Source organism: Antechinus flavipes, chromosome X, assembly GCF_016432865.1.
Source record: "Antechinus flavipes isolate AdamAnt ecotype Samford, QLD, Australia chromosome X, AdamAnt_v2, whole genome shotgun sequence".
Lineage (NCBI taxonomy): Eukaryota > Metazoa > Chordata > Mammalia > Dasyuromorphia > Dasyuridae > Antechinus > Antechinus flavipes.
The window spans coordinates 78,169,362-78,241,450 of NC_067404.1; the positions used below are offsets into that span (position 1 = coordinate 78,169,362).

The 72,089-nt window shown below is 42.1% G+C and overlaps 1 protein-coding gene across 1 annotated transcript; it reads left to right on the forward strand.

Annotated features, from left to right (window-relative positions):
- The first annotated feature begins 13,809 nt into the window (after positions 1-13,809).
- On the forward strand, positions 13,810-60,008 carry IL13RA2 (interleukin 13 receptor subunit alpha 2). Its single transcript, XM_051968311.1, has 11 exons — positions 13,810-15,004; positions 17,580-17,783; positions 30,258-30,384; positions 34,807-34,958; positions 36,276-36,429; positions 38,983-39,103; positions 49,344-49,528; positions 52,091-52,236; positions 54,023-54,167; positions 57,074-57,192; positions 59,494-60,008. The coding sequence occupies exons 2-11, from the start codon at positions 17,745-17,747 to the stop codon at positions 59,539-59,541; spliced, it is 1,236 nt and encodes a 411-aa protein (XP_051824271.1). The 5' UTR covers positions 13,810-15,004; positions 17,580-17,744; the 3' UTR covers positions 59,542-60,008.
- Positions 60,009-72,089: the final 12,081 nt, after the last annotated feature.

Sequence of the window (72,089 nt, forward strand, 5' to 3'; positions counted from 1 at the left end):
TCATCTATTATCTATCTCATCTCTTCCTCCTTATTGCTAAACATTCAGAAAGTAGAGTCAATGTCACTATTTACTCTCAGTCTTTATCTGTATCTTCTGACATTGTTGACCATTTCTCCCTCTACCTCATTCTCTTTTGCTAATGATCACCCATGACCTGCTCTTTATAGGCGGATATCCCTCAGAACAACATCATAGACCCTTCTCTGCACACTCTCATCTCAACTCTCCTGAGTTGAATTATTTTCTATATGTAAATGATTTTCATATTTATATAGCTAGTCTTCTTCTGAGCAATAGACCCTCATCTCTGTGTGCTATATATCAACCTAAATATCTTAAACTCAACAAGTACAAAACTGAGATTATTATTTTTCTCTTAAATCCATCCCTCATCTTATCCCAGTTTCTGTTGAGTTTACCATCATCTAAGTACCAAGGTTCACAAAGTTCCTAGACTTTTCCCTCTCCCTTATATCAAATAGCCAATCAGTTATCAGGTCTCATTGTTTCTACCTGTACAACATCTTATGAATCAATCTCCTTTCTACTCTCATAGCTACCACTTTGATTTAGTCCCTTATCACCTCTGACCTAGATTATTGCACAAGCTTCCTAATTGGTTCCCTTGTATCTAGCTTCTTTCTCTTTTAAGCTATTCTCCAAACAGCTTTCAAAGTTATATTCCTAAAGCATAGATCTATGAGCCTTTCAACAAGTTCCTGTGGCCTTTAAGGTAAAATACAAACTAGTCTGTTGGCCCATCACAATCTTGCTCCAACCCAACTTTATGGACATTTTACATTCTTCTCTTTAATGAGCAATTTGTTGCCACCACACCGGGCTACCTGCTATTCTTTGACATTCCATTTCTTATCTTTGCACAGATTGCCCCAAGTGAATGAATGAATGAAAAAAAAGGTATTTATTAATGTGCCAAGCACTATGCTAAGTGCTTCCACTACAAATAGAAAAGGTGAGATAGTCCTGGAATCAAGGAGCTCATATTTTATTTGCGGGAGACAACATATAAGATCAAGTTCTGCCATGGGGCAAATGAAAAGGTCCAAAAGATGTAAAGGTATAGTAGTAGGTAGTAGTAGCAAGACGTACAGCTTACAAATTACTGTTGGGAGTTCAGGATGTGGAGGTAGGGCAAATAACAAGAAATGGAGTTTTTGACTCCCATATCATCCAATCTGTGTGAGCCTGGGAATAATAAATAGCCTGGGAATAAATAAAACCTGGGAAAAGGAGGCACCCTGATGGTGGTGAGTCTGAAATGATAGGCTGTAGGACAACCTAGAACAAGTGAAGGAGGGCACCCTCAGTGTATGGAATGCCCTCCTTCCTTTCTTTTATCTCTTAGAAACTATATAAAATAATACAAAGTAACTTCAATGGGGAGAGATTGCTGCTAAGTGAGGAAATCGTGAAAAGGTTTCATGTAGGAGGTACCATCTAACCTATGTGTTGAAGGAAGCTAGGGAATTCTACAAAGTAGGTATAAGTAAGTAGTTCATTTCAGATGGGGGGTGGGGCGGGGAGAATTAAGGTGGGAGATAGAATATTATTAGCAAGCAAACTAATTTGAAAAGTAAAGTGTGTGTATGTGTGAAGGGAAACTGAGAATTCACTTTGTCAGAGGTACTTGGGAACCAAAATGTGAAGGGATTTAAATGGGAAGCTAACTATGATGTATTTTTTATCCTAAAGACAGTAGGGTGCTATTTAAGAATTTTGAATAGGGAAGTGTCACAATCAGATCTCTTTTAGTAATATCAGTTTAGTAGCTGAATTTGGAGGGCAAATTTGAAGGAGAGTGACTCAATGCAGAGAAAGTGATTGGAAAGCTATTTTAAAAGAGTCCAGGGGAAAGATAATGAAGATCTGAATTTGGATAGTGGCTGTGTAAAAGGAGAAAAATAGGAGATAGAATTGGTGGGATTTGGCAACTCATTAGATATGGGAAGTACACGAGTCAAGGTTAACAGCAATGTTTTGAACCTAGTGATTGATAAGAATGGCAGGAAGACTTTGAAAGTGATATAGATTGGGGGGAAATAGAATAAGTTGATTTTGGACATACTGAGTTGATTGAAGGACATCAGAAGGAAATGTCTGTCAGTCAGCCTGAGTAATCTAGGGTTTGGGCTTGGCAAGGTGTGATATGTTGATATGACAAGGGAGGGGACAAGGAACTTAAGGATAACTGATGGTATGATTGAACTGATCAATCAGAAGATGAGAAAGAAGACCAGACCAGGTATAATGAGCTGTTTGAACAGGGAAAGATAGAGGGAGTGAAGATCTTAATGTTAATGAAAAATGTGTTTAAGAGGAATAAGGCAAAAGGAGATATTGATGGTATAAGAGAGCAATAGCCTATACAAATTGACCTTCCCTCAACCATGTACGTTAGGCTACTTTTCCCTTAAAATGTACTGAAACTGTCCTTGAAATTAATTGACTCAGGGAACTAAAACTCAGCCTTGGACATACTTTCTTGGTCATTTGAATATTAAAACAATTAGGACTGGGGGGATTGGAGTCCCTCCCTGAGGTTTTAGATGATAGAGTGACAGCTTGAATAACATTGAGGAGGAAGCAAAGCTGGGTCATGTTTCCCAACATTTAGCCCAGACTGCAGAGGAATAATTATGATGTGACCAAAAGGAGAGCCTGCAGTTTTGCTTCTCTATGTCACCAGAGCTTTCCAGAACCTGACAGAGGTGGACTTCAGCAAGAATTTGCTCTTGCTTACACCCAAACCCAGAACAAGAATTTTCAGAGCTCAGACCAGGGGAACAGCAAGCAGAATTTGTCCTGGATCAAAGCACTTTCACAACACTGAAAACTTGCAGGACCCCATTGAAAATAACTCAATCAAACCTGAGATCCTAGAATAATGTAATGCTCAGTATCCCAAGAAGGCAGCAACACAACCAGCCCAATCATTCCCTTCAGAAATACCACAGAACCTAGACCTTGTATCAAAGTCCAGAGTCAGGAAGTATAATGAAATAATGGGCAAATTTTTTAAAAAAGTGCTAATGAGACTATAGTGGTAGAGATGCTTAGAACTCAGAATGACTTAATTTCTATAATCACTACCTCAGAGAAAAACAAAGCTTGGTCACAAACTCAAACTAGAATTTCTGGAATTTTTTTAAGATTTATAAATGTTTTTATAAATGGAATGAAAGCTCATAAGGAAAAATTGGAAAAGAAATGAGAGTTATGGAAGAAAGAATTGGAAAGGGAATTAAGTTTGGCAAAGAGGTACAAACCTTCCCTAAGCAACAAACTCTGAAAATTAGAATGAATCAAATAGAAGTCAATGACTCTGAGACAATGTGAAACATTAAAACAAAGTCAAAAGACTAAAAAAATAGAAGAAAATATAAGGTATCTTGTAACAAAATTAACTGGCTTGGAACACAGATCAAAGAAAAACAATTTAAGATTCAGTGAATCATTTGAACATTATTACCAAAAAAGAGACCCCAGACATCCTGTGTCTAAAAGAAAACTAGCCAAATCTCTTAGAACCAGAAGGCAAAGTAGAAATAGGAAGAATGCACCAGTCATCATTTCCCAAAAGAGACCTCAAAATGAACTCTCAAGAATATCATAGCCAAAATTTAGAGCCTCCAGGTCAAATTAAAAATACTGGAAGCTGCTAGAAAGAAAGAATTAAAGTACCAAGGAACCATAGTCGGCATCACACATGGTATAGCAGCTACTATTATAAAGAAACAGAAAACTTGGAATATCATATTCCAGAAGGCAAAGGAATGAGTTTACAACCAAGAATAACTTGCCTAATAAAACATAATGCTGCAAAGGGGAATATTGATCTTTACTGAAATAGAGGAGTGACTTCCAAGCATTTCTGATGAAAAGACCAGAACTTCAGAGAATCACTAAAACTCTTCAAAAAAAGAAACAAAAAGGTAAACCTCAATGAACAGTGATAAAGGACTGAACAATTCGAAACCCAAAAGCCTCTTGTTCACCTTTTTTTGACCATTGAAAAAGAAAAGCTGGTTTAAATTCAGGAGCAACTTAAAAATAAGTGAAATTTTAATAAGGTGTGGAAAGGGAGATGTATAATACCTGCCTAATTTCACTCCAGCCATGTGAAACTCCCCACCCCACCCCACTGTTGCCTGGATCTTAGTCTAGATATTGGGGATAGATATTCAAAATGATGGGGTGGAGAGATGACTAGAACTAGGGATGCCTTTTGGGAAATCTTAAGTATAATTTTCAAAGACTTGTATAACAGAATTAATTGTTTAGGTAAATTAGAAGCAAGGTCACCAAAGAATATTAGAAAACATGTATTTGTAAGTTCGTAGAAATTTGCCTCAGTTTCTTCATCTATACAATCAGCTGGGAAAGAAATGGCAAACCACTCCAGTATGTCAACTTAGAAAATCCTAAATGGACTCACACAAGTTGAGCATAACTGAAAATGAGTGAACAACAGTAGAGGCACATAAAATGTTGCTATTAATGGGGGTTGTGTAAAATTTGGGGGCTAAATTTTGTACAAAGGAGAAATTTAATAGAGTGATAATTAATTCTTTAGATAGTCTGCAAAATGATTAGGAAATCTGCCCCTGAAAGCCTAATCTTTTGAAACTTTGAGGTCTCCAAAGTGGGAGAAGAATGAAATGGGAATGAGAAGTCTCTATTTGAAATATCTCCCTATCTTTTGCCAAGGGTTAAAACTGAAAAGCCTCAGGGAAAGGTGAGAGATGGGGCTGGATTATGAACAAGAAAGGAATTGATTTGGTTTATTAGGTAATTTAAAAAGAAATCAAGAAAAAGTTTTTGGGGACTGGGAGTGCTGCTTTGGATCTTTGAAAATGAGCTAATCGATGACAGTGGACTCTAAAATTATGTGGTGCTGTCAATTAATGGCCCTTAAGGGGAAAAAATTTCTGAAAGTTTAACTGTTACCATTAATGATTAAAAAATCTAGATTTGATCTGCTTGAAATTTTGTTCTGCAACTAAATAGGATAATTATGGTAAATAAAAATATAAACTGCACTGGCTACGAGGCATTAAGAAATTTATTAGCTGCGTGACCTTATGCTTTACTTTATCTTTACCTCTTTCCTAATTTGTAAAGGGGATAGGATTAACCTACCAGGATTGTTGGATCAAATGATATGATTGTGAAGTGCTTAACCCAGGGCCTGGCATGTGATAAGCACTATATAAATGTTAACTATTGTTATTTCTTTAGTTGAGTGTAATTGCTCCTTATTGGATAACTTTATACCAGGTTTTAAATGGGATTAGTATAAAATGCTAAAGGTGACCAAATGATTTTTTATGTAATATAATTTGGAAATCCATTTAGTTGAATTGACATCAGTTAATAATAAGTTTTGTTTCATGTTTTAAATGCATGATTGTGGTGTTTCTAAACTTTTTTCTTATAGTGTAAAATGTGATTGTGAGAAATGCTGTTAGACAAGTTACTTTTCTTTTCATCTGGATGCTGTTAGATTAGGAATTGAACAGTTAAAAGGATGGGATAAAAATAGATTTTTGAAAACTTAAAGATTTTAACAGATTATATTTTGTTTTTAAGATAAATAACAAGAATAATTTACTGAAGTGGGCCTAGGGTGTTGAGGAGGGGAAGTTGCATAGATCCTTTACTATCCTTATCTGTGAGATCCTTTGATCTTTGTATTCAGTCTGGGTCATAAAATCTGATCAGCTTGCAGTGATAACTGCATGTAGTAAAATTCTAAAGTACAGAAGTTTGAGAACCCATAACTGAGAAAATTGGATCCCCTCTCCCGACCTTTGTCAAAAGGGAGAATTTATAAGTTTACTATAATAAAGAGTAAGGAATTCAGATTGGTTTAAAATATATACAAATCCAAATGAATCCCACATTTGGCCTAAAGAAGGGTCTTTTAATTAGAGCAAATGAAAGGCTTTGAGGATTAGACTTTCAACAAGAAATAAGGAAGCTAACAAGTGTGTGTTTATCTTATCTTTTGGTCTGTGTTTTTTCTTTGTAAAATGCTCAGAAAAAAAATCTTTGTTTTAAATTAAATATTTCAATTATCATCTGAAATTATTTAACAATCACTTAAGTAGAATTATGACGTTGTATCTGAAGAGTCTATAATGGAGTTATCTTTTTGAGCCAACTTGATAACAGTGGACTTTGGATTCAAAGATTTTAAGATAGGGTCTTTGAACTTTAGGTTTTTTGTTGCTAAGTGGATTTTGAGTCAACTATCATGTATTTACTGTTTGTGTAATTTGAAGGACTTCAGAATGTGGTTATGTTAATTTATAAGTGAGGGATTAATGAAAGGTAACTGTTAGAGAAATGTGGGAAAATGAATAACATTCAAGCCCTAAACTGTGAGTCGTGAAAATTTTCTATTTGAGGTAAAAACTCTGGGAACTGTAATTTAATATTGTTTTTGAGTTTGGGTTATAGAGTTGGTTGTCTGAATTGTCATGAAACCAATAGTTTAACATTTAAAGAGAAAATGGCATGTGCTGCAATTTGGGAACTACTACAGTCTGTCTCTGAGAAAAGTTGGATGAACTAAGGTTAGAAGCCTCTTGACTCAGTTTCTCCATAATGCTATTTCCTTCTGAACAGGAAATTTTCCTACCTGGTTAATTTTGGGCTTGGCTAAGGGACCCTGTAAAAAATATGGAGCTTTGTTACTTGTGCCTGGAATCAAACATAGTTAAGGGAGCTTTTCTCCTATTATGGTATATAACAGGGAACAGTCTTGACAATGTTTTAACTATGTCCTTCCTTTTTTTCTTTTGTAGCAAATTTCTATAAACAGCTGTGAATTGTAGAAGTACTATACTAAATATATTGTAAGTACTATACTAAATGTTAATTAATAGATTAATATTGGACCGTATTTGTGGTCAAATTATAATATAGGGATGATATCCTCCTAAAGAGGAGAATTAGACAAAGTAATAAAGATGTAAGATAAGAGCTTTCTAATGAAATAGAATAGTATATTTTGAAAAAGCAACAGGATTAGACAATTTCTTTAAGAATTAAAATATATGATTGACTTCTAAATGTAATGGGAAATTTGAGCTTTGACTATATTAAATTTTCAAAATTGGATTACTGATTTTTACATATAAAATTGCATTGATAGTTATAAAGCAAATGAAATCATTTTCCTGTTTTGAAGTATCTGTTTTAAGAGACAGGAGGGTTCTTTTCCAAGTCAAACCTTTATGAATTTTTTTTTTAAGATTCTTCTTTTAGACTGTTTGTACCATTGTCCCACATCAAAGAAGGTGCTGTATTTTCAGTGGTTCAAAAGAAATATGAGATGTGTGAATGGAAATGATTTAGTTGTTGTTCAGTGGTGTCTGACTCTTTGGGATCCCATTTGGGATCCTCTTGGCAATAATTCTGCAATGGTTTGCTATTTCCTTCTCCAACTCATTTTGCAGATGAATTGAGGTACTTTGAGGTTAAGTGATTTGCCCAGGATCACCTAAGTAGTAAGTGTCTGAGGCCAGATTTGAACTCGTGAAGATGAGCCTTCCTGATTCCAAGCTAAATGCTTCATCTACTACGCCACTATGTTGGCAGTATACTTTCCAAGAATGTCCACAGAAATGATGAGGTTGGCGCACACATTGCCAGAATGAGCTCTGTGCTTGGGAGGCTCAGAAGGAAAGTGTGGGAGAGAAGAAACCTTAGACTAACTATTAAACTGAGGGTCTGCAGAGCCACTGTGGTGAACTCATTGTTATTTGCCTGAAACCTGGACAGCATGCCAACACCATGCCAGGGAACGGAATCACTTTCTTCTGAATTCTCAGGAAGATTCTGAAAATAACCTGTGCAGGTACAGGACATAGAAGTCCTTTCTCAAGCTGAACTGCCAAGCATTTAATTTCTCCTGCAGAAAGCTCAACTCTAATGGGCTGGCCATGTTTGAATACCCAAAGTGCATTTGCCAAAAAGACAATTTTACAGAGAATTCACGCAAGCCACGTGCTCACATGGAAATCAGAAGAAGCGATACAAGGATGCTCTCAAGGTCTCTCTGCATAACTTGGGAATCAGTTGTGAGACAGGGAAGACAGTGGCACAAAAGTGCCCAGCATGGTGTCCCCACATTAAAGAAGGTACTGTATTCTTAGAAGGTCAAAATAAATAGGAGATTTGCAAATATAGACGTCTCTATTCTAAGTGTTTAGGATGGCTTTTTTGGGTCTGAGCTGTGGTAGAATCTTCTGAATTCACATCGATCTGATCAGCTATAGTTAGACACACTGTACCTTGACCCCCAAATAGTGATGGCATTCTGGTCCTCTTCAAACATGAAGAACAACAATCATCAGCACCACCACCAGCCAGCATTGTCCATATCGGGTACGGAGGTCATGTAAAGAAAGAAACAGCAAGGAGAGAAATAAAAACTGAAATTCTCTGAAATTGCAGGTGAATTATGGGTTCCTGATTTGATGTTCTTCTTGTAGCTCTATTGTTAATAGGTTCAAACCCATAAGGCTAGACCTGATTTTCACCCCATGAACTACTTGTTGGAAAAACAAATTTGAGATTGTCCTAAAGTGTACAAAGTCTTCTTAGGTGTGAAAACAAAGTATTATTTATTTCTACTGTTACAAAAGGATTCTTTTTTCCAAATTTGTCAGAGCCTGTTCTCTGCTCTGTTTTGTTCATAAGGGACAGTTCACAAGCTCAAGAGAAGCCCAAGCAGCTGCAGGCTTAATGATGGGCTAAGAGGTGAATCTAATGAAGAACAGTAGACACATAATTAACCCTGTCTGCAAGGTCCAGGGTATGTAGTTGGCATGGAGATCAAGAAGACAGTACAGTACCCATATGCCCATTAGTAGCACTGCTGGGACTCTAGCATTGGAGTAGAGTGGAGGAAGAAATGCACCAACTAAGCAAGTTTAATTTCAGCTTAGTCTATGCAATGGGGAGGTATCAGTGAAGCTCAGGGGAACAATGCTTCTCTGTCCTGTGCTACCCACAAGGCTCAATGCTTCAGAAGATTGACCCATAGCAAAACAAAAAGAGGGAGAACTCCGCTCACTGAGTATGCATGAGAAGGACTAACACCCCAACTTCTGTCTTTGGGACTGTGTGGCAAATGAAGCACTCCACAGAATATCAGGAGGGAGGGACACATATTATGCTGCATATTATACAGAAGGACCTTGGCCAGTCCCAACGTCCATAGATGGACTTCATGGCTAGTAGTTGAGAGTCCCCTTGGAATCACAAATCGTCAATTAGTGAACCCAATGGAATGATCTATTGGCTCCAAGTTGGAGGTGAGGACAGGGTCATAAGCTCTAGCATGTGTGCAGCAGAGTTGGGTACCCATCATGAAAAACAATGAAGAATCTGCCTGTTAGTTAATGGCTATTCCTAGTCATATCTAAAAATCTCAGAGGAGGTGTGATTAGATAGTTAAATCTTAGTGAAGGTCAGCAGAATTTGGGGAAAGAAGATATTTAGAGAAAAGTTGTGGTGATTCTTGTTCTTCTTTAAAATAATAATATGGTTCTCTCTGGCCGTAAGAGCAGGTTTCTTGGGGGAGGTTTTCCGGAAGCAGTCTTAGTATCAGTTCAGATCAATAATTACCCCAAAATGCAGCCAGGTGATAAAAGTTCAGATCTTTTATTATTTCCAATATAGCCCGGTTAGCTTAGAGGCCTATCTCTCTACTTGGTTCCAAGCGCTCTCTCCGAATGTCTCCAAATCCAAAGGTTTGTCCTTCAGCCTCTGCCTCTGCTTTCTTCAGCCTCCAACCAGCACAGAGATGGAATGAATCTCTTGTCTCCTTCACTTGGGGCTCGGCTAGCTTTCTGGCGAGTCTTTCAGACCAGCTTGGTCTCAGTGTGGGAAGTGCAGGAGCCCAGCCACCAACCACAGTGGTGTGAAATGAAGATGAATCTGGTTGTACCTCTGAGAGAGCCTTCTCAATCTTCCGCTGAACTCTCGACTCGACTTGTAGCTTTTTCCTCTTAAAACTCTTCTGACTGGCCCCTTTGAAGCTCTATTTATTCGAGAGAGAGGACTTGTGGGATGCGAAAGAGAGGGGTTATGGGTTTCTCCAGAGTGCTCTCTGGCCCTAAGAGCTTCAAGGGATGTGTGAATTCACAAAGTTACACAGTTAACTTTGTGAATCTCTCATAGTTGTGAATTCCAATGAGTAAAGGTGCGAACACAAGCATTGTATTAATTAGTTCTACTTAGTACCTTGTTTCAGGTTCTGGCCCAAAACATCTTCTTGTGAGATCAGATCAATAATCTAGCAACTCTAATGAGTTAGCAGTTTGTAAAGATTCCAACAAAAAGCAGCTGGAGATTTTGAGACAGGAGAAAAGAAGAGAGTTGGTCAGAATAGCCTGTGTGGGAAAGGAAATATGTTTCTGAACTCAGTCTCTTGTTTCTTACTTTTGGCCATGTCAGCAAATGTCTGATTTTCTAAATTCCCCACATAGACATGATAAATGATTTCTGAGAAATATGATTGTAAGCGAGCCAAGCCAAATGAGATCTGAGAAAGAGAAGCCAAAAAACTCCTCAACAAAAACTAACCTAACCTTTGCTGCTTCTCCACCTCCAGTTTAGGTATTCATGTTAAACATTAGTCAAGAAGAGGAAAGAATGAAATATGAGCTAAAATGAGCAGTGGTGAGAGAAGTGGCCTCTCCTACCCTCATCCCTTACTTTGACTTTCCATGATTTAGTATTGTTCTGACTTCATACTTGGAATCCACAGGAGGCTGGCTTGTTGCAGGCCACTGAGAGCTGAAGGAGTTTAGTAGGTCTGATTATTTGTATTTTACCCCCCCCCCATACACACACACACACCATCCCCAATTCTCTCCTGCATCTTTTTATTCCCAATTTTGATCAAAATCCCTGAAGTCTTTCCACTGTGGCACCAGAAGAGTTTCCACATCAACATGGATTAACATGGTCCCTGAAAATTGTTCTGACCCAGGAGATGGACCAAGATTCTACCAACTTTGGCAGGGTGGTAGCACACTGAGTGAGAGCTTCTTAATGCTGTCCCTCACTTATTCTTTACTTCATTTCTTAGCTCCTGGATTTTTAGAGTTGGAATGCTTCAGGGGATCTGAGACTAAGTTTTTATGGGTCTTGCTCCAACATTGCATCTTTCAAGCTCTCTATGTTCCTTCTTATTCTCTGCAAATTGTTGTCAAGTCATCTGATGACCGCGTATTTAAAATCAGCCGGAGTCAGGAATTCAGGTTAAGGGAAAAATCTTCAATCTTTATTGAAGTGAAGAGGTAAAAAAAAGATTGCGATAGCAATATGGGCAGCTGCGACAGGAAGCCAGCTAGCAGAGGAGGATTAGAGATGAAGAGCAGTCACGATAGCAATGTGAGCAGCTGTGACAAGATGCCAGCCAGCAGTCTCTCTTTCCGCTTCCCTTTCCACTCCCCCGCCTCCACCCACCAAAAACATCATTTCCTATACAACACATCAGGACTTGTACAAAGAGTGGGCGGGACCATTCTTTCTCCAAGCTTATATATTAATAGAGTATGGACCAATGACTATTTAGTCTCACATGCTTGGGACCTCAATGCATCAACTCAGGCCTCAGCCCATTACAAAGTCATCTCTGAAATCTACAATAACAGAGGTATGTGGTATATTGGAGGCCATTTTTTAGGACTTGAACATTCAGTGGCTATCAGAGTAGCCCATGGGCTGTCTGTTCCTTTCTCCTGTTTTTTGATTGGCTTACCTCCTTGCAACTCATGAAACTTAATGAAAATGAAGTCCTACATAAAGTGGTTCCTTTCTCCCTTTGCAGTCTTTTTACACTTTATTCCTTTCCACAATCTCTATAATCCTGGGATGCTGGATTGTTTACTGTTCAATGCACTTGATAGTACATTTCTTAACTCTATATGTTCACTCATTGTTCTTCCTCATCACCGTGTCCTGGCTTCTTTTTTCTTTCTTTCTTTTTTTTTTTTTAATTAAAGCTTTTTTAGTTTCAAAACATATGCGTGGATAATTTTTCAGCATTGACCCTTACAAAACCTTCTGTTCCAAATCCCTCCCAGATGGCAAGTAACCCAATACATGTTAAATATGTTACAATATACGATAATATAATATATGTATACATATTTATACAATTCTCTTGCTGTACAAGAAAAATCAGATCAAAAAGGAAAACAAATGAGAAAGAAAAACAAAAGCAAGTGAACAACAACAAAAAGTGAGAATGCCATGTTGTGATCCATACTCAGTTCCCACAGTCCTCTCTCTGAGTGAAGACAGCTCTCTCCATCACAAGACCACTGGAAATTGCCTGAATTACCTTATTGTTGAAATCAGCCACATCCATTAGAATTGATCAATGTATGATATTCTTGTTGCTGTGTACAGCGATCTCTTGGGAACCTGAGTTTTCCTGACTGAGTTTCAGGTCCGTGGCCTCTCCTTACACAGCAGCGAAATTTGTAAAATGTGGGGGATTCGGTTTGTTATGCACATGGGAAGCAGTGTGCCAGTGCCTAGAGTGTGGGTCTTGCAGTCAACAAGATCGAGCTTCAAATCATACTCCAGTTCTAGTTGTGTCACCCTGGATAGGACATTTTATTTGTTTGCAATTCAGGGAACTATTCATTTTATCAGCCAGAGTAATGAATGGGACTTGTCAGGCAGTTCCCACATGGGTGGAACAGCAGATTCTTAAAGTCTGAGCACATCCATCCATGTGGGTATGTACACATAGTGGCTAATTCCTTTGAATCCCAGTTCGGGTCCCAATTTTTTCTGCTAACCGTGGTCCTCTGAAGCTTTGTCTTGTGTGTTCTGTGTCTGTTTGAATCTGAAACTGCGCACTGTGAACTCTTTGGTTTGAGCAGAACTTGTGCAGTACATGATTCCCAACAGAGTTAAGCTTGGTTCTCATGTATGTGCGGATACCAAGTGTGACTTCTTCCAGGCCCACCTCCTTCTGTCACTGTGGCAATGGGAACCTATATACACACACACAACCATACACTCACACTCTCCAGACACATGTGCACATATTCATTCACGTTCTTACTACACCCACTCTTGTGTGCTTACATACCATACACACATACACATGTTCACTTGTACACACTTATACTTACCCTACACCCCAGACATACATACACACCCTGTCACATATCCACACATGTACACATATTCACTCATACTTACCATACACACTCTTGTATGCACACAATCCACACAGATATATACATGTTCACTTATACACACTTATAATTACCATACACTCTCACACATCTACTGTACACATACCCATATTCACTCACATACTTACACACTCTCACATGAACACACATCACACTCATACACATATTCACTTGTACACACTTATACTTACCATAAACACCAGACTTACACACACACCCTGTCACATATACACATATTCACTCGTATCTATGCTCATATATGCTCATATATACAGACACATGTGCCCACAACTGTTAGCAACTGCTTTTGATTTCACTGCTTTCCTAAATGACAAAAGCCTTTCCTTTAGAGAGTTTCATTTTTCTGGCCTAAGGGACAGCACTAGGTTGAGAGAAGATCTGCTTCTGAGCAGTCGCTTGACCATGAACTTGCTGTGTGCTTCCGAGCAAATCGATTTCCCTGTATGTGCTTCAGGGTAGTATTTGCATAAGATTGTTGTGAGCACCATGACCTCTGAGGAAAGTCAACTGCACAAAGCAGAGGGATGGTATCCTGAGGATATTCAGGGACTTTGTGCCTCCACTGTGATACGGGGCAACCTGAAAGTCTACCGTGGGGAGAAAGACAATGTCCAAAGCAAGGAAGGCTAGAATCTGCCCTCTTCCCACCATCTTCTGCCTTGGTAGGGGACATCTGTAAGACTGGGTAGTCTTGGGCACCAGACTTGAGGGAGAATATTGTTGAGCTGCAGACTGGCAGGATGCTGAGGGCTCTGGGCAAGCAAAAGCAATCGAAGGAGTTGGGGCTGGTTAACCTGGAAAAGGGGCTAGGTTGAGATCTCTGAAGGATGCTAGTGCCGAGGAAGATTTAGCTTCTTCCAGGGTTTAAAGGGTGGAAGTTCCAGGGAGGCCAAATTGATTTCAGGGTGAGGGAGTCCAGCTCTATCCAATAAGCTTCCTGTCCCTGTCCCTGTTCCTGTCCCTGTCCCTCGAGATTTAGATGAGTACCTTCTGGGAGATGGAGGGTTCTGGTGCTGGGCAAGAGCTTGAGCCATAGTTGTTTCTAAATCCTGCATTGTAGCTTTTAGAAATTCTTGCTGATAATTTTTTCAAGGATTATCCCTGGAGCATTTTAAAAGTATTTACTGTGTTCTAGGCACTGTGCTAAGCCCTGAGGTTATCATAAAACCATTCTAGATAGTCTTTGTCTTTAAAGTTTTTGTATGTCTAATTGGGGAAGACAACATGTAAAGGGGAGCTAGAGATGGAGGGAATCTACATGTGATTGTGTGACTTTGGGATATCCAGGGAGATCTAGGGCACTCCAGAACTTAGCAAGCACAAATCAAAGTGCAGAAGATCATGGAATTGGGGGTCAGAAGCCTTGGGTTCTACTCCTGCACATCATATCCATAAATTATGTGACCTTGGGCTAGTTATTTAACAAAGTAAAGGAAAAAGCTGTCGTCAAGTGCCTACAGTGTGCCAGACAAAGCAAATACGAAGCAGAAACCAGTCTGTGTCCACAAAGAACTTACGTCCTGTCATGGGAAACGATGTGTACATAAACATACATGAAATTAATATCTGGTAATTTTGTGATAGGGACCCCGAAGTGCTGGGAAGAGCAGAAAAGACCTTCTTGAGGAAGATGTTACCTGTATTGTCACTGCTGCCTAGGTGACATTGTTCTTGAAAGAGATGCCAAAGTCCAGCTCCCAGGAAATTGGGGATTTCAAGAGGTAAGGAGAAAGTGTCATAAAACTGGTGAAATGTATGTGTAGTAAATCCTCTGACCTCACTCTCTCATCCCAAGGCTAGCTACTTCTACCTACAAATGGGTCTCAATGCCTCTGAGGGATTGAGGCTAGCTTTCTCTAATGCTATTGGCTCAAGGCCCTATTTTAATGTGTTTCCTCCATACTAACCACCAGTGACTAGTACCTCGATTCCATTGAACTAATTGCTAACAGTTAGATTTAACCAAAGGATATTTATTTTGAAAACATGGTGAGAGAAACACAAACATTTTCCCCTTCAACACCTCAGAAGGCACATTTTTCTCTGATATCTCTTCTCAGTCTCTGGGGAAAGTGGGCTCACACTTGAACCAGTTTCTACATAGGTTTGATTCCACTACATTCACATCCAAATTCAGCATTTTTATTGGATGGATCCTTATCTCAGCTACTGCTAAGTTAGGGCCCTAAATATTCTGTGCTGCACAGGGCTTTAGTGCTAGATTGTCTGGCTAGAAACCCTGGCAGGACCCCCTCATCTGACCTTTTTAAAAAATATATTTATTTTTAATACACATTGCTTCATTAATCATGTTGAGAGAGAAAAATCAGAACAAAAGGGAAAAACCATGAGAGAGAGAAAAAAAAAAAAAAAAGAAGTGAACATAGTATGTGTTGATTTACATTCAATCTCCATAGTTCTTTTTCTGGATGCAGATGGCAATTTCTATCAAAAGTCTATTGAGATTGCCTTAAATCTCCTGACTTTTTGAAAGTCACAAGGTTATAGCCTCTAATCTCCTTGACTTCAGTCCAGGTAAGGGATAGCAAGATGGTACAGTGAATAGAGCACTGGCCCTGGAGTCGGGAGACCCTGAATTCATATCTGACCTCAGATGTTTAACAGTTACTAGCTGTGTTACTCTAAGCAAATCACTTAACCTCAATTGCCTCCCTAAAAATAAATAAATAAAATAAAAAAGGAAAGTCCTTCAGTCCAGGTGAGAGACACTTAGAGGCCTGAAGAGGATTGGTGGCTGGTTGGGTGGAAAGATGAGGTTGCACATGAAACTTGTGGAGATAGAAATGACAAGATTTTTGGCAACTGCTTGAATCTGGAGGTGAAGGAGAATAAGTTGAAGAAGACCATAACGTTTTAGACAAGAGAAACTGGAAGAATGGTGGTGTCTTTGAAAAAGAAATAGGGTGAGTTTAAGAGGAAAGATAATATCGAGATTGGGATGTGTGTGTATACAGGCCATCTAGTTTGAAACTGGTGGTATACTTTTGGAGCTTAGAAGAGAAACTGAGGTAGGATATATAGACCCCACTGGGCAACAATAGCATAGATGATAATTGAACCAATTTAAGCCATGTGAACTTATTAAGAGAGAGTGAGAGAGCAAGAGAGAGGAGAGAGAAGAGGGGAAGGGGGGAGAGGAGACTGTTGGTTAGCTTCAGTTTTTTCTACTCTGGACTCGATGAAGGGAGCTCTCCTCCATTGGGCAACCCTAGGCAAACAGATTTCTTGAGGGAATGATTGTTTCTGTTTTGTCTTTGTATCATGAACATGCAACAGGCAGTTAATAGATGCTCTTTGAATGTGCCCTAGTGTTTCACATGCATGAGGGTAGACAGATAAATCACATGCTTCTCATGTGTCTAATACTGTGCAAAGAAAACTGGAAAGAAAACTGGATGGGGGAAGAAGAATGAATTTTCAGGGTGGCAGGTGAAAAGGAGAGAATGGAATTGTGAAGTGAAGTGTGGTTGGGGAAGAGTAGGCCCCACTCTTTGTGGGGAAGACTGTTCCACCTTCTCAGAAGGGGGCAGAAGAGGGCTTGGGCCAGATCAAGTTGAGCTGATCTTAATTCTGTAGAGAGTAAGGGGGGGATTTCTCTTCTCCCATCCCCTGGGAAATGAAAACGTTCTTAAAAATATAACTTTTCAAAAATAAGGCTTTGCATTGTTATTGATCACATTATGAACTCAAAGAACACGAATACTTCCCTACACAAAATACCAGAGAAGAGGCCTTCGCTGCAAGCTCTTATCTGCTGTACACAGCTTGTTGTTCCTTTTTTGGGCAGAGGGAATAAGTTTTCAAATTGAGCATAGTGGTCCCAACTGCTCTGCTTGTCTGTCCTTTTCTGAACTCCTGCTCTTTTCTATTTGTTTTTTGAAATGGTTTATTTATGTTCTTTTCCTTTTGTTATTCGTTTTTTAAGTCATTACTATTACCACTTGGGTCCAACTCTCCCTGCCCCCTAAAAAATCAAAAGCCCTCTTGTTATAAATAAGCAGAATCATTCCAACTAAGTCCACACACTGGCTTCTTCTGAAGATGTGAATTTGCTACACTGCTGCCTAGGTGACATTGTTCTTGAAAAAGATGCCAAAGTCTTGCTCCCAGCAAGCCTTTGAACTCAGGCTGTGTGTATACAAGTGTGTTCAGGGGGAAGACTTAGGCAAAGGGGAATGCTATGCCCAGCCTCGCTTTTTGCTCAAAGAGCCAACCCCTCTCTGAATTGGCCATTAAATATATGTATGTGTCTGTTTCTTTTGGGTGATGCCTTAGGTAGTCAGGGGCACACCCCTCAGGAAGGTGTGGATAAGGCCCCAACCTGGGAGATGTAGCCCCAGCAGCCAAGAGCCGCTTGCAGCATACTGGGATCAGCTCACTGTAGCAGTGGACGAGCACCTGGGAGTGGCTTGTGACAGAAGAAACCTCCCAACAGACTGAATGGAAGGAGCCCATAATGGGAGAGCCTGGGCTGCAACTGTAAGTGATTTAGAAGACCTTAGGTGCTACTGTCTTTCTGTTTTTGAGCTGAAGGTGTGTGTGTGTGTGGAGGGAGCATCCAGGGGAAGCGGGGTCCAACTTTGCCATCCTGAAGGATAGATCTTGCCAAGAGGATTCCACACATCCCAGTAATCCTAAAGGGCAATGCTTGAAAGGGGAGGGCTGAACTTTCATGAGCTTATATCATTGTTATAATAACTTGAAAGTCTTTATTACTGGGGCTGTGTCAATGTAAGTACAGAGATTAGAGGCTTAACTAATAGAGGTGGTGAGCAGTAACACTAGAGCTGATATTTTGGTCAAAAATTGGTTCCCTCCTTTGTTTTTCCCCATAATAAAAAGGAGGACAGATTTTCTTCCTGGAAGTTCTGAAATTTCAGGATGAAAGAGAAAAGGAGAGAGGGACACACACACAGAGACAGAGAGTGAGTGTGAGAGATAGAGGCTGAGAGAGACTGAGATACAGAGACAGAGACCGAAAAAGACAAAGAATGTGATAGAGTCAGAGAGAGACTGATAGAGAGACAGACACATATACACACAGAGACAGCAAGGCAGACAGAGAGAGACAGAGACATATCTAGAGAGAAAGGGCATGATTTCTCATACTGCATGGGGACTTTACTTCACAGTTAGGAAGGCTAAGAAAACTCCACATTAATAAAAGCACCTGGACCAAGTTTAGCCCACTGGCGCCAGTCTTGATCGCAAGGAATCAAAGGCTGGCTCCTCAGGGGAAAATGGTCACTTTTCCATCACTCACCAGCCAGTTTTGTGAGAGACAACTTGATGGCCCAGTGAATAAAGCATCACTAGACTTGGAGGCAGGACAATCTGGGTTCAAATTCTGTCCTACACACCCACTAGTTGTGTAACTTTGGGCTGGTGACACAATCACTATCTGCCTCAGTGTTCTCATCCAAAATGGGGACTAATAGCACTCATCTCTCAGCTTTATGGGGAGCCTTTGGTGAGGTAGAAAAGGTGTGTTGTAGCCGTTAAGGTGCCAAATAAATGGTTGCTATTATTTTATCCTGATATTTGATTTTCCACTTAAGCCAAGTAAGGCTTTTTTTTGGGGGGGGGGGGGAGTGGTGAGGATGACACAGCAATGTTTTGATCCTGAACTAAGCCATAACCAAAATGATAAAAGTAACTGCAGAATCAATGAAAACTTAATTCAGGGGAATGAACGTGCAACCCTGTTTTATAAGTAGTACGAATAACGTGATAACTAACTGATATTCATAATCTATTGTACATAAAAGCCAGCGGGCAAAGCAGAAGAGAGGCGGAAGGGGTGGAGGGAGCATTTGGAGTCAGAGAGCTCCTATCATCTGTAACCTGTCAAGGCTAGCTCCTTGACACTACCCCAAACAATAGCCAGGAATCTGTCTCCAGCACCCAACTTAGCTTTTGGGCGAGACCAGCTCTGGGGGAAGCTCACTTCCCTTTCTTCCCATGCTTGCCTCCTCCATAGGGTTCTTTCCCCAGAAGGATCTTGGTAAGGTGCCATTCAGCTGGAGTCCTGATTCTACTACCTAAGACTGGCATTGTGAGGGCTCAGAATTAACAGCCAGCAAATCCAGAGCCAGCTGGGCTTCCCTGTCTGTACTTGAACTCAGGTGGGGAAGGAAGAACTTTGACAGGAACTTCAAGGCTACTTGCTTCTACCCATCCCCAGTGACTCTGCTTCCAAAACAGACTTCTCTAGTCATCCTGATTTATATGTGGTCAGTGGACCCAGATGGTTCTGGAGGGGAAAGTGAGGCAGGAGACCTTGGCCAGCCCTCCCTCACTGAAATCCAAGTCACTTTCTTATCATGGCCTCCGTCCCTGATGCCATGGACTTCTTCAGAAATGGACAGACAACAACAACAAAACAGACATCATTGTCTCTCTGTGTCTCTGTCTCTTTCTCACAATATGGATGCATTCAAAGTGTTGAAATGGAGTTTAACTTCATACCTAAATAACTCCATCTTCATTTTACCCAATCCTGAGACTAGTTTACTGGGAAAGAAAAAAACTAGAACAAAAAACTAGACCAATGCTTTTCTGTGGAAAAACTTCCCCTAGCCTGTATTCTATTTGAATAGATTTTCTCACCAATAGTTAATTGCCCGCACTATGTATCATCCATATCCTGCTTTAACCGCTCATAGCCATATAGCTCCTCAAGACTGTTAAGAATGAAAACAAGAACGTGCCAGTATATAATATTTGGTGGTTTGCAAAGTTCTTTATAAATGTCGCCTTACTTAATCACCACGGCATCCCTGACAAGAGGATCTCTGTGAGAGGGATGCTGTCTACCTCAGTTTACTACTGAGGAGAAAAAGTAAGGCTGGACTTACCCATGGTATGAGTGTTAAAAATAGCATTGACCTTTTTGTTTTTGTTTTTGTTTTTTACCCTTTTCCAATTGAGGCCAAATTTGAACTCAAGTCTCCCCGACTGCAAGTCTAACACCACATCTACAACACTCTGGCTCTTTTTCTCCTCTATACTTTGGAGGTTTTTAACAGAAAGTTTGTTTTCTGTACTCTTAGGCTTTCCTGTATCTTGTTAATAATGTAGCCAGGTTTTATGGAGTAAGTGTAAGCAGATTGGTGCAGTAAGGCTCTCCTTTGATTTTTTGCTTTTCCTATAAGAAAATCATGCTGACAGTATACAGAGCTATCTCTCTCTGTATGCATCTCCCTTGTACTGCAAATAAGAAAGTTGGCCATTGATCTTGTAGTTTTTTTTTCTTTTAGACATCTAAGCTTATTTCACAAACTCCACTCTTCAAGTCAAGTAGAAGCCGGTAGCATAAGCTGGAAGGGCTAGGAAAATGTCTAAGTTGTAGTCAAGTCTGCTCCCACAAGAAAACTCTTTCTTCCTCATATGGTTATGAGGAACACACTGCATTAAATCAAATATTTGCATAAAGGAAATGTTTTGTGTATGATTTGATAAACCCAGCCCTAAAGGACCAGAGCAGCTTTGACAAAACAGTGTTTTCCTACTGTGAGATATGGGTAAATGACTCTCTTGCTGGTATTCCAGGGGCATGCTCGCAAATATTATTTGACCTATTTTCAAAGTGATGGCTTGGTACTGTTTGGGTACTTGGACATATACTTTCAGAGACTTGTTTTTTCCAGAGGGCTGTTGCTAATTGGATTGAGGATGGGGGTAGTAAGTTAGTCGAGTCTTGGGGGATGTGAGAAGGTGCTGAGCCATGAGTGCCCTAAGCCACTGTGGAGAAGTAGCACCTGGGAAATGAGCTGAGATGCTGCAGCAAAATGGTACAGAATGGAAGCCCTGGGGCATTGGGTAGGTGGTTCTGTCACAGTAACTCTTCCTCTTTAGGAGGGCAAACAAGCCTGTATAAACACTGAAATTGGGAGGGAGAAGACCTGAGTGTGAAGTCCCACTTTGCTTTCATCCTCTTACTTAACTGGGTAATGGGGGCCAAGATACTTGACTTTTCCAGTTCTCAGTTTCCTCCAATATAAAGTGAAGGAGCGTGGGTAGTGGCTAGAAATCCATGCTGGCAGCTGAGAAAAACATGGATTGAAACTGTACCCTGGACAAGTCACTTAATCTCTTCCTAGCCTCACTAACCTTCAGTAGTAAAAACAAGGTAGTCAGATAGCATCTTCCTGACAGCTATTGTGAGGATACTATAGAAATGTCAGCTCTGAGAAGTTACAGCAAGTCTCATTCTGCTTTCTGAGGACGACGCCAGCTAGGTCCAGAAAGACTCATCACCAATATATTGGCTGCTTGTGGAGGAATTCTTTGGTCATGGAAAGCCATGAAATAAGAATCCAATATGGCCCTCGGTCCTGGGTAGCCCCCTTCTATGATGTGACTGGTAGACTGGTAGAAAGGGGAGGCAGAAGGAATGAGGAATTTTGAGATAAGATAGAAACTTAGATGTAGGTACTCTACAAATGTGAGATTCTTGTCATCCAGTGACTCCAAGAGAAATTCAGTTGCATCAGTTCTGATACTGTTGCATGGCAGAGAATGCTCTGGGTTTGATATCTTAGACTCAGGCTGCTACATTTCCTTTTCAGGGTTCTAGTATCCCCGGATGGATTGGGTATCTCTTCTTGATTATCATTAGTTCACACCCCACTCCTCCCTCCCATTAGCGAAAACCTCCCATTGACGAAACCACTTAACATCAATTAGCTTTTATAAGTGGCTATTCTAAGACATGGCAAAAATAGGTTTTTTCCAATACTTTACTGTCCCTGTCTCTCCTATACCACTTTGGTCTCTAGGAATAGTGGGCTCAGACTCAGCCCAGTTTCTTTGCTTTTCAAAAAATTAATTAAAGTTTTTTTATTTCAAAGCATATGCATGGATAATTTTTCCACATTAACTCCTTGTAAAACCTTGTGTTCCAATTTTTCCCCTCCCTTTTCCCCACCCCCTCCCTTTAATGGCAAGTAATCTAATATATGTTAAACATGGTAAAAATATATGTTAAATCCGATATGTGCATACTTATTTATACAGTTCCCTTGCTGCACAAGAAAAATCAGATCAAAAAGGAAAAAAAAATGAGAAAGAAAACAAAATGCCAGCAAACAACAACAAAAAAAATGAAAATGCTATGTTATGTTCCATACTCCGTTCCCTCAGTCCTCTCTCTGGGTGTAGATGGCGCCCTTCATTACATGATCAATAGAACTGGTTTGAATCCTCATTGTTTAAGAGAGCCATGTCCATCAGAATTGATCATTGTATAGTCTTGTTGTAGCCATGTACAATGATCTGGTTTTGTTCATTTCACTCAGCATCATTTCATGTGAGTCTCTCCAGGCCTCTCTGAAATCATCCTGTTGGTCATTTCTTACAGAACAATAATATTCCATAACATTCATATGCCACAATTTATTCAGCCATTCCCCAATTGATGGGCATCCATTCAGTTTCCAGTTTCTGGCCACTACAAAGAGGGCTGCCACAAACATTCTTGCACACGTGGGTCCCTTTTCCTTCTTTAGGATCTCTTTGGGATGTAAGCCCAGTAGAAACACTTCAACACAATTTCTAAGTAGCATTGGTTCCACCATCACTGGCAACGTCCCTGCCAGATGCATCCTTGTCTTATTGGTTCAAAACAGTAAGACAGTAGGTTGATGCTGAGCTGGTTGCAAAATTTGGACTTGACTGACCTTTAAAAACTCAAAGTTGTAGCCTCCATATTAATCTCCTTCACCTACAACACAAGAATAGACATTGAAGTAGAGGACAAAGGCCATTTCCTCAGGATCACCTGTCTTGGATGGAGACAGGATCTGAGCCCTTTCCTCTTAATAGCATTATCTCTCAGGGAATGTCATCAGTGAAGAAGTCAGACCAGGAGAAGAGTTCTAATCCATGTAGAAAGACTGAGAGTTAGAAAAACCTTTAGAAGATGCCTCCATTTCTGATTCCACAACTATTGCCAATTAGAGAGGCCATCTTTCATCATGTCATTAGGAGATGGAACCAATTACAGAATGTCTGGATACACTTCAAAGGCTCTTCAAGGCTTTCCGATCATACATGGTCAGGTCTCTCCTCAGAGCAGCTTCCTCATTTTATTGAAGCAGATAGGTGGGCGCAATAGTTAGAGTGCTGGAGACGGAGTCGGAAAAGCTCAAATCAAATCCTGCTCAGATCCTTCCTAGGCAAGTTACTTTACCTCTTTCAGTCTGTTTCCTCATCTGTAAAATGAAGATATTAAGAACACCTACCTCCCAAAGGGCAAATGTGATAACAAAGTACTGCTGCTCTTGTTTTGTTATGCAAGGGGGAAAATGAGCAAAATTTCCTGGAACATTTAGCCAAATGAAATTTCCATGCCAAGGAGGCAGCCTGTGCTCCAAAATCTACTGCAGAGGAAGAACTTCAAGGTAGAAAAATTCATGAAGGATTTGACAAGGCCCATCAAATGAAATCATATTCTTTGATATTTGGAGACTTGAATGAAAAGATGAGGACGACAAGGATGGTTAGAAATACATTGGAAAATCTGCATCGAGAAGAAGCAAGAAGAAAGGTCAAAAACTTGTCGATTACCCAGAAGCTTGTGCCTATATGTGAAAACTGTATTTGAGAAAAGCACGAGAAGGTTTTGGATATGGTGAGTAATTGATAATAGCACAAAAAGATATGGGTTACATTTTAAGGATGCAGGTGAGAAAGGACTCACTAGTGATGTGAGACTGTCCCATATCACCAGCATGACTGCCAACTTGTCAGAACAAACATACAAATCAATACTCAATCTAAAACAAGTATGAGAAAATATAGAGCATGCAGTTATATAGCAAGTCCATTCTGACCTGTTTAGAGAAGTTATTGATGATGAAAAATGGAATGTGGATGGAAGAAAGGACATAGACACAGACTATGATAATTTCACACAGAAATTTGGCTGATATAATTAATTGCCATGAGAGTACAAAGCAAGACTTTTGAATTAATCAAAAAGTATTAAGCACCTACTGTGTGGGAAGCTCTAGTCAACTTAAATACAAATACTGCAAATAGAAAAGTTAGGCAGTTCTTGCTATTGTGAAGCTCAGATTCTTATAGGGGACACAGTAAAGATTGAATGTTTCAGGTAACGAGTCAATTGGAACCATTCCATGGTCCTTAGGTTATTACAGCAGCAAAGGAGATGGTCAAGCCTGTTCTTTAATGGCACTTCCACTGATGTAATGGCATTAGTTTCTGAGTTTTTAGAAGTTGTGGCCACCCACCAGAGCAATGGCCTGGTTTGCTTACCAGGAGGATGGCTGAGGTCACTAGGCTGGAGGCCTGGCTCTTCCTGAGGTTTTTGGGCTCGGGATCCCAGACCGTCTCCATTGAAGTCTGAGAGGAGATAGTGGCCAAAATGGTGGTGATGGTGGTTTGGCTTGTCTCAGCACATTCTGCCTCTTCTCTCTATCTGCCTCTCCCCAAAATGCCTTGCTGGTTGAGTCAGGCTAGCTTTACCTGCCCTATGGGTGATAGGGAGTTGGCATTTGGTGGAAATGGACAGCTCCTTATCTTCAAGACCTATTTCCCTAGGTAATAGCTTCAGGTACTGAGCTGAAAGTAGGTCTAGAAGTTGGTGGGCACTGATGTTCCCAAGGCTCTTGAGTTTTATGGTCCTGGGTTATCTCCATTAAGATTTGAGGGTAGATGGTAATTAAAGTTGTGGCTTGCCTAGCACAAACTGATTCTTATCTCTCCCTCGGGTGCCGCTCTACTTTTACGAAGTAAATGTAAGCAAGTTAGTGCTTACACTAAGGAAGTGACAGGGCTAGACCTGTGCCTCTGGGAATATTAATTTGCAGTGATGTAGAAAATATTCCACATGAAAGTTGATGAAGGGCTGAACTGTGGTGATGACAGCATATGTGCAGAGATTTATGATAGACAGGGAAAAGGCCAGAATGAGTCCAATGTGTTAAACCTGGGTAACTGGAAGCAGAATGGTGCTATCAGGAGCAACGGGAAGTATGTAGGAGGGACAGGTTTAGAAGGGTTGACTTTGAGATGGCGATGGGCTATACAAGTGGACAAGTGACATAATGTTTATGTAAGCCTATGTCTTGATAGACAGAGATGTGGATTTGGAGCTCAGGAGAGAAAATAGGGTTCAGTGCCTGATTTGGGAATCAACTGGGGAGAGTTGATAGTTGAAGCCAAGGGAACAGATATAATCATGAGGAAAGAGGGTACAGAAGGAAGAGATAGAGGAAACACTGCTGTTGGTGGGAGAGCTTGGGGAAGACTGGTGCTTGATAGTGTCCAACGTTGTAGGAAGATCTAGAAGGATGGTTACTGAGGATTTAGAGGTTGAAATCATTGGGATCCACGAAAACAATTTCACAAGAGTGGCGGCGTCAGAAGCCAGATTTCAAGGGGGTGAGAAGTGAGTCGGGAGGGAAGTAGAGACAGTGACTGTAGGAATTCCGTGGGGAATGGGAAGAGAGAGAGAGGAGAAAAGCTTACAGGAACGTCAGGATCAAGGAAAGGGTTTTTGAAGGATCATTGTAGTGTCATTGTAGGGGAGGGAGAGGGTGAGAAGGAGGTGGAGAGTCAGTAGATCAAAGAGATACTAAGGATACTAAGTAGATAGAGATACATCCTGACGCATAGGTAGGCACAAAGAGATTGCAAAGTCAATGAGAGAAGGGACTGGGCCACTTTTCATCTGGGTAGGTCCCCCAGCAGCTGGCATCAGACATTGCATTTGGCAAGCGTTTGTTGGATTGAGTGGAAACAGCTCACAGATAGTTCAATTGTTTAGTTGCGTGGTATGGAAGCCAAATTTCAGATTCTGGAAGTCAAGTACTAGGTGTTATCCTCTGGAGTGACATCTTGAAATAAGATGTGGAAGGACATGAAGATGACTTCCCAGAGGAAAAAGAAAGGAAAAAAGAGAAGAAAAGTGAAGAGGAGAAATATATTCCCAAGAAGACACTCAGGGCTACTTGGAATGGTAGTATGACCTGGGGGCCAGAGGACATTACTTTGGAAAATCATCCTCCACCAAACTTCCTCCACTAAAATGTGCTGCTGTTGTAATGTCAAATTAATAGTAGTGGATTACATTTATGGGGACCTTTAAAATGTACAAAGCTTTATCTTGGATTTCTGGCTTGCTAACAATAGTCCAGGGGAAATATATGCCCAGGAAAATAGGGGTATACTGCTTATGGCTTCCCAAAGGGCACTCCTGTCTCTCTCAAAGAGCTCACTACTGACACTAGTCTGGGACTATGATGACTTCAGATGATAGCTCTCTTGCCTTTTCTTTCTCTCTACTGTTCCTGCTAGGAAATCCAAGAGTTAGATATTTCCCTGCTGGGATTCCAACTTGACCTTCTCTCTTAAACACTCCTTGCTTTTCTTTGTTAACTCATTCCACTCACTAAAAATGGGTAAAGCCAAAACTCTGTACGAATGGGGCAATGAGATCTCAGTCACAAGAAGAGGAATTTGTCTTGGGGGACAGCAGGGGTCATGTCACCCCAGCGTAGTCTGCAATGTTCAGTGTTCTCATTTTCTCCCATCTTGCCCTCGTCGCTGATCAGGGTCACAGATGCAACAGCCTCTTCTTTCAAAATCTTTTGAGGGGAGAGTAGAAAGGCTCAAATCTGCTGCTAAATGCATGTTTCTGCTAAAGTTCATCAAAATGGAGGGGACCACAGCTGCCATCCTCTTCGTCATGGCTTCCTTCTTCTATTCCAAATTCTTAATGAAGAGTAAATAGCCTCCTAAATTCTTAGTTCATGATCTCAATGACCAAGGACTCCTGGGAAAGTATCTCTATGGCTATGTTTTTTTCCCAGTGTTTTGTTTGGTCCTGACACAGGCTTACATAAACATTATGTCATTTGACTTTTCTGTTACCTTGAAATATAGATAATACTGCTTCCATGACTTCATTTCTTACATATGAGGAAACTGAGGCTTTGAATTTGAGGTAACAGTGTCAGATATAGGATCCCTTCTCCTCACTCCTCACCTCTGGCTTAAGGAATTGAGTCTTCACGTGGTCCTTTGCTGCACAACTCTTTAGGACTCTGCGCTGACAACAACTTGCTGATCGACATGGGTGCAGGGTGTTTCTATAGTGGAAGTTTCCTGTGCCAAAGAAAGCCTTGGTCCAAACCAAAAAAAAAAAAAAAAAAAAAAACAACAAAATCAAAGTTCTTGTTAATTCCAGTCCAAATTGCTTATGAAGAACCTTTAGAAATTTTAGCACTGTTTGTTCCAAGAATCAAAGCTCACATTTTTTTTAAAATTTGAGTTTTTTTGAAGCCTTTTGTTTTTCCATCTTAATCATTTCCACATTCCTGTGCTCCTCTCCCTTCCCCTCTGTCAATTTGTGAGCCTTCCCTCGTAATAAAATGAAGTAACTCTAGACAACACAGCAGCCACATCTGTCAGTCCCATAGTGCTGGGCCAGCTCAGATTGACCATTCCATTTTTACAGTGTTTCATTTAACTAATGTTTCATTAAACTAAACTTCATTTATAATTTATATTGTAGTGGTACTGTAGGCTTAGGATAGGAAGGGACCAGTACCTATCTTCTAGAGTCCCTCATTTTCAGGTGGAGGCTTCCCAAAACTGATGTGATTTGCCCAAGAAAGCCAAGCCTAGAACTCAAGGTTTCTTCGACCATCACTATTTACGATGAAACACTTAATCCCTCATCTCATTGGCTGTAGATCACATTTGTGCCTTTTGAATCTCTCCTCCCCGAGCCCCCTATTTCACTCATTGACACTGTTGGGTTTCGATGTCTCAAATGATGGGAACGAAAAATGAAAGTTTCACAGTAATGAAAATATTTCCATCAAAAGGCACCAATTATGACATTTCCATCACATTTGTATGTAGTTTTCAAAAACCGCTTCAGTGATAGTATGAAAAACCCATCCGTCATGTTCTTGGAAATAATCGTTTGTCATGAAGATTTATTTGCTGCTTTAAAAAAGACAACAGCACAATACCTGTAGTCGATTCAGATGCTGCTGCAGGAGCCTGGCTTGCTTAAGAGACATTCTTTTTTTTTTTTTAATTTAATTTTTATTTAATAATTACTTTATATTGACACTCGTTTCTGTTCCGATTTTTTTTCCCTCCCTCCCTCCCTTAAGAGACATTCTTAATCAGTTTCTCTTTCCTGACATCCTTCCATCCTTAAACTTTTGGTGACTATCTCCTTTGTTTACTCATAAAAAACAGGCTTATGTTTGTCTTAATGAATAAAAGCCCAAGTGATCATCTGAATCATGAAATAAATGAGGAACATAATTTCCACTGGCCTAGAGGTCAGGAGACTAAATGGAAAAGATTCAAACACAGCAGGAAGGAGTTAAACAGAATCCAGTCTGAGTGGGAGACCTAGTGTCTGTACCCTAAAATCTGAAGTGAGGCTAGGGCAAAAGTCACATTTATTTGACAGAAATGGTCAGGGGGAAGGAGGAAAGGGAGAGGGACAAACGTTTATTAAGCACCTATTATGTGCCAGGTTCTGTGCTGAGTACTTTACAAACATGATCTCATTTGATCAGGTCACGGTCCCCATATTGGCAGGTTTCATTGGGTTACTTATTGTCCCAAACATACTACTTGGCAGGCTCCCTTCCCATAATCCCTCTCCCCATCCAGCAAGATGTGAATATAGTTGTTGAAGTAGTTTAAAGGATTCTGCTGAAATGGAATAGACCAGCTCTTGTGGTCTGGTATTTAACACAATGAGTGGACCAGACCAGAGGCTCAGGAAGGGTTACGTAGATAGAGGGAGGAGGCAGAGGACAAGTTCTTTTAAAAGCATGTTATAAATCAAAGTCAGATGTTGTTTATGTGGATGTGTATATTAGGGTTAGGGTGTAAAGGGGGGTTGAGGGAGGGAACATCTCTATTGCAAAGTAAGTCCAGTATTATCTTTTTCTTAGATGACAAATAGAGACCCACTTAGTGAATCATAGGTGGTTTCCCCAGTACCAGTTTTGCTGTGACTCATACTGTAACATAATAAAGGGAGCAGGAAAGAGGTTATAATACCCAGGAAAAATCCATGTCCCCACAAAAGCTAGCCAAGTCAGACAACTGAACATTTGGAAATGTGCTGAGGCCGAGGAGGAGGACGAGAAGGAGAAGTGGGGCCATAAGAAGATTTGTCCACATAGAAGGAGATTTGGGGACAGCTGAGTAGAGAGTGCTCCCTGAGTAAGTCTGGAGGGGAAGTCACCTCGGGAGTTTGGGCAAGCCAAATTGGCATTTCCTTAGGTAAGTGGCGTGGCCGGGGTAGGGGGGGTTAGCACTCCCAAGCTAGACCTTATTTTGAAACATGTTTTAAATGTTATCGACTATCTCTGGTCGCCTGATCCGAAGAGCTGCCCCTGCCCCAAAGATGTTCTAGGAGGGTTTCCTGCTTAGGGAATATGCAACGAGGAATGACCACAGTTAGCACTTTTTAGTTTGTCAACTTGTGTTAGTTAATTGGTGATTTATTATATCTATTTCCAATTAAGATTTCAGTTTATAAAATGGGAATGATAACCCCCAAAAGACTATTGGAAGGCTCAGATGAGATCTGAGGTGTCAAGCCCTTTAAGGTACAGAAGAATGGCTGTTTAGATATGTGCCTTAGGAGGCAGGGTGGGTGACCCAGGTCAGCGTTGGATCTCTGATACAGGGAAGTGGAAGGAGTTTGCATGTCGAGGAGAGCTCTGTACAAGGACATCATAGGTCTGGCCCCCTCCACCTTTGTCTTTCTTATTGTAGGATTCCTCCTTGTTCTTTTCTTTATATTCAGACTCTCTCTTATTATTGATGGTCACCAAAAGATGTTGTGAGGAACCGATTACTTTTAACCCAACAGGTTGTGTTCAATGAGACCATAACAGATGTGTATCTCCTGGCCTCTAAAATGGTATTTTCCTCCCCCAGACTGCCACTTGCCTGCTATTAGACCCTGGAGAAATGCACCAGAAGCTGAGATATCCCAAATGGGTCTATCTTTCTTTCCTTTTGATGATGCTGGGACACAGCTATTCCTCCTCCAGGCATATGACAGGTAAGTTGGCCGCTCTAGCAAGTTCACCTTTCAGTCTCAGCTTCATATGGAGGGGAGTGACTAGATGTTTCTAGTGTGCTACATGCCCCAGCTGAATTTCTGAAGGAGGCTTCTTTCTTTTTTTTTTTTTTTTTTAATTTTTATTTAATAATTACTTTATATTGACACTCGTTTCTGTTCCGATTTTTTTTCCCCTCCCTCCCTCCACCCCCTCCCCTAGATGGCAAGCAGTCCTATATATGTTAGATATGATGCAGTATATCCTAGATACAATATATGTTTGCAGAACTGAACAGTTCTCTTGTTGCATAGGGAGAATTGGATTCAGAAGGTATAAATAACCCGGGAAGAAAAACTAAAATGCAGATAGTTCACATTCTTTTCCCAGTGTTCGTTCTTTGGGTGTAGCTGCTTATGTCCGTCATTTATCAATTGAAACTCAGTTAGGTCTCTTTGTCAAAGAAATCCACTTCCATCAAAATATGTCCTCATACAATATCGTTGTCGAAGTGTATAATGATCTCCTGGTTCTGCTCATTTCACTCAGCATCAGTTCATGTAAGTCTCGCCAGTCCTCTCTGTATTCATCCTGCTGGTCATTTCTTACAGAACAATAATATTCCATAACATTCATATACCACAATTTACCCAGCCATTAGGAGGCTTCTTTCAAATGGGCCTGGAGATCATTTGTCCAAAGGCACGTTCCTGCCGAAAGTCTTGTTCTTGGCCATTTGTTCCCCATTTTGGATTAAAGATCTCCCCCCACCCAAGAACAAAGCTCGATGACCTTCTTGTTTTGCTGGGCAGCAACTGTCAGAGGAGGACCTCTGCCTTCCCCAGCTATAACCCAGTGGGTCGGGGTAGAATTTGGTAAATTACAGTGATGGCTGATGGGCATCCACAACTAGGTAAGACAGGTGCAGGAAAGTATAGTGGGCTGAACTCCAGAAGGAAGGCGAGACAAGGCAGGCAGAGGCAGAGATCAAGGGTTTCTGTGAGCTTTTAAAAGTGGGTCCTCAGTAGGGCCCATGTTATGGAAGTGTGGGGTGAGGGAAGGCCAGGCCACCTTTACAGCAAACATTTATTGATTTCGTACTGTGGCCACAGGAGACAAGGATACCACCCACCTCCATCTCTCTAGCTGCTGATGCCTTTCCCTCTCTGAATGTCTTCCAGTTGGCACACTGGAGAGAGCCCTGGCTCTGGAATCAGGAAAACCTGGCCTCAGACACTTACTAACTACGTGACTTGCCTTCTGTCTGCCTCTGTTTCCTCATCAGGAAAATGAGGGTGAATAATAGCCCCTCTCTTGTAGGGCTGTCGCAGGATGAAATGAGATGATATTTATAAAGTGGTTAGTGCGCTGCCTGGCACATAGTAGGTGTCGTATAAATGTTAGCTGTTCTTAGTATTGTATGTGTATAGTTATTTAGATATTGTCTTCCCCATTGGCTCTTGTCTTTCTTTGCCTCTGAAGCACCTACATCAGTGCCTGCAATGTAGCAGGGGCTCACCAGATAGTTATTCATTAACCAACTGGCCAGACCAAGAACTTGGAAAACAAAGAAAGACAAAACATAGTCCCTGCACAAGGAGTACCCAGTGTTCTTAAAGGAAGCACTTAACTGATTGAGCCTCTGAGGGAATGACCGAGATCCCATTCTATTTACACTGACTTATTTTGTTCTGGTCTTTATGGTGGAAACTCAGCCGAGCTTTATTTTTAAACCTAATTTGACTTCATTTTTCCAATTAACAGGCCTTTATTTTCTCTCCATCCTCTGGGGGAAAACCCTTGTGCAAAATATCATAATCAATCAAAATAAATGAGAGGAACTCAGTTTTCCTGAATGTTCAGTGAATACCCGGGCTAGCTTGGAAAGGGAAAGAGGCCTCCCAAATGGATCATGCTGCTCGATGCAGGAGAACGGCACAATGTGGCCTTCTTTGTCTTTTTGATGATGGGGATGGGGGAGGTTAAAATGGGTCTAGAGGCTGAATACTTACTTGTCATTGGTATCATAAAGCAAATTCCAAAGGAGCATGAGCCTGAGAACTAAAGGACCCTTAGGTGCCATCTCTTCCACCTTTTTTGTTTCAAGGAGGAGGAAATTGGGTCAACAGGAAAAGTGTCTATGACCATGCTGAGATCTGAGTTTGGTACAGCAGAAAGAGTGCTGGCTTGGAGTCAGGGGACTTGGGTTCAAATGTGGCCTCTGTCATTACCAATGTGAGCTTGGAAACAGCCTCCCGATCTGTTTCCTCAAATGCAAAATGGGGGAATTGATGAGCTGGCTTCCAAGTTCTCTTCCATCTCCGAATCTGATAATCCTCGATTGCTGCTCGGCAGCACCGCTCCACACGGTACCACCTGGTCTCCCTAGTCAAGTAGGGGTTGAACTGGTCCCTTCACTCTGAGAGATTCTGGGATTCTCTGGACTTGCCAGCTGTTAAGACCACTGCCTTCTCCTCCCTGAGCTATGGGAGCTAGACTTCCTCTAGCTTCCCAGTAATGGGAGCTATATTTAGGCATTGTTTGGAGCCTCATGTAGTCAGAAACACGAATTAACCATAATGTCTCACTTTCTCAGAATTCTGCTTAGGACCAATTGACTCTCAGAACCATTCCCCCCTGCTTCTGTCATTTGGGGTGAATGGCCCAAGTGCCATCTGCTGGTTAATGCTAACAGTACGTTTCAGGAGAGCATGGCATCTGCTCTCTCTTTGCCTTAAAGGCTTCAGATTATACCCGGCACCAAGCCAGGGCACAGCTCTCTCAGCAAAAATAAACAAACAAGCAAACCCAGCTGAACTCTTTCATGAAAAACCTGGCAGCAACTGGGATGGACAGGAAGAGGGTTCTGAAGGAGAGTCAAGTTTTTCTATAAAAACCAAAAACCCAAACAAAATATGGTGAGAAGAACTTTAAGGAGGCCCCTGGGAATGAAGAGAATTAGTTTTATGAGGCAATTTTGAAAGAAAGTTATTTTGTGGCTTTTGCTGGAAGAGAAACAAGTCATTTGCATTCATTTTGTGAAGGGGAAAACTCGATTTCCTCACTCAAAATTCCCCTCTTGTACCTTCAAATGATAACAGGCTTGAATATCACCCTGCTATTCTGCAATAAAAACACTCTCCAGTTGGACTCAGTCACGGGGTTGGAAAGAACCTCAGACACCATCTAATCTAATCCAATTTCCTCTTATGACTCGTCAGGAAACTGATACCCAGAGAGCAGAAATGACTTGCCAAAGCTAAAACGTGGCCGAGCTGAGCAGAGCCCCTAGGTCACCTGACTTCCCGTCTACTCTACTGTGCTCAATTCCTCATCAATTAAATAGAGGGAGAGAGCTGCTGAGATTGGAATCATCTCCATCCGGTTATAACTTGGATATCAAAATTATTTCTTTCTGAATCCCAGCACATGAGCTGGTGGGCTCTGGGATCCCTCCATCCTCTGAGGGAAAACCCTCGTGCAAAACATCATAATCAGTCAAAATCAATGAGAGGAACTCAGTTTTCCTGAATGTTCAGTGACTGCCCAGGCTACCTTGGAAAGGCCTCTCAAATGAGCCATGATGTTTGATGCAGGTGAACAGGAAAACTGAGGTCCTCTCAATTATTTTGATTGATTATGATATTTTACACGAGGGTTTTCCCCCAGGGGATGGAAGGATCCCAGAGCCCAGCACGTAGAAGCTGAGGACTGATTAATATATGATCTAGAACATATCTGAGAATGTTACCTGTAGCTTAATGAGGCTTTTCTAGCTGGATGGGAATTGCCAACTTATACTTCGATGCACCCAGCCCTGTTTCCCACTTCCCCAACACGACCACCATAGTGGGCTTAGTGTATGCCCACAGTCAGTGCAGTCGAACTCCTTATTGGCTGACGGGCTATTGCCAGAGCCACACTCCTGGTGTTGGATGGGTTAGGTGGTCAACACTCAATATGGTAGCTCTTATAGTTTTCATGTGCTTTTCTTCCTTGTGAAATGTTGATACTTTTCTAAGCATTTCTGTCCTGCAGCACTCAAGAAGATGGTTACAGTGGAGTTCATGGCTAAGAGCACCTGAAGATGCCATATGCTGATACGCTGAATGATGGGCACTTGCCAGGGCAAAGTTGTCCCTCAGAAGCTATCTCAGAACAATTGTTATTCTCCTGAATAGTTGAATCCAAATCACATCTAGAGGAAAATTTGAACCCTCCTGAAAAGCCCCCCTAGTATTTTTTTTTATCAATGTAAGAGTCCTGTCATCAATAAGTTATTCCTTTTTAGGGAAGAAACTTAGCCCTTTTTGTGGGTTGTCCAAAAGAAACATCTGCATTCATACCTAGCAGGCACCCCAAAGTTCAGAGGGCTTCCCCAAAGGTAGCAGGGGCTGTCGCCACTGACTCTCTTTGTCTTTCAGTGGATCCTCCTCATAATCTGAAGATTGTGGATCCTGGCTTTTTAGGTCACCTGAATTTGCAATGGCAACCCCCTCTAACGTTGGGCATGTTCCAGCACTGTACAGTACAATATGAATTAAGATATCGGAACGTTGATAGTGAAGACTGGGAGGTAAGAAAATCACGTCTCTGCTTGTGGGTTCTAGTTGTTACTATGATGGGAAATAGAGTCCTCCTGTCCATTTTCTTGTGATGTTGGGAATATTCACTATGTAATAACTGCCCCATAGTCATAGCTTTAGTAGTTTGCAGATGTGGCCTTTGTATGGAGGCTATCTGCCTCTGAGTCAGCCTTCTCTCCACTAGCTCATTACTGGTTATTAAATACTGCATGCTGTGACAAAACCCAGCCCCAAGTTGGAGTCCAGCTAAAAGGATCTGTGATCCATCAGCAGCAGGCAGTTTTCCCCAGCTCCCTTAGGTTCCGAATCTCTAGGTGCCAGGGTTCTCTTGAGAACCAATTTCAGATCGAGTTTGTCCTGCTTTACAGGGACTTGGACCTGGACGTTGCTTAGGGTGTCATGGATGGTAAAGCTTTCTTTGAGCTTGGTTGGAACTTCAGTAAGAAAATAGAACCTGCAACTTAGTCATACCTGCCAGAGAAATGAAAATGGGGGCTTTGGAGGGAGGTGGAAGATGCAGGATGCAGGAGAGGAGAAAGGGGCATGTTATACTCTCGATCTTTACCCTCCTGGTAGTTCAGTCATTCCAGGCTAAGGATTACCATCCCAGGAGGGTGAGCCACTCTGCTTAGATCTATCTCTTTTTATGCACTTACTGTTTGGCTTCTCTTTATGTGATGCCTGAAGTTGTCATTTGTCCACAAACATGTCCATACACATCTTTTATGGGTCTATATCTGTAGCTATGTTATCTGTATATTTATTCTATAATTATCTATATCATCTATATTTTTACCTAGCTATCTCTATCATGTGTATATTCTATCATCTATATATTTATTATTGTTTTTATATCTTTTTATCATTTATCTCTCTCTATATATCTTTATGCCTTTTATGATCTATATAATTTATGTCTCGTCACATATATATGTATATAGCTGCTTTTGTACATTGAGTAGATAGTGACTAGAGAGAATACACTTTGTTAAGTGGTGATACCCTTTGTAGGATCAGGGTTATAAGATCTGGAGCACCGTGAAGCTTATTTTTCCCCCTGATAAAAAGGTTTATAGCCTTTTGAATGTGTTCTCAATGACTGGCATACCGTGTAGTGAATGGACTATGCCAGAAATGTGTCTGGGACATCTTCTTTTGATAGCTATCATCTAGCTACAGCTATAGGGTGTCTTAGAAATTGGGAGCTGTCCAGGATATTAATGATTTCTAGGGCCTTATTAATATGGTTCTTTATTCCAAGGATGCTTCAGAGCTTGACTGTGTCATTTTTTAAAAAATCAAATTAGACCATCATTACTAAGAAGTTAAATTATGAAGATGGCTTTGACCTCAACCAGGGAGTTGAAGCAAAAATCCAAACACTCCTGACGGGCCATTGTACAAACGGATCAGATGTTCACAGCAAATGGATACAGACTTCTTTCTGGATTCCCTTGCAAGGTTAGGAGACAGCTTTCTTTCAGTTCAAATCTTGCTGGATCAAAGTGGATAGGAAAGGATTTCCCTTGAATTTATGAGATTATCCTGGAGATCTTGATACCCTCTCCATTACTCTATCTTTGTAAGAATGATCATTCTTGATCCTAACGTCACTTTTCTTAGAGAAGCAATATCCTTGACTTTTCTGATTAAGCTTTCAGAACTTTTTGCTGTTATCTTGTGTTTCAGTGGGGTCAGATCCACCTGGAGACTGGGGCCATGGAATCATAATTAGGATCCTGGTAGGCTTCAAAGTGGCTTGGAAAATAACATATTAACATTATCTGTGTTTTATTTATTTTGCTAAATAGTCCAATTAAATGTTAAACTCGTTTGGGCTGCACACATTTGACACCACTGATCTAGAGATGTCATAGGATCATAGAAAGGGGGACTCTTTGACGGTTTAGATTCCAATCTCCTTTTCCCGAGAAGGCGATTGACTCATCCAAAGTTACAATAAAAGCAGTGGCATAATTCATGTTACGACTCTTAACTCCCAGGCCAATGTTCTTTCCATACCATACTCTCATCTTTCTCAATTTTATTATAATACATATAATCTATATTTTAAAATTAGGCTTAATATAAAGCCTCAATTAAATAGAAGTTATCTGACCAGGGGCCCTCTATTAGCTGGGATTTATTCTAGTTTTTGACTTTTAGGGGAAGGAGGGAAATGACAACAAAGCAAGTTCCTAGTAGTTAAAAAAAACCCAAACCAAAGTCCCAGGGAGTGTCTTGGGAGTTCATCCATTCTGAGTCCTCTCTCCTATGGGTTTCCTATCTCCATATCCCGACTCAGTTGTCATTATTGTTCATATCAGAGACATAAACAGGTATCTTTTGGGCTATCCCAGGGATTTAAATGGGATGCACAAAAATCAAAAGTTGACAGACTTCCAGCCGGGTCCAGTGCTTTCAAAATGGTGCAGGGCCCTAATACTCTCCAGTGCAGTCACTGCTCTGTTTCAGAATTAGGACTCTTAGGCCTTGTATAAACCCACTCTGCACAAAGAATGATGAAGTCATAGGCAAGAAAATGTTGCAAGGAAATAAATTCATCTAATTTTTTCTCAGTTATCTAAAAGTTTGAATCAACCAGAATATACCACATCAGCCCGGTGAAATGGTCCTTGTAACAAGAGTTAGATTTTAGCCCTTCACCTCCAGGAAGCTCTTTACTCTTTTACAGGGGTGGGGAACATCTAGCTTGTGGACCTTAGAAAGCCATGAAATCATTTGCTAAAGCAACAGCAACTGAAAGCTAGGTACAACAGCCTCCCACTGCTTGAGTTCTATAAGTTGATGATTTTGTATGGCCTGTGAATGATGTTACAAATCTCCAAAAGGCCCTTGACATAAAAAAGGTTCCCTACTCCTGCTCTACTGGAAATTGATTATTAGTTACCAAACATTCATTCCCAGTGTATTCCCTGGATGCTTTTCCCCCTAGACTTCCAGTAATCTTGAATGTACTCTATAAAGACTATAGATAGCTTCTAAAGAGCTGATAAATCCAGAGGCCTGAACAGCATTTCCAGCTTAGACAGCTCATTCTGAAACAACATGGCCCAAAAAGGAGGGAAAAAGCAGAACATTAGACATTTTGTTATTCCAACCCTGATGGTTTCTGGGAAGTACAATGAATGTTAATGCTGGACAGTGATATAGTCCTTCAGATACATTTATTTCTGAATCTCATATTCACATTCTGCATTTCATATGACACTCGACAGTGAGGTCAGTTTTGTAGGGGATGGCTTAGGGAGATAAGAAATAAAGATTTTATTGGCTTAAGGAACTCTTGGTTTGGCAAATTCTTCCACTGAGACAGGCAACTCTGAAAATGTTTAGTTGCCTGGAGCACTTAAGGGAGAATTTAGGTACTTCTCCAGGATTACAAAGCCAGTATGTGCCAGAGGTAGAATTTGAACCCAGATCTTCCTGCTGCCACTCTTGCTGCCTCTTGAGGTAAGCATTTTATAAGGAAGAAAACTGAGGTTCAGAGAGAGGTTAAGTGATTTGCCTGGAATCACAGAGCTTGTCACCATAGTTGGAGGCAGAATTGACATCTACCACACTGCCTCTCTAATTAGAGTAAACTGACTTGTGTGATATAGGGGACACTTGTTGAAGGGCACTGAAGTTTACTGGAAGGAAAATCAACACTCAATTCTTCTGGAAACTCAGACCCACCAATCATGTTCTCCCAGAGCCTGTACTTTGGTGAAATTAAGCTATGTCACATTTTAAAGTCCAATATGCATGATATGCACTTAGTAGCCTTTGTATGGGCACAGATTAGAGCATATATGTATATATATCTCCCCAGAAGTTTTAGATGTAATGGGCCTGGATTAAAATGAAGGTGTTTCAACGAACAATTTGGAAAATTTTTGGATGATCTTACTTGTTACGTGAGGTGGAAGGATGACTACAGAGAGTTACTGAAGTTACTTGTCAATATGTCTTTCCAACCTTCTAAGAGCTCCTCATTTTTCCTTTTCACAGGAGAGCCAGAGACCAAAATCCAGGAAATGCAGTGTATCAATTATAACTGGAAATCTCTACACTGCACTTGGAAACCAGGAGAAAAAATTCCCAAAGGGGCAAATTACAACTTGTATTATTGGTGAGTGTTGGTTAATTGAGATTTCTTTAAGAGAAAAAAATGGACAAAAATGATTTCTACATTGTGAATAGACATTCACTTGAGGTCATCTTTTGTTATTTGTTGGGGCATTGGTTCACAATGACCTGGAATTGTTTATAGGCCATAGGGCCTTAGATCTACAGTTGGAAGGCATCTCAGGAGCCAGATGGCTCAACCTCCTCATTTTACAGCTGAGGTGTTTGAGGTCTGGGGCAGAGAAGTAACTGGCCCAAAATCACACAGGTACGAAGTGATGGGGCTGGGATTTGAGTCTAGTTCCAAATGTAGAGGGCTGGAACTCTGGAGAAGTACTCCAATACTTAACTCTGTGGAACTGATGAGATAATGGTTCTCTAATTCACATATATATTTAGTACTTAGCATGGCGATATAATGGTTCTATAGTTCACACATACTTAGTATACTGTAGTGATGGTATTACAGTGAGGTAGATAAGGGCTTAGAAGGACTGGAATAGAGACATTCTATCTTGGACCAGCTTTGTGGCGGCTCTCATGCCTCCTGCACTAAGATCAAGACTGGGCCAGAATAAAGACTCTAGACTCTATTCTTGACCATTGTTGTGGTATCTATCCTGCTGAGACCAAGTCCCTTCTGGAGGACCTCCAGACAGCTAGCGCGGACATTACATCCAAAGCCAGTGCTTTTTTGTGTTTAGAGTAATCATTGTAAATAGGTCTGTATGAAGGAGTTGGAGCCCAACCTTGACCCATAACTCTGATCTCTAGAAAGAACTTTGGATTAGATGATCTGAAGGATATAGCTTCTTATATATCTTCTAGATAGATGGATTTATCATCTGAAAGGTTTTTGCTTTGTGAGGATTCTGGCTTTAAATCCATCCATTCATTCAATGGACATTCGGTAAGTTCCTAATGTATGGCAGGGATCGTGCTGTCCCTGCCCTCAGAGAGCTTCCATTCTACTAGAGGGAAGGAGTATGGAGGAGGAAGAGAGGAGCGGTATGGACACACACAAGTACACAGCAGCTATATACAACAGAAATAAAAAGCAGCTAGGGAGAGTCATGAAAGGCCGGTGCGATAAGTGGCACTTGACCTGAGCCTTGAGAGTAGTTCGAGATTCTGAGAGACAGAGGGGAGAAGGGAGATCCTTCTAGCAAGGAGGCACAGTCTGTCCAGAGATAGGGAGACAGCAGATGAAATGTCATGGCTGACAGTAACAAGAAAGACTGGTGTGGCTGGACTTTACTATGTGCAAAGGGGAGTAACGTGCAATGAGTCTGCAAAAGTAGACGAGGTAGATTGTCAAAAGTTTGAAAGACCAGAAATGGGAGTTTATAGTTTATCCCAGAGGCAAGAGGGAGTCACTTCTGAATCTTCTAGACCGTTTCAGCAGAGGATCTCACCTCATACTTGGCTAAGATAATAGAGTCCCTCTTTGCCTTTCTTCTGCTTCTCAGAGTCCCTTGACATCATCCCCATTTCTGTCCTTTACTCCAGCATTTGAAGAAGTTGCCCTTCTCAAGGCCATGGCCTGCATGTATCCCATTGATCCTATCCCCTCTTGGCTCCTTCCATAGATTGGCCCCCTAAAAATCCCCCCTCCCTCATCTTCAACGATTCCTATTCATTGGCTCATTCCGTGATGCCTACAAACAAATCCAGGCTTTTATTCTTCTAAAACAATCTAAACTCTTCCTTGACCCTATTATTTGTTCTGATCATGGTCCAACCTTTCATTCCTTCCACAACCAAACTAGACTCTTGCTCCATTTCTTCCTCTTCCCTCGCTTTTAACCCCTTGAAAGCTGACTTCTGACCACCTTACTTTATTGAGACTGGTTTCTCCAAGGTTTGGTGACTTTTTTTGCCTAATCTAATGGTTTTTTCTTATCACTTCTCCTCTGTGACATCTCCATGCCACTTGACACTGCTCACCACCTTTTCCTGCTGAGTAATTTCTCTGTTTGGGATTTTCCAGACATTGCTCTCTCCTGGCTTTCCTCCTAGCTTCCTGACCACTCCTCAGTGGCCTTCACTGGCTCATCATCCATTCCAGGCCAAGTAACTCTGAGTGTTCTCTGAGGCTCTGTGCTGGGAATGTCTTCTCTCTCTACACATTCTCACTTGATGACCTCATCAACCCCCATGGGTTCAGTTATATATGACTTCGTTTCTTCGGACTCTGAATCCTGACTCGGACAATTACCAGTTGTGTGATCTTGAACAAGTCATCTCATGTCTTTGTGGGTATGAGTTTCTGCATCTGTAAAATAAATATGATCATAACACCTGCTACTCGGGATCATCGTGACAATCCTAAGATGATATTTGTAAAGCACTTTGTAAACCAGAAAGAGCTAAAACGTTGCTCGGTTACTCCCCGTCTCTGAGCTTTGCTGCCTTATCCATACAAGGAGATGCTGGACTAGATCCCTTTCTGGATCTAATATCCTTGAATTTTCTTCATGTCCCAGTGGGATTGGGAGTAATGAAGTAAACCCTTAGGCACTTGTGTTAGGCAAGACGCTGCTTTGGGCCTAGAGTTAGACACAAAGTTTAGCTGAGACAAAATTTTTGCTCCCTGGTATAGCCAAGCTCTCCACAAGTGATTCCCTATCCTCTGTGGTTATTAGAGGAGAGCCACCTTCCTACTTTCCTTCCTTCCATAAATCAGTAGGGCTCCTCTTGCCTTAGTCAATGGTTTTTCCGGTCACTGGGCCAAAGACATTCATCACCAAAGGGCCCATCCCCACAACAAGGAGCCTCATTCCGATTAGTCTTTGGACAGGCATGTAACCCCAGATCTATAGAATGTCTGAGTTGGAAGAGCTTGAGTGCAGCCTGCTTATTTTGTAAATCAGAAAAATGAAGCCCAAGCAGGTTGAGATTTAGTTTGGGCCACACCTGCTAAGTGACAAAGGCAGGATTTGAACCGAGGGTCTCAACTCTAAATTCGTTGTACCATGCCATCACCAAGCCAAGAGCTTCTCTTTTACTTCATTTGTGAGACTTTAGGGGAGGTGAGATATCAGAAGGGATTAGTTAAGTGTTAGAAGTGAGCCTTTAAGGGAGGTGAGATATTAGGGAATGATTTTAGTTGGGAACATAGATGACCATAGTTCACAATAATTGTTATAAAAGTGAAAAAAGATGATCTGAGGAGGGACAAGGGAAGGGGAAAGGGAACAAGAGCCTACTATGTGCCAGGTACTGTGCTAAGCACTCAACAAAAATGATCTCAGTTGATCCAGGAGATCTAGAGCTTCACTTAATGAGGGGAGAGGGAAGGCTTCCTTAAACAAGGGGCAATTGAATTGGGCTTTAAAGGAAGGGTAGGATTTCAATAAGCACTATTATCCTTATCTTTCATCATTCAAATGAGAAACTGGGCTATGAGGAGATTGCTCAGCATCACCCAGCGGGTCTAGAACTCAGGTCCCCCAGGTCTCCCTTGTCCCCGTCCAAGGATGTGCCTGTTGGGCTGCCATTTTAATAATTATGCATTAAAAGAATCTAACAGTCTTAAACTGCTTCTTGTTAGCTGATGACTTGGCCCAGTTTCTTTTCTTTTCTTTTTTTTCCTGAGGCAGTTGGGGTTAAGTGACTTGCCCAGGTTCATACAGCCAGGAAGTGTTAACTGTCTAAGACCAAATTTGAACTCAGGTCCCCCTGACTTCAGGGCTGGTGCTCTATCCACTGCACCACCTAGCTGCCCCTTTAGCCCATTTTCAAAGGGATTTTCTACTCTTTTTTTTCAGTAAAGATCCAATTTCATATTGTGAACTGTTCCATGAGGGAATTGGGAAGTGGTAGAGGAAAACCCTCCAAGATTCAGATTTTTGTTTTCTGAAAGCCCGAGTGCTGGAAGACTGCCCCCCACCAAGTCTTTCACCCTTGTTTTATTATCACAAAGGAGGTTTTTTGTTTTTTTTGTTTTTTTCTGGGGATCTGGGACACTTTCTTTTCTAGGACTGAGAGTAGCAGGAAGTCTTACGTGAGCCCCTCAAACTTAATCAGTGGATCTTTCTTTGTCCTTGGCTTTTAACAGCTCCCTCCAGCCAGGTCTCTTCATGGATGTTGTAATCTCTCATGTTTTGTTCCAGCAAAGCCTCTTCACAAAGCAGTCTTTTGTTCAAGTGGATTCATACTTTAGAAAATAATTGCTCTGTGGTCATGGGAAAGTATCTTATTAGCCAGATGCTATGGGAATTTGACTAAAACATCAGGTTTGGTCATAGAAACCTCACTGCTTTAGTCATCGTGACTGGTGATTTGAATCTCCAGTGCTTCTGTAATAAGACCTAGGCTACTTTTTTATGTCAAATCACATTGTTCATTCTTGGGACTGCTGATGGGAGTCCTGAAGTCCCAATGAGGACTTGCATATAAAGCATTAGGAGCTCCCAGGAGGTCATAGAATCCCAGAGCTCCAACCTATATCTGAACAAAATTACCTCCTATTACTTCCTACTCCATCCCGTCCTGTAGGCTAATAGCTTCTGTTTGTGGGTTCCCCCTCTACCTCTAAGGGCAACCATTTGGCTTTGGGATGTTTCTCATCGTTAAGAAGTTTTTCCTAAATCTTGGCCTTGTGGGGTCAAGCAGGATGACTCTAACTCCTTTTTCTCGCAAGACCCTTTAGAAACTTTAATCTAGGTCTTATATTGACTTATCTTTTCTCAGTGAAACATCCCCTAATGGTGTATAGCTATCAATGTGGATCCCTTCTCTACTCACTCAACTCTCAGTCTCTTGAACACTTCATGGATGGCTTTCAGGAAAGCCGTGTCTCCCTGTGGTCAACCTTGTCATGAGCTGCTCCGTACTTAGCTCAGTTGGCATTTAGATGACAGACTGTATAGGTCCCAATGTGATATATTCTTCCCAGACCCATATTCCAAGCCTTTCCAGTTGGTGCATTACTTTTCAGAACTTGTCCTTCACTGGCAGAGCTTTCAGGTAGCCCAAGTCCCCTCCATGAGATATGTCCAGGCATAAGTCTCAATATTTCTTTTAGGCCTCTGGCTACAGGTGAGATCAGAGAAACCTAGATGTAGAGCTGGAAAGGAGTTCAAAGGTCATCTTTTCACAAAGCCGGTAAATGAGTCTAGAAAGGTTAAAGGACTTGCCCCATATCACATAGGTTGGGCGTGGGGCCTACCAGTCCAGATCTGGCACTCTTTCCATTGTTCCAACTTGATACTTTATCAGAATTTGCCAAAACACAGGAGTCTTCAATGACTCAAAGTACAGATAAACTGGCCCTGACCATGTCATGCTAATGTAAGCATCCATTATCTTAAGAATCTTCTCCTCAAAATAACTCTGTGAGATAGGTGTGAGTCAGATGGTCATCTTCATTTGGAAACTAAGAATGCTGACATCTAGAAAAGTTAAGAGAGCCACTTGATATTATCTAGTTCATTTAAAGGCAGCTTAGAATCTGGCTTCCTGACTTCTGGATCCAGCTTCTTAATGCTAGACTACCTGGTTAAGGATGGGATCATTCATAGGCCAAATACTTATAGAGAGAACTCTATGCCTTTTTGACTTCTAGATTGGTGGAGCAGAGGAAAGGAAAAGAATCAGGGAACCTTCAGGGAGGAGGTAGCTTTTGAGGTTGGCGCTAAAGGCTCTCTAGATTTTAAAATGGAGAGGGGAGTATTGTTCTATGGAACAGAAAGAACAGTGGCACACAAATGGGAAAGGAGAAAATGTTGAGTGGGAAAGACAAGTAGTTGAGTTTGTATGAGGGGGAGTGAGGGGAGAGCTGGCTAGAAGGGGAGGTTGGAATCAGAAATGGGAGAATATTTTGTCAACTGCCAGGGTAAGAAATCTGGACTTTAACTAGGTTGCAGTAGATCACTAAGTCTGGACATTTTATATGACACTCAATAGCATTTAGTCAGGTTTTCTCTCTAGGCTGGAAATCATCTATGGCCACAACATTTCCCTTTATTTCAAGAGATAGCTGGGTATTACTGTTGGAAATTCTGTCAACTTTCAAAGGCCTATATATAATCCATTATGTAATATATGTTTTAACATTTACATAATGTCATTTGATTCATTACATTTTCTGGGTTTTAAAAATGCCAAATGTTATGGTGACCTGTGATGTATTGATCGCATTAAAAGCAAAAGCTTCAGGGAACACCTTCTGACTTGTCATCGGCCCGAATTGATCAAAGAATCAGGAAGTTTTCATTTAGTGGACCATTTTCCTTTCTTTCAATGACACTTAGTCTGCCCATTGTTGACAAAGGAAGCCTGGGTAATGTGACTTAGGAAAGAGAAGGCTGAGGGGCAGCCTGGCTGTCTCAGAGTATATCATGGGCTGTTAGTAAAAAGATAATTCCAGAGCAATGGAAAGAATACTGGACTCGGAGTCATGAGGTCTGGGTTCACCTTTGTAGGTCATCACTTACCTGCTGTGCAAGGTTTGGTGCTGTTTGGGGGACTCTTTGACCCTTCAGAATGGCCATGAAATGCCTGCAGCTCCAGGGCTGGTCTGAGGAAAGTGCCTTTGTGAAATGGTGTGAGTGGGAGCTGTTCTTACTCTTTATTGGGAGGTGGTAGTGGGGGGAACAGAACAAAGAGTCATCTGATAGATTTAGGATCAAGTTAAGGAAGAGCTTCTGAATGCCTCCATGTCACAAGGGCAGCCTGGGAAGATCATTTTTCAGCTTGTGGTTGACATGCATGGCAAGAAGGTGCTGTAAGTTAACTTGCTGTGGGAGCTGAGGGGAATGAGGTAAATGAGCTGTAATCCCCTCCAGTCCCCAAACTTAGAGGGTCCCAGATGAATTGACAATCACATTGAATTTCTCAACTGTCTGAGTAAAGCATTTATATTTATTAGCAGCTTTTTAATTTGAGATTTAATGAGATGAAAAGAAGTAGTTGAGATAAGGAGAAGGATGTAGATATGTAAGGAATTCCTCAACTGATTTCAGTTTTTAATAGCTAAAAGATGGACACGAGGCATGTATAATAGAGAATGAATACATTGTGTGACATCACTGCGGATGAATAGTGTCGGGTGTGCTAGGGCTCAGAATCAGCTGGACACCGGGGGGAGGTGGAGAATCACCAAAAGCATCGGGGATTTACCTTTGTGTTTATTTGAACAATATTAAGGAAGATAGGGGAATCCAGTGATGGAGAGAGCCAGGGCCTGGATGGATGGGCTGACAACAACCTGACCAATAGAGAAAAAGTAGAGCTGTTGAAGTCGCTTGATTTTTAAATTCTAATTTTCGATTTACACTGAACTTCTTGTTTTACTTTCATTTTCTTTCAAAAGGAGAGTGGTCTTTGGAATGTCAGGGAGAGCACCCAGCTAATGAGGATTTGATGGCCGAGTAGGAAGGCAGTAAAAAAGTAGAAGCTGGCGTTCTGGATAAGTTCCAGTTAGTGGGCCCCCATGAACTATACCTTCAAATACTATAATTCATTGGCAGATAGGATTTCTGGGCCCCAGTCAGTGACTTCTATGTCCCAGACATCTTTCTAAGACTGTAAGTTGTAGAGAAGGTACAAACACTGATCTAGTGCCTCTTCTTGACCCCATAGCTAATGGGGGAGAATAGCAAAAGTCAGGAGAAGGGCAAATTTTCTGGTTTGTGGGAAAGGGAAGAGAATAGATTCTACAAACGATAGCATTTAGGCTGACTTAAACTGATTAAACTTAAACTGACTTCTATTCCTGGAAAAGTTGCAGAATGTGTTAATAAAGGGATAGCTATTGAATTTATAGACAAGCCACCAGTGATCAGGGAAAGCTACCATGGCTTCACTAATAACAGGTAGCACTAGACCAGTGGTTCTCAAACTTTTGTTTTCAGTATCTTTATCCTATTAAAAATGATTGAGGATCTCTCCAAAGCATTTTTGTTTATCTGGATTATGTTTATAGACATTTACCATATTGGAAATAAAAACTATTTTTGAATTTGTAGACCCTCTAAAAGGGGTTCGGAGATCCCCAGGATTCTCTAGACCATATTTTGAGAACCACTGCGCTAGACTAACCTTATTTCCTTTTATAGCAGGGATACTAGACTGGGAGATGAGAATTCTGTAGATAGCATACATAGGTTGTAGAATTTCTCAAGATCTCTTTCTGGAAAAGATGGCAGGATGTGGGGCAGACAGTAGTATACTACTTGAGGAAATGTAGAACTGGCCAAATGAGTAGACTCAAAGCTTGGAGTACAGCACCAGGGCATTTAGCTCTTGGCTCTGTGCTCTGGAATGTGTTTGGCAATGATTTGGCTAAATGCATCAGTGCCGTGCTTAGCACAGGGGAAGATGATGCAGGTTTTGGACCCGGGTCAACCAGTTCAGCATGCTTCCTAGGCAGGTTTGTGTGTGTGTGGTCATAACCAGACCGTAGAATGTAAGGGAAAATCCGGTATTAGCAAAAGGTTCTGTGAGAAGCTGTTATTTAAGAGGTCTGGAAACTAAATGCAAATGTAAGGGAAGCCAATTTTCTTTTTAAAAAAGCAATCCAATGAACTGATGCTGAGTGAAATGAGCAGAGCCAGGAAATCATCATCACCATTGCAACAGCAAGATTATACAATGATCAATTCTGATGGATGTGGCTCTCCAACAATGAGATGATTCAGGCCACTTCCAATGGTCTAGTGATAGAGAGAGCCGTCTGCACCCAGACAGGACTGTGGGGATTGAGTGGGGACCACAACATGATTTTTTCATTCTTTTTTGTTGTTGTTTACTTGAATGTTTTCTTTTTCATTTTTTCCTTTTTGATCTGTTTTTTCTTGTGTAGCAAGGTAATTGTATGAATATGGATTTGTATATATATATTCTATTTAACATATATTTTAACATGTTGAACATATATCAGATTACTTGTTGTCTTGGGGAGGGGATGAGGAAGAAGTAGGGAAAATTTGGAACAGAGGGTTTTTCAAGGGTCAATCTTGAAAAATTATCCATGCATATGTTTTGAAAATAAAAAAAAGCTTTTAATAAAAAAAACTTTTAAAAAATGAGTCCAACTCTAACAATCAGCAAACAAGCAATGATGAGCTCAGTGATCTTAGGAAAACATGTAAAGACTTGCACAAAATAACGAAGCGTAAAATGAACAGAACCAAATAAATGGTAAAAAGCAATACAGTTTTAAGAACGAGTTTGAGTAACCAAGTCATTCTGACTATTATAAGTCATCAGAGGTCCTGAGAAGGAAGATGCTATCTGTGTCCAGAGAAACAACTGATCACCCTCTGTCCCTCTCTCCTTTTCTCCTTCTCTCCCCTCTCCCCCTCTCCTTCCCCCCCTCTCCCTTTTCTCTCTATATCTGTGTGTGTGTGTGTGTGTGTGTATACACACACACACACACACACACACATACACACATATATGATCTCCATCTCTAGGGCGAGAGTGGGGAGGGAGGGGGAAAAAGCTCCATGATAACTTTGTTGTATTTTTAAAAGGAATAGCACGTCATATGTAATAGAGCTGCAGTATCAGGTATAATTCTCTTTTTTTCTATTCTACTTTGTCATGGTAATGCTTGTTTTACTTCTTAAGTTCAGAAGAAAAAATAGAATAAAAAAGAGATAACATTCCTTACTTCCCTCTAAAATGGTGATTGCATTGATATTTGTTATGGGCACTGCCTTATCCAGGCGACCTGCTGGACATGTGCGTCTCTGCTCCTCCTGATTGCATTTTCCCTAGACATTGCAATAGCCCTGGCTGATTTTTAGTCTGGATAACTCAAGAGTTCTTGCCCAGGTGCCAGCCTCACTGAGTCCCCACAATCATTGATGTATTTTTCAACTATAGAATACATTCAATATCATTTGCCAACCCGTGGGGCTTGTGCATTGTGTTTGGATTATATTTCTGTGTACTTCTGTGAATTAAAAGAAATGTCTCCAATGTCCATCTTTTGTTGCTTTTCTTCTTCTTTTCTGAGAGCCCTATCGCTTACCTCCTCCCACCATTTAAGTCCCCCCTACTCCACAAAAATTGAGGGACAAAAGGAAAAACAAAGTTTCCTTTGTAGCAAGTATGCCTAATTAAGTCAAGCAAATAAATTACACATGGCTCATAGCCAAGATGTTAATGCCATCTTGATCCTCTTATCCCTCTGCTTCATCAGTGGTCCTCTCTTCAGGGCTCGATTGCCTTTCAGAGTTCTTTTTCTTGATAATGTCTCAGCTTGCTTTCCTTCATGTTTACCCTTCTAGGTATAAGGGCCTAGACCGTGCTGTCCAGTGTGCTGACTATATAGAATCTAATGGAAGACATGTTGGATGCCAATTTCCAAGCATGGAGCTTGCAGAGTATCAAGATTTCAACATCTGTGTTAATGGCTCTTCATTAGCCCTTCCTCTGAGGGCCAGCTACTTTTCTTTTCAACTTCAAAATATAGGTAAAGGCAAAGAAATGATTAAATCTTCCACCGGAAGATTGTTTGACTTGGGCATTTCCATTCTCACTTGTTCCTTATGGCCTCATGATGCTTTCATGCTATTGTAGAGAAGGGTTCTAAAATGAGGAATAATAGAAATAGCCCATGCACCAAGACCTGAAGTGTCGAGATGCTTGGAGGTGGGTGGGTTCCACTGGCAAGCAAAGCAATTTTTCATCCATTTTGATCTCATGGTTTGTCACTCGACGCTTAGTGATTAATGAGAACTCCGAAATTATAGGTTAGACCCTGTGGCCCTAGGGAGAGCTTCTCCATTCCATTTAAAAGGCTTTATTGATTTTTGACACCATTGTTGCTTTCCATTTCCTATGTACCTGTTAAATCCTGCTTTGAAACAGAGACAAATGGTTAAGCAAATCTAGCCACCTCATTTCACAGGCAGCGCTACAGTTGCAGCTATTGCTTACTTCTTCTCTCCCAAGGGGAAGGTCCCACATCCTTTCTAAGTCTCCCTCATCACAGCCTCAGCCCTGACGGTCATCCAAAGAAGAACGTTGAGGAAAATCGGCTAGAACACATTTGCCAACTCTCTTCCCCTTACCCACCTCCAGGGACCCTGGCATTATGGTAGCCGGTGTTCATCTGTGACTCAGCCTTGCTTTGTTTTCCACGCAAAGGGTGAACTTATTTCTTGTGTTATTCTCTAGATGAATAATGTTCCATTAGGTACTATTAATATGGCATGGGATAGTAGTTAATAGTGTATGTACTAGAGACATGAAACTCCATTTTATATGGGACTTATTACAAGTTGGTTATCCATTTTGTTGTGGTTGGGTAGCTAGGGGGCACCAGAGTACACAGGGTGCACGGCTTGGAGTCGGGACATTTCATCTTCTTGAGTTCAAATCCAGCCTCAGTCACTTCCTAGCTTATGTGATCCTGGCCAAGTCCCTTCACCCTGTCTGCCTCAGTTTCCTTATCTGTAAAATGAGTTCGAGAAGTAAATGGCAAACCACTCCAATATCTCTGCCAAGAAAACCTCATATCCCCATATGACTCATAAAGAGTCAGATATGACTGAGCAGCAACAAATCCATATGTGACAACCTGAAGGGACAGAGGTTTTGGGCAAGTCACTTCCTTTCCCCCTCTCACCCTCCTCCCCTCCCCTCTTCCTCCCGCAGCTTCATTTTCTTCCTTTGTAAAATGAATGAGGGTATTGGAGTAGATGCCATCTAAGTTTCCATCCCATAATCTATGAACCTGTGACCTTTGGGTGTGATTTTGTAAAAGGAGATACACCTAAGTTTAGCCCTGGGATTCCCTTTGCCTCCATTGGCCTTTTATCTCCCCTCCATCTCAGCTCCTCTCCCCCAGATTTGGTCACCAAACAGAAGGCATCATTTCAAAAAATAAAACCCAACTTACATGAATTCAGGGGAACAATTTATTTAAGACTCTGTTCAAGTTTTTCTTTTTACATTTTTCAACATTTAAGCTAATTTTTTTCATTCTTTTTTTCTCCCTCTCATTTGTCCCTCCAATTGAAAAAAAACTGAGCCCTTCTAACCTATTTATGGTCAAGCAAAAGAGATCCCTTCAATGGCCATTTCCAAACCATAGGTTTTTCTGATCCTGTGCTCTGTCATTTCTCTCTGTTTCATCTTGAGTCCTCTGGAAATGTCGGCCTTCACATTTGCTAAAGATCTCCAGCCTGAAAAGACTCAATTGGCAGGGAGCCTCCCCCTACCCCAAATTTCAGTTGTCTAAGAACTAATTAGAGGCCGACCAGCATGGTCCTATATGGCCAGTCTTCACACAACTTTCCCATGAGGAACCACCCATGGTGGAATAGTCAGTACCCACTTTCCAGTCAATATGTTCTTTGTCTTCTTCTTCTCTGAGCCTATGCCCAAATGACAGTCGTGTCCCGTTTTTGAAGTCTGGCATAGGAGGAAGAGAATCATCCCTCCACTTTCAGCATCTCTCCCCCCAACCATGGTTCTTTCCACTCAAAGGCTCTGCTTATCAGGGCAGCAGCCCTTATCTGATCTTCTTCTCCTCAGCCAAATAACCATAATCAATCTGTGTTTTTGGAGAAGCCTTTCTGAATTTTCCCATATGGGAACAAAGTAGGAAGCCTACAGATTTCCTGATTGTGAAGAAGTGAATTACCCTGCTACGCTTTAATCCACGTGCCCAGATATGCCGGATTGCAGTGTGGTCAGCAATGCAGCAGCTGGGGAATCCCGGAATCCCAAACTCCCGAAGCATATAGTCAAACTTTGGCCTTTCTATGATGACCTTAGGGCCTGAATTGGAACATGGCTAGCCTGAAGCTCCTAGTGTCCAGTGTCCCAGCATCAGGCCCTCTTTGCATTTAGCCTTTCAGCAAGGCAATCTGGGTAGAGGCAAGGGTAGGTACTGCCTTGCTACTCATTCAGAAGCAGTAGGCTTGGCACAGTGGGCCACTGGACACCACCAATGTGTCCAATGGCAACATGGCTACTCTGAACCGGAAGTAGTCTGGGGGCTCATGGCTTCTCTTTTGCTTTTCAGTGAAACCTTCTCCCCCTGAACAGCTAAATCTGACTCAGAGGAACCCTGAAGAGCTTCACCTGGAGTGGAAGCCACCTGAGGGACCCGTCCCCTCTCATTGCCTGACATATGAAGTTCAGTTCCAAGAAGATGACGCGTCCTGGGTGGTATAAATGAGTCTGGTTTTGTCTGACCCCTATCTGTGCTTTCATTGGTATGAGGGAGTGTCACTGAAGACACCGCCCTCTACTAATGCTGTTTGGAGACGACTTTGTAGGCAGGGACAGTTGCTGGATCCCAGGGGCATCAGTTGGGGTGCTGACCCGAGAAAAAGGTTTTAAAGTCTACAAATTCGGGTTTGGCTCTGAGGTGGGATCTGTATCCATTACTGCCTTGCTGCTTGTCATAATCTATATTTAATATAAAGTGTTATTAGGTAGGAGAAATAAGAGCCTGCTGTTTCCTTCCAGTAATTATCTGTCTAGCTTGTTTGTATAGAGTTATATATGTGCCGTGAACTTTTTAAGAACAGGAACTTTTACCTTTCTTTGTATCTCAGTGACTAGCACATAGTAGGTACCTAATGAATGTTCTCTAACATACTAGCCAGACAGAAACCCTTCCCAGGACTGGGGATCCCAGCTATAGGGATGTAAAGTTTTTGCTCCCAGTACTAACACACTGAAGCTGCACTAGCTTATCAGTTTTTGTTGGTACAATGGAAGAAGTATTATCTCTGGAGTCTGAGGACTGGGGCTCAAATCCTGCTTAGACATTTACTCTCTATGTGATCTTGGACAAGTCACTTTACCACTCTGTGCCTCAGTTTCCTCATCTGTAAAACGAAGGGGGTGACCAACATGGGCTCTGAGGTACTTTAAGCTCTAGACCTATGATTTTGTGTATATGTGTATAAATAAAAGTTTGACGTAAATTTCTTCCTTCTCCCTAAACTGGTACCAGTGTTGATGTTGAGTTATTTCAGTCATGGCTGACTCTCTGTGGCCCAATTTGGGGTTTTCTTAGCAGAGATTCTGGAGTGGTTTGCCATGTGTTTCTCCAGTTCACTTTACAGATGAGAAAACTGAGGCAAGTAGGGTAAAAGTGACTTGGCCAGAGCCTCACATTTAGGAAGTATCTACTACCAGTTTGAATTCCTATCTTAAGCCACACTGGCATCCAATTTATGGTCAAAACAACGAATACGTAGGAGCCATTGCTCTGAACTAAGCCCATCATTGTGCAGATGGAGAAACTGAGACAGAGAAGGGAAGGTGCTCATCTTAAGGTCCTATCATGAATTAATGTCAGGGCTATGTCTTTCTTCTGATTCCCTTCCCACTCCTGTCCCTACATCATGGTAGCAGCCATATTACATTAGAAAAATGTGTTATTTGGGTGAGGCTGCTCTCTGGCTCTTAGAAATGCAAATCAAGGCCACAGGCTCACAAACAGGCCTGTGATAGCCCTCTGAACACAGAAGGAAAAAAATGGGTTCATCCCTCACCTGGGATGATTCCTGAGCACCATGAACAAGTCAAAAGGCAAATCCCTTCTGTGCCCATTAATTCAAATTGTCAACCGCAAGGGATTCCAGATACATGACCCTCGAACTGCCATCAGGATCTTTGAGATTAACTCATTTCCATGAAAATTTTCCCCATTTCCAGACTCCAGTTTCCATCTGAGACTCTTGTCTTCTTTCCCCCCCCCCCCAGTAAATTTTTTTAAATGATTGCACATCAATACTCATCCTGGGGCAGCTGTGATCATAATTTATAAATATATTAAAAATATTTATTTTTGTGGTTCCCAGTTAGGTTGCCAGAGCTAGCCAGTGACATATGTGTGGAAGATTCCTTCAGTGAGCTTATCAGAGCCAGGTCTCCATGTCAGGCCAAGTGTTTTGGGCCAAGGGGTCAAAGCACCCTAGCTTGTTTTCTTGCATTTCAGTCCAGATCGACGGAAAAAGAAATGATCACCCTGCAAAAATCAAATGGAAGTAGAAGATTCTGCATCTGGGTCAGAGACAAAGTGAATATTTACTGTGCCAATGAAGGGTTTTGGAGTGAATGGAGCTCCCAGCAGTGCTTAGAAGGTAGGACATCAGGGAGAATAATGGGGAGAAAACTCTAAAACTCCGGGAAGATACATCAGTCCATTTGTTTTTTGCTATATCATAGAATTAAGAGAATTTTTGGCTAATTATGCTAAATCAAGGAAGCAAGTTCATCCATCAACCAAGCTAGTTTTTATTGGGAACTTATCATGTGCACAGCACTGTGTCTAGACCCTGGTCATACTAATATTGGCAATTAGCAGCCTTTATTTGAATCCAGTCTTCTTAGTTCATTCCAGTCATGACTATTTTCAGATTGAGATAATGTGCATGAATTTCATGTGTTGATTATGTATGTTTTGATATTTCCTTATTATTTTCACATGTATCCTATTGGGTATTTTCTTTGGAGTAGACTGGAAGTGACCATAGTATTGAAAGCGGTTGTAGGGGCAGCTAGGTGGCGCAGTAGATAGAACATTGGCCCTGAAGTCAGGAGGACCTGAGTTCAAATCCGATCTCAGACACTTAATACTTCCTACCTGTGTAACCCTGGACCAGTCATTTAACCCCAATTGCCTCAGCAAAATAATAAAGCAAGCTGTTGTGGCAGAGCATGAGTTTTGGTAGCTCAGCCCCAAACCTTAAATATTTGGAGTATAGCCCCAAGTTGGGCCAGCCATGTTGAGTTTAGAGAAACCGATTGGATGCAGAGTGATGATTTGTTATGGTTCTAGTAAATCTTAAAGATCATCTGCTAAATCCTAGAGCAGCTGCGGTTAGGCCTGTAGGATTTACTTTGCCAAAATTGGAGATCTCTGAAAAAAGCAAGTCAAGTGTTTGAATTGCTCAAGTTGGCTAATTGTTCTAAACCAAGGCATCAAATTCATCCATTGATGAAACAAGGAACTGGTGCTTTGAGAGAAATCCCTTGGCCTTCTCTGGCCTGGGACTAGAGACTTTGGCCAGAGAGTTTATGGATAGATAATGAGTTCATCCCATTACCGTTGTTATTGGTTCATCTGTAGCCAAGGGGGCTGGACTGACTCTTGTAATAACTTTAGAGAGTTTGGGATTATTGACAAAAGAAATGATTTCTCCGCTGAGCTTCTACTTCTTAGTCCTTAGTGCTTCTATATAAAATGATTCTATAGACAACTTTCTTTGATCTCAGGTATTTGTACATCGTTTTTATTTTTGCATACATTCTTCCTCTACACTGTAAATCTTTCCTTATAACAAAGAACAGCAAAACCAGAGTGCAGATCATCACAACTAACCAACACATCAACCCAGTCTGACAGTGTATGCGGTGTTTCACATCCAGAATTCCCCACCTCTCCAAAGAAGGGTGGAAGTACATTTGTTTTTCTTTTCTTCTTTGAAGATCAGCTTAGTCTTTTTCAACGATATAATATTCAGTTTGGGGTTATTTTATCTTCATTTCTACAATTGTAATCGTTGTGTATTTTGTTTTCCTGCTTCTACTTAGCTCATTCTGCATTAGTTCATGTCAGTCTTCCCAGGCATCTCTATTAATAATGTTCCTCCTTTATTAATAGGGTAGCCATCTTCCATCCTATGCACATACCACAACTTATTTAGTCGTTCTCCAATCAGTGGACATCTACTTTGCTTCCTTTTCTTCACCACAATTCTTGTGGAAACTTCCATTGGATTTAGGTGAAGAGAGAAATTTTTTTTCTTTTAAAAATTAAAGTTGATCTTAACCAGGGAACTTAGGCTAGGGAGGCCTACTTCCCAAAGAGTCTACTATTGCCACTCCTTTGCCTTTTATGGAAGCTCTTCAAATGTGTATCCTTATTGGGGTGAAGGGCCTCCAATCATTATGACTAACTGTTACTAGTAGTAAGAGTAGCAGCAACAGTTGCAGCAGGAGTAGTTGGTGCTTAGTATATTAAGGATTTAAAACAGTGTATTTGTGATCTTCTTTGAACCTCTCAGCTACTCTGGGACTGAGATACTATAGGTAGTATTGTTCCTATTTTAGACATGAGCAAACTGAAGCAGGAAGAGGTGGCTTGACTTACCTGGGGTCACATGGCTAGACCATGGCAGGGATGGGATGCTAATGTTATAGCTGCTGTGTAATCCTACTTCTCATGATGCTCATGATTTTTTTTATTCCCTAGCAGAGGGCAGGATGTAGCAGACTTTAGACAGGTTAGTTTGTTTTTGGTGTGAGGCAAGTTGGAATAAGGAGATTGCTGCTCAATCTCATTAGATTTGGAGGTGTTCTGTCAAGAGGTGGGTGTAGATTTGGGAATGGGGAGTGATTATGCTAAAGTTGGCCTGTTTGGTCTAGCCCATTCTTATTACCATCTATGCCATTCAAAACTCCAATTTCTCTGGAATCACTAAACCATGGCAACCTTGACATGCTGTTTCCTTGGACAATTCACGAAGTAATTTGGAGCTAATTCAAGCATCTGACTTGTTTTCTCTTTTTTTAAATGGACTTTAAGAGAAACACTGAACCTATTTATCCAGTGCCAGGGGCCTTTGCATTTCATTACTTTGAGACGATTACATAAAGTCACAAGGTCAATTTTTAAAAATTGAAACCAAGCCAGAGAATTAATAAGCAGAGGAAGCAAAGGCTTTTGGGAGAACTGTTTTGGGGGTGCTATTTTTTCCCAGATGAACTAAACAGATGATGCTGTTTCAGTTCAGCAAACTGCATGGTCCATGTAGCAAGGCCCTGGCCTAAAGGAACAATGGAACCCCATGTAGGTGTCTGGATGTGTACACGTAGCCTGCTCTCAATTTTTTGCTCTGAGGATCTCACCTCTATCCTTGAAAATATGGCAGATTATTGGCAGGTGGAGCCACCCTCCCATCTTAGCTCTGCCCCACCTTAAACTTTCAGAATTTCTTAAAACAAAGCCCAACATCTAATCTTCATATGTTATTTTTGTTTCTAGAGCAACAAGACGATGACAGCTGGCTTCTCTTTATCATCATCCCAGTCACTTTAATCATGCTCAATGCCATTTTGGTAGCTTCATTGTTGGTGCAAAAACAAAGAACCTGTTTGAAGCAGGTAAGTTCTGGGAGTCGGAACAGATACAACCCCTGACAGGAGGAACATTCTTATCCGGATGCAAGAGGGAGAGGTCAAATGGGCCGCCACTTAGAATGGCGTCATTTTTGAAGCTCCCTCCCAAAACAAGAATAAATAGTCTCTTGGGTCATGTTTATCAAAGTGATCTCATCATTCTGCATGTGGCTTATGAGAAACTATTCATTCTTAGCTTCCAGGAAGAGTTTGAGTTTCAAGGTAATAGGAAGGTAAAAGGAGGGGGACACTGGAAAAGTTTGACTTTCCCTAGAACACCATGAGGGTGTGACAAATGAACGAATCAGCGCCTACTGTATGCCAGATCTTCTGAGGAGTGGAAGACAAAAAGGCATGCCCTCCTCTCAGGAAACTCAGTCTCTTGGTAAAGCAAGGCTTAGATGGATTAAAGAGCTCAGAGGATAGATTGGAAAGGACTTTCTAAGATCCTAGTCCAACCTGTACCAAAGAAAAAACCCTTCTTCAACACTGGAAAGAATGGACTCCCACATTTGTTTGAAGACCTACAGGGAAGGAGGTCCTTTGTCCTCATGGGGCAGGCCATTCTGCTTCCCAAATTTGTCTTTGCGTTGAGCTGAAAGCTGCTTCTTCCATTTTTCCCATCATTCCTAGTTCTGCTGTATGGGGTTGAGCAGAACAAAGAATCTCCCTTTTAGATGACTGTCCTTCAGATACTTGAGGATGACTATTTTGTACACATGTCCCCTCCCTTCCCCACCAGTCTTTTCTTTTGTTGGCTAAATGGTCCCTGAGCCTTCAATGGATGCTAGTGGCCTTCCCCTAGACATGCTATCAAATTCTATCTTAAAGCAGTAAGGACCATTTCCTCAGAGGGCCCTTAGCCTCCTTAAGAGCACAGCTCAGGTGTCATCTCTTCCTTTCTGCCTTCGCCTCCCCCATCCCAGCATCAGTGCCTTTTCCCCTCATGTGAGCTCTTGGAGTGCAGAGGCTATTTTGTTTTCACCTCCCCCACACCTCCAGCGTTTAGGACAGAGTCTTATACATAGTCAATTCTTAGTAAGAAGTCTGTCAAATTGACTAGAGCTGAATGTGTGGCTTAGATGTGACTGACCACTGACTGATAAGAGCAGTGTAAGCGCGAATGTTAAAAAAGCTCAGAGGGAGGAAAGATCACAGTCGGCTTAATCAGGAGAACCGGACATAAACAATAAAGGCCCAGGCCATTACTGAAGTGAGAGAGAACACAGAGAGAGCTTCGATTGGCTGCTACATTCTGTGAGGTTAGATCCTCAGCCCACGACAGACAGTAGCAGTCTTCGGAGAAGCATGAACTTCAGAACTCTCCAGGATCCAGGCCCTTTACACCTGGATGGTACAGTGGGCAGATCACAAGGCCTGTAGTCAGAAGGACTCGAATTCAAATTTGATTTGGCTCACTTCCGAGCTGGGTGACTGAGTAAGTCACTTCACTTCTGTCTGTCTTGGTTTCCTCATCTGTAAAATGGGAATAATAATTGTATCTACTTCCCAAGATTGTTGTAAAGATCAAATGAGAATAATTGTAAAGTGTTTAGCATAGTGCCAGGCACATTTGTTGCTGTTCATTGGTTTAGTTGAGACCCCATTTGGGGTTTTCTTGGCAAAGATACTGGAGTCTTTGCCATTTCCTACAGATGAGGAAACTGAGGCAAACAGGGATAAGTGACTTGCCCAGGGTCACCCAGTTAGTGTCTGAGGCTGGATTTGAACTCAGATTCTCCTATCTCTAGGGTTAGTGCTCTATGCATTGAAGAGCCACCTCACTGTCCCTCATGAGCCTGACACATAGTAAATACTTATTCAATTCAATTCAAAACAATGCTTGTTTTCTTCCTGTCTTCTTCTTCTTTTTTTTTAGGCATTTCTTTCATTGGGAAAGGTCATAAACCCATCCACAATCCCTCTTCCTGTGCCATTTTTATTCCTGTCTTTCCCTAATCCCCCTATCAAGGATCTAAGCAATGTGATGGACACCCTCCTCTAGGTCTTTTTTACCTTCCATGGATCCCAGCGAAATACTTGGGTTGTTTGTCTGTTGGCTTGTTGCTCTTATTCCATGACTATCCCATCACCTTTTATGATTGTAGATTTCCTCCCTCCACCAGTCCTCTTGATGAAATGCACAAACACACACATTTGTAGAGTATATAAACACATATATACCCCTTACTTCACTTTTTGTGCCCATCATCATTGGTCATGTGCAAAATCATGTTATTATTTTTCTGTATGTCCATGAATAATAGAAGCCCTTTGCAATTTCAGGTTCTTGGCAAAAAGGAAGTCCATTTCTACCACGAGGCAATCTACTGATAGTCCACTTCCCAGTCACACATCCAGCTGGCTGCTCCTTCCCCAGCAGGAAGAGAGAGTCAACCTTATTTGTTGAACACCCGGAGGAATCTTCTGGCATCCGATTTCTCTTAGGATCGTCTCTGAGAGCAGCAATGACATATTTCAAATGACTTTAGAATATGAACACAGATGTAAATATACATATATGATATATTGAGCATGTGTGTACACATACATACTATATATATGTATATGTGTGTATATATACATATAAATAATTTTTTTGGAGGGGGTTGTTTATAGAAGAAAAAAAAATCACCTTGTGTTGTAAGCTTTCTAGTTCCCAATAATAGGCCCGCTTCTTGTGAATTTTTAATGTTGCACAATGAAGAAGCCAGGGATAAGTGTTTTTTAAAAATGATCTGTTCTTAAAAAAATGTGATTTCATAACTTGTACAAAGCTGAGCCACCCCGACTTTGCCAAATCCTGATGAGTTTCAAGTTTGTTAAAACTTGCCCTTTAGGTAAGTTCCTGGACTGTGAATCACATTGTTTGGCTAAAAATGTCGCTGCAGGCGTGCTAAAGTGCCAAGGAAATAATTGAAAATGCACATACTGCTCTTCAGATCCTGGTGCCTTGGGCCTCAGGATAAGGAAGAAGGGTTGGGGTGTGTGACTAAGAGGGGGTATATGGAGGAAAAGGAAGAGGTGAGATGACACAGAAGGAAACTTGGAGAACTTAGCAAAAGCCACCTACTCTGCAGGGAAAGCCAAGGAGTTTCCTGTGCTTCCTGATAGCTCTTTGCTGGTTCAGGTTGGGCCCTAAAGAGACCTGGGGTCAAAAAGGAGTTAGGCATGAAATTGTGAGGAGATATTAAACAAGCACATCCTACCGAGAGAGCAATCCAGTCAGTCACATGTGGCCATTTCCTTGCAAATTCCAGAAATTATGGATGGAGTGGGAGGCGGGAGGTGCTTTGTCAAATCCATATGGCTGGGATAGGGTTTGGGCCAAAAGGACTGATGGGTGGAGATGTACAGAAAATCCCACCCAACAATACCGTGCCTTCTTCCAAGGAAGGCCCCGTCCGGCAGGGTGACGTGTGATCCTCGGCTACTTGGCCATCTGTTCTCGGTAGCCAGTGGTTATGCAAAAGAAGCTACGGTCCCTGTCGGTCTAGCTGCCGAGACCATGTGGATGCTTAACAAAACTCAAGGCAAGAATAAGGAGAATGGCTCTTTGCGAAGCGCTTTGAGCTTTCTAGAAGGAGTTACACATGTGATCTCATTTGATCTTCCCGATAGCTCTGTGAGGGGTGTCCTATAAGCTTGCTCTGGTTTGGTCCAGATCTGTGATTCCATCCCTTTCAGGTCAGCAGCTCACCTCTAGGTGGGTCTGAGAGGCGGGCAGTCACCTAACAATTTTGTGACTGGCCCTGTGCCAAGTGAAGGGCACCCAAAGAAAGGCCAAAGAAGCGGTCCCCACAGTCAAAGAGCTCACTGCCCGATGGAGAGACAACACGCAAACCCTGTGGTCCTAACAAAATGTGGAGTGGGGGGCAGCATCATAAAGTGGGGTTCAGGGTAAGCTTCTATCAGAACACTGGGACTCTAGCTGAGGCCTAGAGGAAGGTGGGGTGGGAAGCAGGAAGCTCTGAGTGTTGGGCCCACCTTCTCTTTGCTCTCACCACAGGGCTCAGGAGCACAAGACTGAGAGGGGAACTGTGCAAAAGAGATTACTCCACTCAGTCTGCTGGGCCATGGGAGCGTATTATGAAGGAGGGATTGAAGTTGTAGAGAGCCAGATCTAGATTTACTTTTAGGAAAAACGTAAAGTGGGTGATCCAGGATATCTCCTCTCAGTGGGTTTGAAGCCAAAGTCGGCTGACCATTTGGTAGGTGTTTTGTGAGACACTTAGGAGACGTTGGCCAAGTCCCTCTGCCTCTCGGGGCCCCACTTACGTCATCTGTAAAGGGAGAGGTTGGGCTAGATGCTCTCTCTCTGAACATAGACATGGGAAAGAAGTGGGAGAATTTTCAGGTAAGGAGACTAGCATGAGCATCCTCCAAAATTCCAGTGCATTATCTCCATGCCCGACCTTCCTGTGGAACCCTTGTCTAGCACTTGCCCATCTGCCATGGGGTCTCTTGACACCACAAGGGTATCTGCAAGTGGGCACTAGGGCTGCTCCTCATTTGCCATTGATCTCAGTCCATGACCAGCTCCTGAGCACAACTTCAAAAAAAAAAAAAAAACTTACTTTGTCTTAAAAGAGCTGTTTAATATTTGGAGCAAAAGGCCCGGGGGGGGGGTGTGTCAAAATGATGGGCAGTGGGCTTCTGCAAGTGGCACAATAGAGAAAGGGGTGGCTCTGGAGTCAGGAAGGCCTGAGTTCAAATTCAGCCTCAGACACTTGTTAGCTATGAGACCCTGGGCAAGTCACTTTACCCTGTTTTTTTTTTTTTTTTTTGCCTCCGTTTCCTTATCTGGAAATGAGAATAATAATATCACCTATTTCATAGGGTGGTTGTGAAGATCAAATGATATCTATAGCTATAGCTATATATATGTATATAGGTATAGATATAGATTGTATATATATATATATTTGTATGTGTAGTATATATGTCTCTATATCTATCTATCTGTCTATATAGTTATTTGAAAGAGTGAGCGTGCACTTTGAAAACCTTCAAGCTTTCTACGAATGTTAGTGATTATTTTTGAACTAGCCCTAAGACAATTGGTTAATTCTGGTTGTCAAAATGGTCCATTAAGCAGGAGGAAGAAGTCAATAAAACTAGTTGTTTGAGTAACCCCATGTGAGCCAAGAATATGAAGGTCTCTCCCTCTCCACCCTCTCAAACTACACGTGTACCTTAAGGGGGGCATGTATGGCACTGATCTCAAGGCAAGACACTCTCGTTTACATTTCTGGGTTTATTCTCTCACAAAGAGACTCAGATTGTTTACCCTGGAGGCATGTGGGATAATGGGAAGAGGCACAAAGACTTTGGGTACCTACCTCATCTGGTCACCATGAGCTTGGAATGAGTTCCAGCACGCGAGTATTTTGGAAACCCATAACCATCGTATCAATATCAGTGATTATTATCATAACCAGCGTGAGCCAATAAAACCATCAGGCCTAAATAAATGCATTCAAATGCTTGTGGCTGTCCGGTGGGGTCTCCGCTGGCAAGCCCAACTTGGGCGCTCCAGTTACTAGAGAAGGATCTGCACCCTTCACAAAGTCGAGAAAGACGGGAAGAGCCGAGCTGGTTTAGGGGAATTCACATTACCGGTGTGTGGTCTGAGCTAGCCGTTGTATGGCCTTGAAGTGTGTGGCTTGGGGCCTGGACCTAGGAATCCACTCAGTCTGTGATCTGGGGCCCAAAAGAAGTTCTTCTCACACTTATACTTGGGCAGTCTTCCAAAGGTCATCTGTAATTCTTTTCCTTTAGAGCCTAGGCTCCAAATGAGTGAGTTTTCCTAAGTTTTTTTCCTCTGAACCCCACCCTGCCTCTTGGAGACGGGAAGATGCACGTCCCCTACATTAGCAAAGCAGAAACATAAAAAAAAAATTACAAGGAATTGCGGTTTCTCTCTCAGCTCTATTTTGAATGTTGCTGCCGGCCAGTTGGACATTTCGAGAGCCTCCTTATTTTTAGAGCTTTATAGAGGTTTGGAGATTTGAGAGTCTGACACTGGCCCTTGAATACTCACTCATTCCTGCATCTCCTTTTTTCCCCCAGCTCTATCAGAGAGGGAGATTGGAAAAGCTCGTCATGGACTGGACTCCTGAGGACAGGGCCAGAGCATGGGTTCCTCTAAGCCTTTCCAGAACCCTTCCAAGGCAGGTGCTTGTGTCGCTAGATGACTGGTTCTTTCATATGTAGCTCTCTTTAGAAAGTCATTCTTTGGGAAGGCAGTAACACTGATTCCCCCCCCCACGTCCCAAGAATAAGAATCCCTTTGAATTCGAAACATCAGGCTCCCGTAAGTGCTGTGCAGCTTATTAGCTTGGCCTGACCCTGACAAGGCACTTAATCTCTGAGCCTCAGTTTCCTTATCATTAAATGGCAACACTACTGCTTCTTGCCTTAAGGGGCCAGTTTGAAGCTTAAAGGCCATAAGGCTTGGGAAGAGCTTTGTACTTGTAACCAGTAATTATTATTACTAGCCTGGAAGTTCCAGCAAGACAGGGACCAGATGTTTTGCTTCTGGCCTACATGGCCTAGTGTTTTGCTCATAGTATGTGCTTAATAAATGCTTATTCTAATGTAGCCCCTCTATTATCGTGTTATATCAGAAACCAGCAATCCTGTGAAAAGGCAGGGCTCTTCTTCGTTCAAGAGGAGCTTGAGTGGTTTTCTCATGTTGTCTCAGAATTTTCCCAGGAAACCTTGTGGGGATCTAATGGTGTACTCCAAATTAGGGGTGAGGGGGAAACTCAGAGACCTGGTGCCAGCACTGATTTTGGAGGTCAGTAATATGGCCTGGTGCCTATCGTGTTAGATTTGGTGTCAGGAAGGCCTGGGTTTGAATATTATTATACATCTATACTCCGTGTGGGATCCTGGGCAAATCACTTCTCTGAGGTTCATTTTTCCTATCTACACAGTGGGGAGAAGCAGAGAACCCACTTCTTGGCAAGATAACTTGTATAATGAGACTTGCAAATCTTAAAGTGCTATCTTAGTATTGGCTGGTGCTGCAGTGGTTAGAGTGACAGGTCTGGGTTCAGAAAGATGAGTTCAAATGTGACCTCAGATACTTCCTAGCTGTGTACATTGGGCAAGTGTATCTTAACCTCTGTCTGCCTCAGTTTCCTCAACTGTAAAATAGGATTAATAATAATACCTTAAAGGATTGCTGCCTAAATCTTCTCACTATAGTCACCTAACTGGGCCCTCTCTGTTTCCAATTATATTTTCCCAGATGGCATCACTGAAGCTACTTTAAAAATGTTTTTAGTTGTTTTTCTTTCTTTTTGGAAATGTTTATTTTAAGCCATTGTGGAAACAAAGGAGTGGAGTTTATATTTGGAATCGGACCATGACATGAAGTTACTGAATAACACAAAACACGTGTTAAAAATACAAGATGTATAAAGGTTTTGATAAAGGCCTCATTTCCAAAATATAGAGAGAATTGACTCTAATTTATAAGAAATCAAGCCATTCTCCAATTAATAAATGGTCAAAAGGATATGAACAGACAATTCTCAGATGAAGACATTGAAACTATTTCTAGCCACATGAAAAAGTGCTCCAAGTCATTATTAATCAGAGAAATGCAAATGAAGACAACTCTGAGATACCACTACACACCTGTCAGATTGGCTAGAATGACAGGGAAAGATAATGCGGAATGTTGGAGGGGATTTGGGAAAACAGGGACACTGATGCATTGTGGGTGGGATTGTGAACACGTCCAGCCATTCTGGAGAGCGATTTGGAACTATGCTCAAAAAGTTATCAAACTGTGCATACCCTTTGATCCAGCAGGGCTTATACTATTGGGCTTATACACCAAAGAGATACTAAAGAAGGCAAAGGGATCTGTATGTGCAAGAATGTTTTTGGCAGTCCTTTTTGTGGTGGCCAGAAACTGGAAATTGAATGGATGCCCATCAATGGGAGAATGGTTGAGTAAATTGTGGTATATGAATGTTATGGAGTATTAATGTTCTGTAAGAAATGACCAGCAGGATGAATACAGAGAGGCCTGGTGAGACTTACATGAACTGATGCTGAGGGAAGTGAGCAGGACCAGGAGATCATTATATACTTCAACAACAATACTATATGATGATCAATTCTGATGGACGGGGCCCTCTTCAACAATGAGATGAGCCAAATCAGTTCCAATAGAGCAGTAATGAACTGAACCAGCTACACCCAGGGAAAGGACTCTGGGAGATGACTAGGAACCACTACATAGAATCCCCAATCCCTCTATTTTTGTCCACCTGCATTTTTTATCTCCTTCACAGGTTAATTGTACACTATTTCAAACCCTGATTCTTTTTTGTGCAGCAAAATAACTGTTTGGACATATTGGACATATATACATATATTGTATTTAACATATACTTTAACATATTTAACATGTATAAGTCTATCTGCCATCTGGGGGAGGGAGGTGAGGGGAAGGAGGGGAAAAATTGGAACAAAAGGTTTTGCAATTGTCAATGCTGAAAAATTACTCGTGCGTATCTTGTAAATAAAAAGTTATAGTAAAAAAATGAATTGGAGAAGAAAAAACAAAAACAAAATACAAGATGTAGTTCTATACTGAACACATACACATACACATCTGGCTCATTAAACTAAGGTTGTGAGTTACTGTACCATTGCACAATTAACAAAAATAACAAATCCAGTTAATATTAAAAAAAATTCCTCAAACTTCAAAGTGGACTTATAGAACTCCAACTTCAACTGTCCAGGAGTGTACATAAATGTTACAAAACATAACGGGAGTAGCTAATATTCTATCTTTCTCTTCAAAACAAGAATCCCATAAGTGCTTGAAAAAGTTGCTGATATTTGTATATTGTTACTGTTTCCACCCAAAAGAAAAAAGTAGCAAAGAAAGAAACCAGAAAAAAACTGGGGGGCTTTTTTGTACTAATAATCACCAATATCCATTAATTTGTATAAATTTCCTGTGCGGGTAACAGGATTTGTTAATTTGTAAATCTGGATTCTTTTCCACAACCAAAGGATAAACATTCTCTTCCCTTCCACAAGAAGACATGAAAAGTGAGCTTAGAAAACTGTAAATCTTTAAGTATGATATATTACAAACAATATCAGATCTTGAGTATTTTTTTTTTGCTGAACCAGTCCCTAAAATGCACATTGATGAAATTGGACTTCCTTCCAAATGCAAAGTTCACTTCCAATTCCAAGTTCAATTCCAATTAAATGCTATATGAATAAACTAGTCATTTTGCTGTTACTAAATGGCACATTTAGTAAGAAATTTAAACCTTCTTAGTGGCAAAATAAAACCCATTATTTAGGCTAAATTAAAGCTTTGCAGATAATTTCCTATAAATGTTGCAAGCATTTTAAAAATAAAGGCAATATCATACATTTCTGTCAGGCTTTTCTTGATAAAGGGATTTCATATTTTTCCTCCCTCCTTGTCAAACCTTGAGATTCCCTATATGGTTTGTGAAGGAGTTGTTTGTAAAGCAAAGGGTTGTGACATAAATCAGATATCAATGTTAAACACACCCAAATCATTTTTTATGAGTGATGATCTAAGAGAATCAAATCTTAGCATATACTTTAATCAATCTGAAAATAAAGACATAAGGTGAATCTCATTTTATCTTCAGTCTTTTTAGATTTTTATTTCTACATTTCTCTCAATGGCTTGAGATGAAAATGATTTACAAAAAAATTAACACAAGTCACAATGTTAAACATCATTACAGGTCAGAACACATCAAGATTAAAATCCCCATGAATTGGATGTTTGATGAAATTTCAACATCAAAAGTTTTTGTCATTAAAAAAATATTAATGTTGGCTGGTCCAGAGTTAAAACATAACTTTTTATTTAAAAGTTAGTCAAAACAAACTGGAATATTGCTGGAAAAAATCTCTCTCTCTCTCTCTCCCTTCCTCCTCCCTCCCTCTCTCTGTCACTTTCTGTCTCTGTGTCTGTCTCTCTCTCTCTCTTACACACACACACACACACACACACACACACACACACACACATATACACCCTTTTAAGAAAAATTATTTTGTACTGTGGGATTGACATTTTTTTTAAAGTCTAGTTCTTTTTTAATCAAATCTCAGAGAAAGCTGAGAAATTCTGAGTCAGGGTCAGGTCTATACTGGCTCCATTTCAAGGGCCACAGTTGCATTGTGATGGAAGGGAGGAGATGTGTTCAGTTGCATCCATTTGATTTTTCACCTCTGAAGAGGTAGGGAGAGAGACTAGACCTAGAAGGCTCCAGATAGACCGGGCTTGCAAAGTTCTGTGCCAAGGACAGAAAGAAGCAACCCCTGCTAAGGCTGTGGCTATCTTAACGTCCAGGTGGAGCCCTTTGAAAGGTAATTGGCCCATGTGCAACTGGACTCAGAGAGAGGCTGGGACTGAATGTGGAGATCTGGAGGTTTTGGCCTAGAAAAGACACTGCCACCCCTGGCATTTGGAGAGCTGGAGAGAACATGGGAAGTAAAAGTGCAAGGCCCAGGGGATGATCCAGCCAAGGAGCAGAGGGACAAAGAGGAAGGAAGCCGGAACCGAGCAGGTAATTGCCTTGGCCAGAGCCTCCTATGAAGTGTCCAAAGCTGCAGCAGTGGGGACCCGAAAGCCCAGTGCCCTGTGCATTCCCCGGTGGTGGGTAGAGGCCCTGCTTTTCCCTGATAGACGCACAGTACTGGCTTCCTTTCACTGGCTATGGCCACCTCCGTGGCAGGAGGGCTGTGTGTGGGCCTCCTGGCTCCATAAATTCCTGCTTATACCAGCAGGTTACCATTGAAATAAAGGGGACCCTGAGAGCAGCTTGGTGCCACCTGGCTGGCAGGGGACTCGCCCCACTACATACATATTTTATATGTGTGTGTGTCTGTGAATATAATATACACATGTGTATTGTATCTATACACACACACACACACACAGACACATATATGTATATTTTTATTTCTCTGTAGTAGCAGGGTAATACTATCACTTCCCTCTCAGGGTTGTTGTGAACCTCAAACGAGATCAGATTCGCAGTAGGTGCTTAAGCACGGGCTTCTTTCCTGCCCAAGTCCAGCATGGGGAGGGGAGAGGCGGGAGGGAGGCAGGCTCCCGGCCCTGCCCGCAGGTGCAGCTCTTAGCGCGAGGGGAACGTGAGTGGGCGGCCACCTGGGGAGAGGCCCGGGAGCCTCGGGGCCCTGGGAGAGGCGCGGTGGGGGGAGGGGGTGGCTGCTGACCCCGAACAGGTCTTTCTGGCTGTTGAGGTGCTGGAGGCAGCAGTGCCCCCAAGACGCCAAGTGCCCCCCACCCCAGTCTGCCCTCTTCCCGGCCCCCCTTTGCTGGCTGCTTTCTGAGCTACTCCTCGTCCCTGGGACTTCTCCTCCGACCTCGAGGCTGTCCTCCCCTCGGCCCCCCCTCCGGGAACTTCCCAGCGTGAGCCCCCGCACTCGGAACCCTCTCCTCGCCTCCGGCTCCCTGTAAGTCTCGGCTCCAACGCCGGTTATCTCCCGTGTGTCCCACCCCGTCTAGTTAGTGGTGTGCTCTGCCTGCGGCTCCCCCATTAGCACTGGGCCTTAGTCAACCTTCACAGGCCGCTGCAGAATGGGGATCCCTTGAGGGCAGGGGCAGCGGATTTGGGGACTGCTCTGAGGGAGCCCCTCTGCCTCTTCTCCCTCCCGTGGCTTTGGACGGAAATCCCTTCTTTCTTTTCCCGATCCACTCTCCCGGCGCCTTTTGAACTTGGTAAATTGGACGTGTCTCCAGCTCTCGGGGCTCAGGATACAATTCCCGGCTTGACTTCCCCCTGCCCCCAGACTGCCAGCCCTGCTGATCCTGCCGAGGGCACGTCCCACATCCCCGACGCCTCCGTTCCGTCAGGTTTTATCTTTACTGTTTTTTCCTACTCTCAACATCTTCATTTCCAAACTTTCTACCATCTTTCTCTCGTCCGCCCTAGTTGGAAGGGCCCAGAGTCCCTCCTCCTCGTGTCTGTTTCTCTCTGCCCGTCCGTCCCTCTGTCAGTCCCTCTCTCCCTGTCCCTCTGTCTGTACCTGTCTCCGTCCATTCCTCTGTCCCTGTCCATTCTTCTTTGCCTCCCTCTCTGTCTGCCCCCCCAAACCTTTTTTTTGGGGGGGGAGGGGAATATCCATCCAATCCAGTTTCCAAGTCTGTCAGTGTCTCTGTGTTGCCCATCTAGAGCCCCTCATCCCTGCAAAGATTTCTCTTCTTTCCCCTGGGGCCAAATGAGCTGATCTCCCGGGGTGCGTTTATGTTCTTTCCATTTCTCTTTCAACCAGCACTAAGGACTACTTGTGTGAGAGGTGAAAAAAGGGCGGAGATGGGGGGAGCACTTGTAGGGCTCGCCCACCTCATAAGTACTTCAATGAGGATTGAGACCTGGCCCAACGGGAGCAGCAGGGTGGGGTAAAGAAGCCCTGGCCATTTGTATGGGATCCTGGGGCAATGGGGAGAGCACTGGAGAGGCGGTGGCTGTAGCAAGGAGTCCCCTCAGGGACTCCTCGTGGGAGGAGCTGGGGAGGAACTGCAGTGAGATTGAGGGGAAGGATGAGGCCTGTGGATTAAAAGGTTTTTTCCTTCCCTCCCTTGGCCAAACGTGCTGACAGGTTGGGAATACGGTGACTGTGATTGGACAGTGGCTAGGCAACAAGAAGTGGCCCTCAGAATTCTCCACCTCAATAGGAACAAGTGCTTTTAGCCCCAAGTGGGAGCTGTCCCTGGAAGTGTAGTGGGCCCTTTTCCCCTCGGCTAGAAGAGGGACTCCATGTCACTCAGGTGGGAGAATGATCACAAGTTGGGATTGAGGACAGGTGCTTAAAATAGGCTATGGAGTCCAGCTCCCTGGGAGGGGGGTGGCTCTGGGGCAGGAGGAGAGCCCCCTTTGGGGCCAGTGAGGGACACTGCTAGGGTGTGGCTGGGAAGGCTTCGGAAATCCTGCATGTCGGAGCTGGAAAGGAGTCTGGCCGCCATTTGCCCAGACGCTTAATCTTCCTTGAACGTGTTTTTGGATGCCTTGTATCTGTGGCGCGGATCTTGCTCTGAGAGCAACCTCCGTTCCTGGGAAAGGGACACTCCCTTCTCGCTAAGCCAGGGAAGCCAAACGGAGGGCGCTGTGGCCTTGGCCACGAGCCTGTTTCCTTAGCACTCTCTTCCCTCCCCCTCCCTCACGTTTGGGCGGCCGTCTGGTTTGAAGGTGCTGCCCTGCACCCCTGGAGGGAGCCAGGTTGGGTCTCTGTCTTCCTGTCTGGTCATTCCCCTTGACCTTCAACTGCTGGAAAGATCCTAGGCCTTTGCATTTTGGCAGCCGGACCCTGTGGGTTATGGCTTTCACATCTTTACAAAAGGAACTTCTCTCCCCCTCCTCCCCTTTACAGTTTGTCATAAAGCTTTGCGTTTTCCACGTGCCCTTGTGTCTTGTCAGCCAGAGTTACTTTCCAAGATGCAAAGCTTTTGTAGCCTTGCTCTGGTTATGGGGACTTCTGTGCTAGAACTGGCTGCCTTCTTGGGCTTTGGGACAATGAACTTGCCTAGTCCTTGTACCTTTAGTTCATCCGCAGACATGTAAGTGCTTCCTGGGGCGGGCGCTGCTGATTCTTTCGGGTTCCTTCACTGGGCTGAAAAGCTTCAAGGTATTTGGACCTTCAGTGGTCCTTTAACTTGGAGAACTTAGACTCCTTGGGTGCCCTCAGAGCTCCCTAGTCAGGCAATGTTGCCCACAACTAATAATACAGTAGAACGGAGATAATGTTAATCAGTGATTTTCTAAGTCCATGTGTTGCTAGGCAGCTTTAGGGATTCTTTTTGCCTTAGACTCCACTGCGCCAAGAGACTTCTAATGCACATCTTCATATAGACTTAGAAAACCTCATATTGGGGCAGCTAGGTGGGGCAGTGGATAGAGCACCAGCCCTGAAGTCGGGAGGACCTGAGACACTTAACACTTCCTAGCTGTGTGAGCCTGAGCAAGAGATTTAACTCCAATTGCCTCAGGGAAAAAGAAAAGAAAAGAAAATTTCACATTAAAATCATTCGTTTTTTGTATTCTTATTGTGTTAAATATTTCCCAGCTACATTTCTTTTTTTTTTGGGGGGGGGGGAGGACAAGGTGGTTAGGGTTAAATGACTTGCTCAGGGTCACACAGCTAAAAAGTATCAGATATCTGAGGTCAAATTAGAAGTTGGATCCTACAGATTCCAGGACTGACACTATCCACTCAACAGCTAGCTGCCTCTCTCAACCACTTTTTAATCTGGTTCTGTACTAAGAGTACGCTTCTCATTTCTGCTCTTAAGATTCCAAGCCTGGCGCCTAAGGATTCCTTTTGTCCTTGGTTTTAGAACGTGTTGTTATCTGTGTTGGGTTCTGTTCAGCATTCCCCACGCCGTCATAATCCAGTTGGCCCTCACTGTATTTTCCACCTGTGGCCCAAGGGACTCCAAGGGTCTCGGGATAGTTTTGTCGGTGGCAATTCCCAAAGCACATGGGATCTGTGATGGCCGGAACCTGATTCCGATGCAAGGGGGAAATGTTTAGCAAAATAAGTTAACAAAAACAGATAAATCTGTGCGGTTTTGGAAGTCAGTGTGCCTGCTGTTAGGGATCCTCCCTTTGTCTTGGAGATTGACCAAGGACTCTGGAGGAAAAGTCAGACGCCTTGGCTCCCTGAGCCCTCTCCCTGGGGCCTGCTGCTGGGTGAGAAGGCTGGTCTGCAGCAGCTCCCCAGCCAGAGCACAAGAGCCAAGTTGAAGGACTCTGGTTGGCTTCCAGTCCACAAAAGTTGACTTTGTCCAGATGTGGTTTGCGCTTTCACTTGGCGTAATTTCCCCC

Bases quoted from the DNA above. Each gene is read 5' to 3' on its own strand.
- IL13RA2 (XM_051968311.1), top strand. From the start codon at position 17,745: ATGGAAGGAGCCCATAATGGGAGAGCCTGGGCTGCAACT. The intron at 36,430-38,982 runs GTTAGGAGACAG...TCCTTTTCACAG, and splicing joins TTTCTGGATTCCCTTGCAAG to GAGAGCCAGAGACCAAAATC. The intron at 52,237-54,022 runs GTATAAATGAGT...CTTGCATTTCAG, and splicing joins AAGATGACGCGTCCTGGGTG to TCCAGATCGACGGAAAAAGA.